Here is a 72,089-nt window from a genome sequence, read left to right on the forward strand (position 1 = left end):
TAACTTCTTCATTCACACTGTGGTTAATAACCTTGAAAAAACCAACCTCTTCGCATGCTTCCACGATTAGCTCCGCCAGCTTTGACCTCTCGAGAGAAAGGTCGATCATCGGAATCCCTACGGCCTTACTAGTTTTCTTGGCTCGCATTGAAGATGGCGGTAGGACAACCATATTTTATTTTGATTGTACGTGGAAAAGAACTATTATTACTTTTGAGTTTGAAGTTTTTATAGGCGCAATTTTGGAGGAGGTGATGTCCGTTATATATAGAAGCATGATCGAATGGAAAAAAAGAGCACGAGATAGGATCGATACGTTTAATTTAAACAATGTGGTCAATTTAGGGAGATATACGTGGACTTTGTACAATATAACGAAATATATATTCTATTTGTTGAAAAATTAATTAGACACTTAAATTATGAGATATAGTAATAGAAAGAAAAACAAGCTGAATTTAAATGATATATTTGTATTAAAATTTAAAGAATTTGTTTAAGTCTTGGATGCTATGTGACGGCCCTTGGCTACAGTTGGTGGTCAAATTCTGAAAAATAGAAGTACTACCTTATCCTTACTTGAGTTAAAACTAAAGCTCGCCACTTCATTTCCCTAAATATCTGGAGATATATATATATATATATATATATATTTCATAAGGACTCATATGTGATTGGAGTTAATAAATTAAATCTGGTACGAACAATAAACATTTCATCATCATCATGTGATCGATTAGTTTCTGTTATTCTATATATTGTTAGTCTACAATTAAATTAATACTAATTGATTTATCCACATTAATTATACAATACAGTTTTGCTCTAATATCTTTAAAACTTAATCACGTTCTAATTTTTATGATTTCTCCAAATTAAACATTTTACTATATAATAATAACTTTAAATTGTAACTTATTGTTACAAGTCCAATTAATTAAACAACTCGTACAAATTTAAAATTAAAAGTAATTGAATTTTTTATTAACTAAGTAATTAAGACTGAGGACTAAAATGTGATCGATGACCATATTTAGCAATTAAGTTATCTCTTCATTAATTAAGTTTTTTTTATTAATTTTTTTTTTTTTTTGAAGTTTCATTAATTAAGTTCTACTAGTATTCAGCATGCGAAATACTTGAAAATATATACACCTTATTATTAAAAACGGAGCTATCATTTTCAGTGTCCTACTTTTTGTCATCCAAATCATTTTTAGTTCAAGTAACCAAATTGAAGCTACAAGAATGGAAGCAAAGATTGGAGGAAAAAGAAGAAAGGGCCGGCAATGTCCGTAATTGATCGAGAGAGCAAGCAGGTAGTTCGAAGTACAAGAAAAGAAAAAGGATCACTTCACCGCAAGCATGGGTTAATTTGGCACTTATACAATATTCCCAATTCATTATATTGGCTTCTTTCAGAATCAGTACTCTTCCCTACCTAGCTAGCTACGCTTTCATATTGATGGAGGGCCAACTTGGGGTTAGCTGCTCATTTGTCTCTTTCAATTGGATACATATTTGTGACCAAGACGCCTTTACGAAAGCAAATTTGTATGTGAGATTGAAAGCAATTACTTAAACAAACTGCACATGTAGAGCATGATATTTTTCTTTCATAATAAAGAAATTTTTATTAATATAACTGATTTATAAATCTACCGATCGAGTACGTTAACTTCTGCGACTTCCACTATAACAAGAGTCAAGAGCGCACCAGGCCCAATGAAAAACCCTCTCACTCTCTCGGATAAAGATTAAATGGCCTAGCAGGAAAATATCACTTTACAAAAACAAAAATCAATTATAGAATTTTTTTAGAAGTAGTGGCAATGTACTTGAAACATTAAACAACAACAATAGAATAAAGTCGACCATGTACATAATCACGTTTAAATTTAAAAACAATATCTGGCTCACATATCATATAAAATATATTAAAATATTATATATATAATATAAAATAGAGAATATAAAATGAATAAAACAAAATAATGCTATCTAAGTATACAACTATATATAACTTATAAAAAGAAATAGTATAACCTAAAAATATTTTTCTTTCCCAAGTATACGTAAATAATATATCATAAAAATAGTTTTTCTATCCGTATATTACTATCTATAGAAAATTATCTACGTGTATATTAGATCGCCACTCTTTTTTTTCAACTATCAAGTTTTCTTATACATTTAACATTTCTTAATTCTTTTTAATTATCCTCTTTCACATCAATCTAGATCTCTCCCCCCTATTTTCTGTTCATAAATCTATATCCTCATATTTTTTAATAGAGGTTTCTCTACGTCTATATCTCACATGTCCAAACTATTTAAATCTATCTCATTTTTATCTTCTCGTCTATAGATGTAACTTTTAAATTACTTTTTATTGTCTCATTTAGGGCTTTATCTCTAAGAGTGAGTCCATTCGTCCACATCAACATCCACATCTTTATAATCTTAAATTTGTGCTCATGATATTTCTTTATTAGCCAACATTCGCTCCCATATAGAATAGCTAGTCTCAATGTTGTTCCATAAAACTTTCTTTTTAACCAACTCGACATATCTCTATCACGTAAGTAAGATACATGTTGTGCTTCTCTCTTTTGCTTATCCTTCTTGTATACGATCGGTAACATCCATGTAATCTCTACATATTGTTGTAGGAGATAGACCCTTAATATCAAAACCTATCGCATCTCGATACATCCACTCCTCCTAACATGATTGTACTATTAGTGCGACTCATCATGAAACCTTCGATTGCATGAGTCTCCATCCACAGCTCAAAGTTATCATTTATTCCTCTATTCTTGTCAAGCAAGATGACATCATCTGCAAATAACATATACCGTAGTATGTCATCATGAATGTGTCGAGTCAAAATATTCATCACTAAAGTTATTAGAGGCAAGCCTTGATTTACATCGATGGTGATTGAAAAATCAAGTGTGTCTTCTCCATTCGTCCTAACACTTGTCCATACATCCTCATATATATATAAGACTATATTGACCAGATACTCCTTGTTTGGCCTAATATTTACCAAATAATATTTTAGGGAATTCTATAATACGTTCTTTTAGATTTATGAATATTATGTGCAAATATTTTTTTTATTGAATTAAAATACAAAAGGATCTAGAACTAAGGTAAAACCTCATATTACAATGCAAATAATTTTTTTTTCTATACTTTTTCATTAAACTCGTACTAAAAAAGTTTACCTTCATACTTGACCGACCAGACTTAAATCCAAATTGATTCTCAAATGTATAATTACACCATATAACTACATTACTAGAAAATAAAACAAAAATTTCAAGCAGTCCTGCCCAACTGAGGAGTAAAAACTGGGCGCAATTATGGAAGCGAGTTAGACCCGAAGTCTACCGTTGGCCATAACTGTATTTTGACCACTTTTAATGTTTGGACTCCATTACAGTACTCTGATTAAGAATAAAAATACTGCATATTGTTCAAAGGTTTTTAACTTGTGACACTAACAATTTCTCAGTACATCTACATAGTTTAAAGTATGTTATTTGAAAAAATCACGTATTTTCATGTTTAAATATAAAGATTTGAAATCTCTTTTCTATTGATCATGTGACTCAGGTCTGCCTTCCATAATTCTATTTTTGAGTGTGAAAAGACACTGATTTTTGGTGTCTGATGTTTTTTGTTTTGAGGTGTCAAAATACACCAATTTTTATCTTTACCTACAGACATAACGGGAAAATTAATGTCTGTTCGTTAAATTTGACTGAAACAAACACTGCACGACATTTATGGTACTAACTTTACGTTGCCTTCTGTTTCCCCAAGAGGCAAGACTCCATGAATGTACGTACTTACATCGATCATACGTTTTCTGGAGTCCCTCGAATATATAATTATATGTAAGCCTTAGTCTGAGCCAGTTTTTGGACAGCCCTAGAGAATATATCCATAATACATCTTGTCAAGAACAGAATTACGCACAACAACGCTCTGTATTTTTCACAACAAATATAAAAATAAGTGTCATGACTCAAAATCCCTATGGCGAAGACAAAAGAACCTGCCACAACGCTTAAAAGGAGTCACCTATCCCACCATGATTGTAGGTAAATAAGTGTCGCCACATGTATGGCAACATTAATCAACTCACTATATAATCACTATGGTGACACTAATCGTTGCCATGACATGATATGAAAAAGTTGAAGATGGTACAATGACAACGCTTACGTCAAAGATATAGAGGTGGATATAATTAATCGTTGTCAAAGCATCGTGATAACCGTCGCTGTATACATTTGTTATGGTTGCGCTTTGCTTTAAGATAACCGTGACTATAAATATTTATGAGAACACTTACATTGTTCGTAACATACAAAGTAGGTAACCCTTAAAATGATAAATTATAATAAAATAAATATAATTTAATAAATAATGCGCAATTAAGTAAAAAGTGTAAAATTATATTACTCCCAACCAAAATACGGTCGACCGAAAAACAAACAATCTCCCTTTATAAATAAATTTAACTCTTCAGGTTGATCAAGGGGAGAGGTCAGATATTTTTGCATTGTGTGAAATGACAAAACCTAACAAGTGGCACGTATATACAGTACGTATCTTTGGACTGAATCCGGTCCTGCAAATACATAAAACGAATTAGAAAGAAAACTAACAAAGAGTTTATAATTCTATTAGAAAAAATGACCAAAATGAAACATTATCTTGTCTTACAAAGCTAGACAAACATCAAACTTAATTACATATGTCTAATCATCGTTAAGAAACGATTGACCAAACTAGTAGGACTGTATACATTCCGCCATAATTAATAATGTCTTCCCATAAACACGACTCTTATATTCTTTGGCTTAGAGTCGGCACACTAAGTAGGAAATCTCGATTTTGTCACGGTCTGATAAGCGTGGTCTAATGTCAAAAAATCATAACGAAAAAAATAGATCACGGTTTTTTGACTTTACGCCACGGTTTTAAACCGTGACATTTGCTGCCATGGCCTTAAGTATACGGTACGGTTTTCATTCCTTTTTCGTCACAGTTATAGAAAACCGTCATGTATAAAATCCATCAAGATAACTTCCTATCTTCTTTTATGTCACGGTTGTCTGACCATGGTCGTTGTTTGCCACGGTTTTACATAAAATATTGAACGGTTTTACAACCATGGCATATTGATATAGTACTCCAGCCACAAAATTGTAGTCCTGATTCCGAAGCCACCTTCATTTTAAATTTTTTCGTAGATCGATTATATCAAAAATAGATTCATAACTATTAAATGCAAAACACAATTTAATATGAGTAATAAAAATATAAATAAGAATAAATAATTTACATATAATTAATTTTGTTAGTACTTAATGCTTATCACAAAATGTTATTAAAAAAAAAAGTTAATCTCACATGGATTACAAGTAAAGCTTATCATGTACAAAAGGTAAATTCATGCATTCTGATCACCTCACAAATTAAAATCAATTCCACAATCTTGTACCTGTAAAAACAAAAAATTTGATATATGATTTCTAAGTAGAAGTAAAGCTTATCACAAAATTGAAGTCCATGCAAATGTAATACAATTAATCCAGCAGGTTGTGTCTTCAATCTCACTAGAAAACAATTCAATAATAATACTTATACAAGATATATGCTATATGATTTTGGATTGTATATATATGGAGTAATCAAATTTCTAATATAATACTCACCCAATGAGATTTGGATCTTCTCTCCTGATCATCTTAAATATTGTCTGCAGCGAATAACTCGTACAGCTCCATTCCCTTCCTTCTTCAATAAGTGTTAAACTAGATAGTTGTTCTATATAGCATATATATACATATATTAAGCAGAATTTAGAATATAATTAATATATATAGACATGCATCACCATACATACCGGGTTCGGGCAGCCAAACTTTGATGTGTATTCGTGGACGATCCATGGGGATTCAGTTTTCGATTTGCGTTTGCATTTGGATTTGGATACACCATTGGTACTCTTGAAAGAAATTCTAGCTAACTGGTAAGACAATATATTCCTTACACCTTTAACACCTCCTCGAGTTGTGAAATTTTTAAATTTACCAGTGACTTTCTAATAAGCGTTAGGGATAGTCCTATTAAAACCGTCACGTTTTACATCTTTTTGTAGCTGACAAAGAAGAACCGGTTGTCGTCCAACGTGGTTTCAACTGAAAGATCTGAATATCTATACATATTTAAGAAGAAAATAATGAATTAATGCAAAATTAATCCAAAAATGATCACCAACATATATAGAAAAAAATTATTAAGTCACTAACCTGCAAACGATTGTTTCGTCGAGCTCATTCAAATGGTCTCCGATGACTCTATTTCTTAGATAGTGATCTATCAACTCGTTAATGATTGGACAGAATCTTAGGCCAACTTTGAGCTCCACATTACTTAACGAGAAAAGTATCGAGATCTATGAGAGAGACGGGAAGTAATAAGAGCCTAACACAAAGAGAAGAGCTTCCAAATATTTAGTACATATATAATAGGAAAATTACCATAACCAAATGCATAAATTATTGCTAGCTTTAAAGAAAAAATGATCATTCTTCATAGGAATATTTGTTTCCAACAATTAAAAGTCGATGCTTTTCATCAAATTGCAAATTATAATCTTTTATATGTTTTAACATCAAGGCAGTATGAGATTCAACTTAACTGTGCTAAACTAACTACATATAAGTTTGACATTGCCAACGAATCTAAATTCACTAGTTCAAGTTGTGACTAATCAAAAGATGTTACTCCAACGAATAAAGGAAAATAATTAAAATATATATGCAAAGCTTTTAAGATCGATTACAACTTAAGATAATTACATTCAAAATCAGCAAAGTATTCACTTCTTATTATCAAGCCAAAGATATGTTACGGAAGATCCGAAATTAGTTCTAAGACGAACTCAAAAAACCCTTAAAGTTACGGAGCCCTTTCAATAAAGCAACCAATGTTTACTTTTGTATGGCTTCAACTGAGATGTCGACTTTCGAACCCTAATGTTGAGCTTGTCGAGCGTCGATCGGCTAGAAATTCCTTGAAAGTCGAGTACTTGACGATTGTTGAGGTTTGGAGAGTGGGTTTGTCAGACTTCAGAGTGAGAGTTTGTCCAACTTGTGAGACAAGTGAATTGTTTTTTGAATAAAAAGAGAAGTTAAATTAATAAGTATTGAAAAAAGAAATGTTGATTGGCGTGCGTGTCAAATTTTAACTTAGCAAAATTTTTTGAAAATACCCATCACCAAACGACAATGTTTTACTACGCCACGGTTTTTAAGACTAATCCGGCACTGTTTACACCACGGTTTTATGTCGTCTTACGCCTCCATGTTCTCTAAATCGTGGCCAAACACTATGCTTCACAACAGAAATCAATCTACTTTCTATCTCGAAGCTATACCTACATTAGATTATCATTCACAAGCACGTACAATTCGATTTAAATTCCAATAAAATATCATGAAGGAACATTATATTAAAAGACAAAGTAAATTACATAAGAAATTTTATTTTATATTGAATCCATAACACAAATTCGAGATTATCGATAAAGGTACATAAACTATACTAGCTCTTTGGGATATTTCCTCATCGTTTATTCGACAATTCTGGGATCTTCCTTCATTATATTTCTTCATCGTTTCTTCGAAAATTCTGAGATCTTCCTTCATTAGAAACTTCTAATACATCTTCATCAGACCAAACTCGTTTCTTTGGTGGAGACTAAAGTTTAAGTCTTCCATTCTCTCAGAATATGGGTTGCTTCCTTCGGACTCTAGGTTGCTTCCTACTCATTCCTTCCATACATTCCTTTATTTTAAAGGATACTGAAAAATCACATGTGGACATGAAGAGGTGTACTTAAAGTTGACTCCAACTAATGTCAGACCTCTAATTCATCTCATTAATCATTTTGTTGGAAGACTGAATAGTCGAGCTCATCGGTCCTTAACAAAAAAATGATCAACGTACATAATTGACCCCTTCTTGTTGTCGAGAACCTAAACGCCGGCGTACTAGAAGACATACGAACTGCCTGGGGCAGTTACAATCGAGTGCAGTATTGGCGTACATTTGGACATAGGTAAAGAAGAAACCGATGACGTAGGGTGCAAACTTTCTCGATTAGGCCAATTACGCGAAGGAAGATATTGGGATGAGTGGTAAAGAACACAGGGATTGGAATGGAGTATTGGTGTACATTTGGAAACATCACACGGTTTACTGACTCGAAATGTGAAGTACCGTAAACTGGGAGGATGTCTCCAAATGTACGCCAATACTTCACTCGACCTCTGCATCATTTACCACCCATCGACATACCTTCTCTTAACATAATTGAACTATTCAGTCTGATATTCCCTCGTCACTGTTGCTTTCGCATGGCTGCGATGACAGAAAAATGTGAAGGTCAGTGCCCAGAAATGTGACCCAATTAAAATATAATGAAACAAAGAAATCAACATTACTTACCAACTATGGTACAATACAGTACAATCCCAAAACAAGGATGACTAGCCTTCAATGATCTAAGAGCTTCACGTACTGATGTTGACCTTAGTGAGTGCATGGTTGTCAGTACCAAGAAATGTGATTTGGAGATGAAACCCAATTAAAATATAATGAAACAAAAATAACCTCAAGGGCTTAAAAAATGAAATTAAGATTGCTGGTACTTACTTAAAGTCACACAAAGTCAGATATCCACTATCTTTACACTTAAAGCACCAATTCAGAAATGTGAATTGGAGATGAAACCCAATTAAAATATAATGAAACAAAGAAAGCAGTATTACTTACGAAATACAACCGTTGCTCATTTGAATATGACTGAATGATTCCAGTCACACGGTGGCTATTTGGAGTAACGGACAGTAGCTGCCTCTCCTGGAAAAGTGGATAGAGGGCTCTTGGGTCCTACCCCAATGCCTCTTCACATGGTGGCTATTTGGGGTAACAGGGAAAGAGTTGATGACTACTGATCCAATTTTTGGATAAATTTTTTGATTAACTTTATGTCCATCCCTTTAACTATTTCATCCTACCCCAATGCATTTGCACTCAAATGGAATGAAGGTAGCAGCCGCTACCTCCGTTAAAAGAAGGTAATTTTCTTTTTGGAATCATTGAAGACGATCGACCTACTGACCTAGTCTCAGAATCTTAGCGAGGAAGACTATGTATGGCTCTGAGGTCATTCCAACCCATAGTAGTCCAAATATGTCCCCTAAGCTATTTCCTCATCCTTACAAAATAATCTCCACTCATGGCCTGATACATTACTGGAATGATTGTCCTCCATGTTGACCTTCAGCTCACAACTGTAAATCTCGACCTAGAAAGAAGTCGAACTAGAAAGACTTGATCAAAAATAATTCCTAACTATTGGAGCACTCTAGGTCAGAGCACCTGAAAAGAAAAACAAATAAAAATATATATTTAACAAATATCTATGGTATGTATACGTAATAGATCAATTAATCAGAAAGGATGCTAAGAACATACCAATAGTGCTTGTTCTATAACATGTCTATGACCAACATGTATGTGGGTTATATAACCACTGAAGAAGAGTTTCTTCAAAACCTCTTTTACAAATCGCGTCTCATTACCGTCGAGATCTCTCATAATAGATACGAATGACCCATTCGCCAGGGAGTCCTATTGATTTATAATAGCCGTCTCAAATACTGTCACTCGAGCAGTGAGATTCTCGTCCTCCACTGCCAAAGAATCGAATCGAAGACTGAAACCCGCCTTCAAGCCATGTCTTTTGACAAATTCTGAGAATTATATAGTGGATCATCTAGCACTCATGCCTTCAGTGCTTTGAAGTTTACATAAATTGATAGCATAGAGTCCTCGCTCTGGCAAACTGAGGAGAATACACGTTGCAGCTTCACTGCTTGGAATTTCAGTCAGCCAAGCCCTTGACAATAATAGATGTTTTCTTGATAGTGTGAAATAGTTATCTCAATGTGGTGCACCATTTTGTGGACTGAAAAGAAAATAAATCAATGAATCAAAGAGTTTTTTACATTCCATACATAGCAAAATAGAGTTCTATTAACAACAAATGGATAGTAAAAAAGAGCGATTCAAAGTAAATGCAAATGAATTAAACCAACAACAGTTAATCATAGAGTATCTCGACGGAAATAGAGATTTACATCCAGTTCTTCGATCCAAATCAAACAACATGAGAGTAAATTTGAATACTTCCAAAAATGCCAATTATTACACTAATGGAAAGATATTTTTTTCCATTCCTTAAATAACAACTACATGCAAAGTTCTATTTACTCATCAAAATCACGCAAAGAATGGACTATCATCAAATCATTCATCCACAACACTAACAACATAAAATAACTAAAAATTAAAACCCAAGTTTAGAGGCAAATCATACCTTTTGACGAAAAGCATAGCTTCATGGAAGAAAACCGTCGCTTCTTGGAAGTAAATTTTGAGAGAGAATGAGAAAATTTGATTTAACAGTAGAATTCCTATTCAAGACGATAAGGGGAATCTGAAAAGTTAATTAATCATGTTCACCCCTATTGCCATAGTTTTCAAACCGTGAAAATTAAAAAACTCTTTGCACAGTTTCTGAACAATGGTGTATTGTCCTTTTACACCATGCCTTTTTATCGTTGTCAAAAAATCATGGCGTAAACTGATTTTTTACTCGTGGAAGAAAGAAACTATCACGCTTATTAAACCGTCGCCATAGATAGCCTTACGCCATGATTTTTTGGGCGTAGAGACGCTTGGCGTTGTGCTAGCCCTATTTTCTACTAGTGGCATGGCCAAACAATTAGACAGGACAAAACCTTTTAATTCTTTCCATAATAATTTTATTGATAGGTTATAAGTGATGGGTTTCCAACAATGACTAGGCCACTAGACTTGCCTAATCTCTCGCCATAGCGTGCCACGTGCGTTTGAAGGTTTGTTAAATTCATTGGAATACTAGCTATTTCTGTCTCAAAATACATCATATATGATGTATTTTATTGAAATGCTATGCTATAATAGAGGAGGATGGAACAGAGAAGATGGTTAACTCGATTCTGACTTTCAAGTTTTGACTTCACCAAACTTGTCGCTAGCTTGTTTTGTTGTTTGGGCCACTCGCTTCACTCACTAAAAGCCCTTTCCAAGTCAGTTGCATACAGTTGGAGTTGAACTCCCTTTTAATCAGTTTTGGCCATACTGGTCTACCAGAATTATGGTGATATTTCATCACAAGTTATCTATCATATCTCCATGATTTGATGGCATTACTATTAGACATAGTGATTAGAATAGTTGTTAAATTTCTACTATTATAAAGATATGAGAATAGATATTTTTATTAGAATAATTTTATTTCCTCTTGTATATTAAAAGTCATTACATGGCATTATAAACAGAAGTTGAAATCAATGAGAAAATAGGCAATTTCTCTCAAATTGTGAATTTGTTCTCTTTATTGTCATAATTTCAACATGGTATAAGAGCCACAAGAGAGAATTCTATCTTGATTTCAACTCAAAATCTCTCAAATTATCTCTGAATTTCAAAATTTGTATCTCACTCATCACTTCATCAAATCTGGTCGTTCAAATTGTGTTTGATTCATCTATGAGTCTTCTCCAAAATATCCAAAAATCAGATCTATTGGATCTCTCACCTATTCAAAATTCATCTATTTGTCCAGCATCCTCTACTGAGCTCCACCAGTTCAGTTAGTTTCTAGAAATCATCACTTTCTCGATGGAATATCATCCTGATTCGATCCTCTACCATTTTTCCTATAAACTAGACATGTCAATATACAAATTTCATGTTTATGGTAATCTCAAATTCCATCTGTGAATTGAGCTAAAAATCCTCAAACATGATGTTTGTGAACCCAGTTTTCACTAACATCTACCAGTGACGAGTTCCAGTCACATATCCTTAACAAATCCAAAACAAGTTCAAAATTTTCAAATCACATTCATGCGACTCATAACATCAGTGTCTTCATTTGATATTTTATAGCCTTTACCTGAATCAACTTGGTTTTTGAGGTATGAAGCTTCAAAGTTGGCTTAAATTTCAAAACTCATTCAATTCATCTCAAATTTCTGTGCTATCTTTGTGATAGCATCAACTTCAAATCATTTGGTCTTCAATTATGGTTTTTTATTGATTTAATATCAAGAACATTAGCCATGTTTCAGAATTGAAGATTTCATCATTTTGGTATTTTAAAATGTTAACTCAACTCATGAACATTTGGTTCATTCAAAGCATTTTTGGCATTACAAAATGTCAACATGCAATTCAAATCAGGAACATTGAGTTCCATTTTTCAACCTTTGGAGAGTTGATTTCATATGGAGATTTTATCCTCTCCCTCACCCATATCATTCTTGTCATCAAGAAATGTCATCTTGTCAAGGCTCACATTTGCCTTATTCACATCCTTCAATTCATTCAAAGACTTTCAAAGTCTTCTCTAGTGATCTAGTCTCATCATCATCGAACTCACAAAACACTTCTAGTGAGCAAAGGCAAACAACATGATTGAATGGCTTGAAGTCGTCTATCGGGAATTCTGACTTCGACAATAGCCCAAAAAACCCCAAGTTGAAGTTTCTAGTTCTTTAAATAATAGGGATCTTTCTGAACTTTTAAAAATATTATGGGGTAAGATTTACCATTACTGTAAGTTCAAGGATTCAGAACCTAAAATCGAAACAAACGTTGGTCACCGTTAGAAGCCAGAATCTAGTGAATCATTTTTATTTCAATTGTAAGATCCGATTGAAGCCTTGAATCGTGAAGTCGGAGCCTCAACAACAGCATTGTACCCTCAAGGGGAGATGTTATTATGGCTGGGGCTTTGGTCACTCGGGCAGCAAAAGCAAGATTATGTTTTTCTACTACTTCACAAATCATTGTCAAATCATACTGTGTGTTTAGCTTGAAGGGCAATTGTTTCACCGATCAACTGGTCAAGTCCTTTTCAAGTAGCAGAATTACACCACTTTGTCATTGCTTTGCCTGACAATATGATTTCCGTCTATATGAGTTGTGAACCTTAATGTTGCATACAATACGACCTTGTGTTGTTCAAAATGGTCATAAAAGCTCTATTACGTCTCTCGATTACTATTCATCACGTCAGCATTTCAATTGTTTTTGTCCAACCTTGGATGATGGCGGAGCATCCCGGATGATTTCAATCGTTTTTGTCCAACACATCTATTCGTCCAGTTTCACTCAAAAACTCATAACAAATCCGTTTCTTAACCAATTATTCTCAAACCACTTGCATTCGATTCGTAACATTCACATCTCCATTTTATCTCTTTTCACTTTTCTCTAATTTGGCATCGTTTGAGATCTACAAAGCTCCAAAGTTACGACTTTTCTCTGTTTTTAACCCAAATCCGACCGTGTCAACAAAATCCGATTGGGTTTCATCTTTCGGCGTCTTCGGGGCGCCGTCATCGGAAGTTTGGGCCTTCAAAATTTCTCAGCATAGCCTTATTTTCTACTAATGGCACAGCCAACCAATTAGACTGGACAAAACCTTTTAATTCTTCCCACAGTAATTTTATTGTTAGGTTATAAGTGATGCGTTTCCAACAGCAACTAGGCCACGAGACTTGCCTAATCTCTCGTCATGGCGTGCCACGTGCATTCAAAGGTTTGTGAAATTCATTAGAATACTAGCTATCTCTGTCTCAAAATACATGATGTTTTGAATTTTTAAGTTCATTCATATGAAAATATATTTTGTTGAAATGCTATGCTATTATAGAGGAGGATGGAATGGAGAAGATAGTTAACTCGATTCTGACTTTCAAATTTTGACTTCACCAAACTTATCGCTAGCTTGTTTTGTTGTTTGAGCCACTCTCTTCACTCACTAAAAGCCCTTTCCAAATCTGTTGCATACAGATGGAGTTGAACTCCCTTTTGATCAATTTTGGCTATACTGGTCTGCGAGAATTATGGTGATATTTATTCACAAATTATCTACCACATCTTCATGATTTGATGGCATTAGACATAATGATTAGAATAGTCATTAGATTTTCACTATTATAAAGATTTTAGAATAGATATTTTTATTAGGACAATTTTATTTCCACTTCTATATTAAAATCCATTACATGACATTGTAAACGGAAGTTAAAATTAATGAGAAAATAAACAGTTTCTCTCAAATTGTGAATTTATTTTTTCATTGTCATAATTTCAACATATTTAATGGATAATCTTAATTAAATATATGTATATATAAATGAAATTAAAAACTCAAAACATCATATATTTTGAGATGGAATGAGTATATAATTAGACATTGTTGAACGATTATGTTGTGCAGTTGTGGTCATCGGTGTTTTAGATATCACGTCGTAGCTATAACGCCTCCTGAAAATTGTCAAGGCCACTTGCGATTTGATTTTATATATCGACTCCAAGTAGAATGTTCTCAACTTAAAAAAGTAATGAATACGTTGAAGTTGAACAGTACCATAGTGACAAACTTTATTTAAAAAAAAAAAAAACCTTTACTCTAACAAATTAATGATTGTTAATGATTATATGACTTATTATGAATGGGTCATGATGAACATAAAAAATGATCAAAAGTTATTCAATGGGTTACAGTGACGTCGTGGTTCAATAGTGCACGTAGTTGGATTTTAAGATGACACTAGCTAGAATCTTGAACCCGTATTAGTAGTGATGTGAAAAATTACATTATAAACAGCTATTATGTAGAATTAATAATATTTAAGAAATTTAAGTAATACAACATATATAATGTTTAAAATCTTGCATGAAACGTATTCCTATCAAATAAATTTTTTTTCCTATATCTGTAGACAGGAATAAAAGTAAGAATGCAATATCTAGAATACATGATAAATGAAGAACAATTTTATTAGAACTTCAATAAATTTAAAATTAAACAAACAAAAGGTGGTGGGATATAAACGATTATTTATACATTTGATTTTTGCTGGCTAATCTTCGTCTTCTCCATCGTCCTCTTCGTTGTTCAATTTTTTTCGATTGTATCTTTGTGCTTTGTGCGAGGTGGCTGAATTCCGACGGCATAACGATATTTTCTTGTTTTAGTTTCTTGTCTAAAACTTCTTCTAATTTTTTTATGTGTGAATTAACAAAACATACCTCTATTTATAATGTTGTAGATGTTTTGTGTAATAAATTGTTGAATATATTTTTCTCATTTGATCATAATTCTCTTCAACATCATGTCGACATTTTTAATTAATTAGGCAAGACTTTGAATGGACATCATGTTTCCTAACTCCGGAGATTAGTAATCCTTCAGCTTTGGACAATTATTTCCATGTAAACTTACACTCACATTGAACACGATTAAGTTCAAATATTTTCTTCCTCTTTTAATATGAATATGACAACATTATATGTCCATTATTTTATAATATGAATAATTTTTTTTTTACATCATTATTATGCAATTCTTCGAGAACAAAATATTTGATTCTATTTTATTTTGCAACATTCTTTCACGCCAGCTTCAACTGTTTGTATAATACGGTTTTCATGATGATAATATTTGTATAGAAATATTAGAACTTTTATATATAAAAATATTTTAATTAGGATGAATGAGAATAGGATAAAAAAGAATATGGGAGGATTGTTTTATATAAGAGTAGAGTTTATTCAATAAGTTGAAAAAAATAATATGTATTATATTTAGATTAAAAATAATTTTTTAAAAAATAAATTAAAAAAAAATATATGTGTCAAATTTTATTTTATGAATAAAAATTATGCGTCGAAAATTTAATTCCACAATAAATACAATTAACAATTCAATAAATTTTTTAAGTTGTCCAATAAGATAAAGAGCATATGCAAATCGATCATATAATATAAATAATTACAACAACTACAACCAAGCTTTTTTTTATCTGATTCAGTGGCAGCTTGTTACTAGTTGGTATGGTCCTTATCAAAGACGGAGCTACTTACAATCTAACAGCTTTAATGAACCCATTTAATTTTAAAAATCTGTATATTTTATATATTTTAGTTTAATCTATTTAAAAAAAATTATATTTAAACTCATAAATTTTTTAAATATAAAGTTAATTAATTAAAATTTAAATTTAAACCCATAAGACTCGGATCTAACTCTGCCACTGTCCCTTATACACAAGTTTTTCTTGTCTCTTCATTGATTTCGGAGTTGGATGCTGCATTTTTTCTGGTGGTGCCCTATTTGGTATTTGCCTCATTGTTCTCGCGCTGGTTTATGGATGTTGCATTGCTTATGATGGTGCACTATATGGTTTTCTCCTCATTATTTCCTCATTCGCTTAAGGATATACTGGTCTCTTATCTTTGAATGCCAAATCATCTCCGCTCTAAACTGGTGAAGATCCAACCAGAGGAAAATTTCACTGATACTTATTTTTCACTGTAATAGCTTGGAATTTTTCCCCCTTATATACTACTGTCACTGCTACTTTTTTAATTGTATATGGGGTTTTTTCTCTTGCTACTCTGTACTTTCTTAATTACTATCAAAAAAGAAAAAAAAAACCTACAACCGGCCTTAATTGCACCAGATGGATTCAGCTATATAAATTTTTAGATTTAAGTATAAAGACAATGTGTAGCTTAATTACATGTCATATCAAGAAATATATTACTTTTTTCGTATATAAATAGATGACGTTTTTGGAGATGTTTTTTTGTCTTTAAATAGATGACGTTTTTAGAATATCAATACACTTTTCATTTTTTTACCCTTTCACTCATTATCTCTCTACAAATAATTAATGATTTAATAAGAAGAAAGAAAGATTAAAATTGTAAAGTAAGGATGATTTATGTTCTGGAGTTGATGATATTGATATATATAAAAACTTTAAAAATATCATCTATTCAAATACAAAAATAATATAATATTATATATAATATAAAATACGGTATATAAATAAATAAAATAAAGTCATGCTATCTAATAAATGACTATATATAATCTATATGAAGAAATAATATAACATACAATATTTTTCTATCTCTCATATAAAACAAAATATACTCTAAAAATAGTTTTTCTACCTCTATGTTATTATCTATTAGAAAGTCTTTCACGTGAATGTTACGCCGCCACTCTCCTCTCTCAACTATCGAGTTGTTGAGATATTTAATATTTATAAATCTTTTTTAATTTTATCGTGGGTCTAGGTCTCCTCTTCCATTCCCCTCTGTTTATATATTTATGTCCCTCAATTTTTTAACAAGAGTTTCTCTAGATCTACACCTCACATGTCAAAATCATCTAAATCTATCCCCTCTTATCTTCTCCTCTATAGGTGCAACTTTTAAATTGCTTCTTATATTCGCATTTGTAACTTTATCTCTTAGAGTGAGTCCTCTCGGCCACCTCAACATCCGCACCTCTACAATATAAATCATTTGTTTATGTTGTTTCTTTATTGACCAACATTCACTCGCACATAAAATAGTTGGCCTCATTATTGTTCTATAGAATTTTCATTTTAGTCAACTCTACATATGTCAATCAAATAAGATACATGTTGCGTTTCTCCATTTTTCCCATGCTTGTATACGATAGGTAACGCCATGTCAATCTCTCTATCTTGTTGTAGGATATACCCTAAATATTGGTACCTATCGCATCTCGATACATCCACTCCTCATATAACTGGATTATACTAATCTGACTTATGCCTAGCCCACTGAAATTACAGTGCATATATTTCCTCTTACTGCGACTCAATCTAAAACTTTTCGACTCCAAGGTCTCCCTCCATAGCTCTAATTTCTCACTTACTCATTCTCCACTCTCGTTAATATATATCATGATATGTCATCATGAACGTGTCAAATTGAAATAATAGAGTGAAAAATCAGTTTAATAATAAAATCTCTCATTTGATTAGCCTAATTTTATTATTTTTACCGTCCATAAGATAATGTTAATGAAAGAGATAACTTTTTTTTATAACAAAAAATAGTATATTAAAATTTTATTATTATTATTATTATTATTATTATTTATGCAAATAAAATTTACAGTATTTTGTTACCAGTATAACCAGGAAAAAAGAGGGAATCCAAAATCCCAACTTCAGAGGGGTGAAAAGCAGTGAGTATGAAACTATAAGGGGGAGAAATGCCTAGGACTAAACATTAGGGAGCTAATAATTTTTCTTAGGAAGTGAATAACCTTCGGAGTTCATTCATCGTTCCCCGTTGATGAAAGCTTTCGCGCTGAAAATTAGAAAACCCTAATTTGTCCATCAAATCCAATTTTGGTTCTCCAGAAAAGTAAATTGATTGGGAATCCGAATTCAGTTAACTTCCATGGACGCGAAGGACATCCTGGGATTGCCCAAAACCCCATTATCTGCACCTCAAGAGAAGAAATCTCAACCAAGAAAAGAATCTCAGAGGAAACCTGATGGCATTTCGCGCGAGGTAACATGTTTATAATCAAATTTGTTAAATATATATATATATATATACAGTATATAATGTCCATGTGTTAAAGTGTGTAGGTGTATGCGCTTACTGGGGGTTTGGCGCCACTTATGCCGTCCATTGATGTTTCTCAACTGAAAAAACCACCACCATCAGATGAGAAGGTATTTTTTTTTATTTCCTTAGATAGGCTCACTTAAAGTTATCAAGTGCAATGTGATGAATTTTGAGCTTCGCTTTCAGATCACTTGGCAATGGCTTCCTTTTTCAAATTCTGCTCGAAGTGATAATTTGCAGCTCTACCACTGGGTAAGTTTCTATAACTTTCATTCCGACTTGTAACTGGGAGGTGTCTTCAAAAGTAACATACTTTCTCTGTTGCAGGTTAGAGTTGTGAATGGCGTTCCACCTACTGGGGACTATTCCTTCGCCAAGTACAACAAGGTATTTCTCCGTTTGTTCATTGTGTATATATTATGCTGTTTAGATAGCTTGCAATGCATGTCACATCACTTAATTTCTATAGGAATTGTGATTGCTGTCTGCAATTGATCTGTTTGTTTCTTGTGGCTTCTTGCAGTCTGTTGACTTAATCAAATACACTGATGAGGAGTATGAGAAGTATTTGACTGATCCTGTAAGGATAAGCTTAATGATTTGTGCTTTTAATGTCCCTATTTAAATATTTTTGGTAAAAAGAAGAAGTCTGTCACTCTGATTGAGTTATTCTTTCTTATAATATTTGTGTACATTAGGCATGGACAAAAGAAGAAACAGATCAATTGTTTGATTTGTGTCAGCGCTTTGATCTCCGCTTTATCATTATTGCCGATAGGTTTCCATCATCTTGAACGGTGGAGGAGCTCAAAGATCGTTATTATAGTGGTACTTGTCTATGATTATATTTACACTCCATTCTATCTCTGTCTTTTTCTCAATCTAACTGTTGTAGTTTGATCCTTTGTGTTGTTTTCTTGCTGATACACTCTCGGAGTGGATATTTAGCAACCATCTGATTATTTTTTGATGTTTATGGCCTCATTTAGTATCTCGAGCTGTATTGATTGCTAGAGCTCCATCTCCTGCTGATGTCTCGGGGAACCCCCTTGTTAAGGTGTGTTGGGTTATGTTCTGTGTTTATGTCAATGTTTTACTCTTATAGTTTAGTTTCAAGGAATGAAAAATACTTTTCTTCCTCTGCCTCGATGTTAATCTTTTTCCATGGTTTATAATATGTAGCTGTTTTGTTATTTTTTTATTTATGTTTTATTCCACTGGCTCATTTCTAAAATTCTAATATTTCTTTCTTGAGCCAGGACCCCTACAATGTTTCTCAGGAAGTAGAGCGGAAGCGTGCCTTATGTATGGTCTTGTCACAAACAAAACATCAAGAGAAAAAAGATGCAGAGGTTGGTACAATGTACATGCGATACAGGAATAACCAGCATTTGAGCTTGTTAACTGAGTTATGTAAGATTATTTCTGATTCTTTACTATCTGCCTCTTTAGGTTCTTGCTGAAGCTAAAAAAATTGCAGAGTCGCGTATGATTACACGGGTAAGCGCAGGATTAAATGTTCACTTTGATTGGCAAATGGCAACTATGATGAAGAGGATTCATATTTTTCGAATTAATTTTAAAATGATTAACTCCATTCCCCTGCTTTTTCAGGCCTCTGAAGAGCAAGACGTGCCGGTTGCATCTACTGCTGGTCATGAAAATGCTGAGAGATCAACTGGTAATGTCGATAACATACCATCTACGGCCAATCCGTCAGCTGTAGGTGCTCCAACGGATTCAGTAATGGCTGCTAATGCCTCCACATTAGCTTCTTTGCGCAAGGTATCTTCGCCAATATTCCAACAAAATAAACTTCAATTATATTCCAGGAATAATTGTCTAGACAACTTCTTCTTTCTCTTAACTTTACTGCCAGCCAAAGTATATGTCTTACACATCTAACAGCTGAACAATTCAAAAACATTTTCAGCTTCGAGTTTATTTGAGAACCTATGCACTTGAACAAATGGTGCAAGCTGCAAGCTCTTTAGCTGGTTTACGCACTATCAAGCGAGTTGAGCAAACATTACTAGATCTTGGGGTTAGTTTATCCAGTCAATATCTCTGATAGTTATGTATGGTTTTTGTTTTACAAATGGGGTGTAAAAAATTATATCTTTCATAGGTCAACTTAAAACCAAGGGTTCCAACAAAGGCTGTTTGTGCAGAGCATCTCGAATTACGAAAAGAAATACTGACTCTACTGAATCTTCAGAAACAGGTAGTGTACATCTTAACTTTTCTTTTTTTCTTATGTTGAATATATTTCCATTTCTTCCCTTGTTGGGCAGAAATTGTTTACTCATGAGTTGAAATCCTTTTCTCATCTTAATCAAGAAGCAACTTATCTCATTTTGTTCAACCTTTGTCTTTGGTCAGCTGCAATATAAAGAAGCAGAAGGTTCATCATTTCGCGAGGGTTCATATGCTGACCCACCTGACACACCAAAGGTCAGTAACATGAATATTTTCAGTCTCTTGATCTGTCATTTAGTATCTTACTGAAATCCTTGAGCTTGGTGGTGGCCATAAACAGTTTGCCGTCGCACACCGTGGCATGGATCAAGACCAGACATTTGTTCCAGAGTCCGTTATATTTGGAGGTCATGCATCAGGTGACGTGGAGCACTTTGGTTGTTTATGTTTCCTTGAAATGTGTCTTGTAACTGATGTCTGATTGGGAAATTCAGGGGAACGGGTGGTGGCTAAGAAAGACCAGAAACGCAAGGGATCTGGAAGGGGATCAGATAATCCATCTCCAGCGCATAAAAGACCAAGAAAATTCAAGGCTACAGATTCTTAATGTTTTAGGAATTGTTGTAACAATAATAATGGACCTGCTACATTTTATTATTGAAATGTGACAAACTCGTTATGTGCATGTATTATATTTTGGGTTTTCTATAAATTTCTTCTCTTTTTACCACATCTATATATCTATCCGACATAAATTTAAAACATCCCATAACAGTAACTTATGTATAGGGTTATCACTACCGTTGAAGTATGTCGTGTGTATCGTGCGTTACAAGTAAATAAAATAGTGAGCCACAAGTAATAGACAGTGTGTGTGAACACAAGTATCATCAGTATACTTGGCGGTCAATCATGTAATTTCTTACAATGGAAGGATAACAATACAATTTCTTTTTAAGTATGAGGGGCAAATAAGGAACGTTATAAAATACTGTTGTTGTGTTGTGTGGTTGAGGAAATATGAAATATCTGTTGGCGTAGGTGAGAAGCAAAGATGCAAACTCTACATGTTTCAAGTCCCAACTCTATCTTCCTTCTCTCTGGAAGAATATTTCAATCTCCCTGCAATAATAATAATGTAAAACCCAAAGCTTTCCAACAATGGCAGCGTAAAACTTGTTGCAGCCTGAATTCAGCTAGAAGCCAATTGAGCAAATCTTGGCCAACCTCATCTCTTTCGCTGTTTGGTTCAGGTTTCGTGTTGGGTCCCCTTCTCGACGGAATTCATTCAAGGGTCGGTCTCGTGGTATATCAAAATGGAGCCATTGATATCGGTCCTCTCCACACCAACATCTGGGTAAAAGAAGAAGCTTGAATATCATTTTCAGGTAATTACGAATTTAGACTTATTCGATCTTCAATGCGTGCAGGTTCCTCCTTTGCTCGGCATTTTTTACTTCACGGTAGGATTGTTGCAACTCTTCTTGGATGAAAAAAGAGCTCCTTCAAAGCCTGTCGAGGGTAGTTTAGGAAAAACTGCTCTCTCGTTTGCGTCAGTAATCCTGTATACATAATGATCAATTTCCTTAAAAAGAATTGACTTTGTTTATGATGTCGAAATTGTTTTATAAATGTATATAGAGCTTTGGTGCTATTTTTGGAAGTGAGTGCTGAGCTGTATAAAGCTGGAGTGGCAGCCAACATAGAGGCCTATCTTTTGTTTGCAGCAGCAGAGTTTCTCTGGTTTTCCTTGGACAGGACTTGGATTGGGTTTACCCTAGCATCAGTCATTGGAATCGGTTGTCCTCTGGCTGAGATTCCCATAATGAAGTAAAAATACTCTTCTTCTACCATTAATTCCAGCTCTCTTAGTAGAGAAATGAAATCTTATGCATCTGCTAAATAAATCTTGGCAGGTATTTCCACCTTTGGTACTACCCACAAGCAAACATTGAAATCTTCGGACAGGTAATTGTTTTCCTTCTAACAGAGTATTCATTACATTTTCAACAGGTTTCATAGTTTTCTACTAATGTATACAGGGATTGGTCACATGGACACTCACGTGCTATTTCGTTTACACTCCATTCTTAATCAATCTATCAAGATTTTTAAAATCAGTCCTCACTACAGAGGACACAACGGACCAGTCTGCCTAGTCCTAGAAGAAGACTCTGTTTTGAAGTTCAAAACAAAGCATATAGTATCTTTCAGTGTCTGTATTTTGATAATCAACTTATGTAAATACCGAAAAAGAAATGAATTTTGCTTCCATCAAGTGGCTTTTTAAATTTTCAACGTATTATGATTGCATAAATACAGAGGAGATGTCATTTCTTAGCAGAAGTAACAACTCAAGGCTAACAATACAAGTTCATTCCTTCTGCAACTATAACTAAACCTGTAAAACTGTAAGGAGAATGACGAAAATATTAATTAGAGAACACAACTTTTACAATATCAGGGAACCTTTCCTTGATCGCAGCCTTGACTCCTGATCCAATAGATTCAGGTCCCACATACTTTACGGTGCAATCTCCACCGTCAATCGATATAACGTCCACACTCCCTCCGTAGTTCTTGATAGCAGGTCTCAGTATATCCAGATGACCATTCACAGCCTGCATCACAAAATTTCATCATCAGATGAAAATGAAGAAAAAAAGAACTCAAACCACAAAAGGATACAAATATTACCTCAACAGTAGTTTCTCCTTGTTCAAAGGCATCTACTTGACGAATATCCTTGACAGCATCTCCGAATTTTTCTTTTAAAACTCGTTCGATTCCCATTGTCATGGTTGTTGTGGAACTTGGACAGCTCTCACAGGCCCCTGCTAAATGTAATTCAACTATATCTCAGCAAATATACGACCTCATTTTCATGCCGCAAAGACATAATCATCCAATACCATTAAAGTCTAAAACTTTATCAAGAATTTGTCACAGAATTTAAAATTCTGGGATATACAGGTTGAGGTTCACATGCCCTAAGCCTCTAACTGATAATTCAATACCTTAAATCAGATAATTAAAAAGAATTTAAAGAGAAATTCAAATTCACCCTGTAGTTTGAGAGAAATGATTCCATCTTCAACTGAGACGACGTCAACGTTACCGCCATCTGAAATCAAATAGGGCCTGACGTCTTCGAGAACCAAGTCGACGTTTTTAGCAGTCAGCTCCAATCTCTGGGCCGAGTACAGTCCCGGAGAAGACGGTGAAGGTGAATCGGTCGCATTAGATGCCTTTATTACTGTTATACCCTTGCTTTGAGATACTGAATTCCCAAGTCCCTTCTTATGGAGGACGTGTTTGGATTGAAATTGAAGGTATTGGATATGGTGGTGATGGAGTGATTTAACTTGGTTTGATGGAAAAGTTGAGAATTGTCTCTGCAATCCAGTGGATGTCAGAGACGCCATTGTTGTTGACGTCGGGAATTCTGTAATAATAGCAAGTGAAGAAGAATCGTGGTCTAATATTTATTTATTTATTTATTTCTTCCTTTTATTTATGCTAATTGTGGGGCCTATCATGTGTGGCTATACATATTTTTTTTTACGGAAATGATAATTTTATACGAAATTAAAGTCATTATAATTTAAGAACATGTTTGAGCAAATCTAATACTTAATATGACCGTCAATATAAATAGTATAAATTCATAATAAGAAAATGAAGTTGATTAATCGAAAATTTGTACCTTTTTGTCATTTCGTAGTACGACAGGTCACAACTATTTTCATATAAGAGTGAGAATATCATGATCACAATATAAGAATCATATAATCAACGCAATTTCGGGCGCCGTTAATGCTGTGTAATAAGTAAGATTGAGTAACTTCACAATACTCATGCTAGTTTGAACTTTTGATTGGGACATGAGCTTCCATATTTGAAGGTATGTACCACAAATAGGAAGAGATAGACTCGAATTTCAATCTCCGAACAATTGAAATCGAGAACAACACAACACCCTTGAACAATGAAAATTGTCCAGGAGCATATCAAAAGCCTCTTCCAACCAAAAAACTACTAGCTCTCATACGAAAATCGAATATGCGCACAGTCATTTAGAAACGATAGCTAAAATAAAACATATAAATAATTTAATAATAATTAAAATTAAAAAGTCTCACCCACCAACTAACACCTGTTACACCCTAATTATTAATTAATTAGACGTAGAATTTTAACGTATTGATATATATACATTCATCGTATCATATAATAAAACACATGATTATAAATGAAATTATTGTTGTGACGTGTTATAATTTTATATTATAAAGTTCATAGATGTAAGGATTAAAGTGTAATTATTAAATTTAGAAATGTATGTGATTTAATACTGAAACTAAAAAGATATTTTAATACTAAAACAAAATCTATATATCTAGATGTTTCCATCATTCGGTGGAAAAACCTTTTTAAAAGAAACGAAAAAAAGAAAAGAAAATAGAGATGGAAAGAACGGATGAAGAGAAGAGAAAAGAGAGAAAAGAAAAGAAAAGGAAAGGAAAAAAAAAAAAAAGAAAAAGAAAAGAAAGAAAAGTAAAAAAGAGAAAGGAAATTGGATAGGAAAGAGTTTTCATTTTAAATAAAATCCTTAAATTTTCAGTATATATGTATTTTTGAATATTTTGAATTATGACTTTTGAAATCTCTGAATTGTCATGTTCTTGTGTTTAATTAAGTGATAGAGTCAATTATTGGGTTATATGTTGTAGAATTGAAGTAGATGAGTTGTTTTGAAAAATTCAGATTCTGTGTTATACTTCCTATGTAATTTTCGATACATATTTCTTAAGTTTAATATTTGAATTTTATGTGTGTAGAAAGATGTGTGTTTCTAGTTTAATTTGCTTCAAACGGTTTATGAATTGGACTTCTAGAGCTTGAGTTATGTATTTTTGAATGATAGTCTATCTGACTGGGTAACAGATATGTTGATGCTCTGTATTATGTGATTTTTTGGCCCAGTTAAACTCATCCATATGGCATGTATTATTTATGTATGGAAAGCTCTGTATGTCTATTTTATCATGCTTCAAACGGTTTGTCAACTGGAGTTTTGTAACTTGACTTACGAAGGTTTAAAGTTTGGTATATCATGCTGTGTAAGAGCTACGAATTTCATGACTTTGAAAATTCATGGTAAATTCAATTAATGGAATTAGACCTTGAAGCATACACCTTTAGAAAGATAAATAAGTCTACTTTCAGTATCTAAAATTGATTTATGGATTGATTATGGTTATGAATAAATGGAGATTGTGTTGGTGAATGTACTCACCTTGAAATTTTCAGGATGTATGATTTATTATGAAGGCTTGTTGTAATGTGTTTTTAAATGAAATTATGCGCGTTCAACATGAAACGTAGGATGCATATCACATACTCATGACATCGCATATAGATGTAAAGAAATTGGTAATAATTAGCGGAGTTGGTTATAACATCACTAACTACTTTAGGTGAAGTGGTTCGGGTTGATAAATTGAGTAAGCTCTTAAGAGATACTTGAGTTTAAACTTTAAACATATAAATTAAGTGAATTAAATAAAAGCTGAGAGAGTACATGTGATTTGTTTTTCTTTTATTTATTCGATTATTAATGGGGGTTAGGTGATGGTTCTCCATTACTTCAATTATTTTGATATGTCTTTTTCGTATTATAAATGAAATTACATCTTTGACATGCTCATTTGTATGATATTTCTTGGTCTGTAAAAATTGGTACATCATTTTGAGAATTAAAAATTAACGAATCATTCGTCATCGAGTAGGTGATGTCAATTATATTAGGTTGGTCTTAATCTCGAGTTGAAGAGGTTAAGATGCAAGTCACGGCTAGGTTGGTTTTTGGTCGTGACAACACCATCCGGAGCCAAAATTTGCAAAGCCCCAATATCAAACCGAAGATTCGACCTATCTACCAACTCTACCCTAACAAACAATTCAGACCAATAATGGCAACGAAAATTACCCTTTTCCAACCACAGAAGCACCAAATGTCGGGCAAAGAGGAGGAGAGCACCGTAAAGGTCAACCACCAGCCATCTGTCGTCGGAGATGATGACATCAGCAGAGGAGGGAGAGGGAGAAGGCCAAAGTCCTTTGACAAGGTGTAAAAAATAAGATTTGGAGCCATCTAACTATACATATATTCTGTTCGGAAAGGTATTGTCAAATGTAATCTAAACTTAGATAACAAAATAGAAGACATTCTCAATGAGGAATTTGGCTATATTGTCAAATGAATGACATTTTATGGTTTATGTTATATGTTATTATGAATTCTTACTATTCATTTCTATAATATCGGAGGTTTCATTTAAAGCAAGCATTTTTTTCAAGTAAAGTTCTTTCTCGAATAGAAATTGGGCTTAGCTCTACCCTCTTGGAGTAAGAACATTCAATCAAAAGTAGAAATAAGATAAAAAATGGGAAGGTGGTTAGATTTTGCCTAAGTTGCACCATTAACAAGGTCATTTGTGGCACCAATGACGTGGTTCTCAAGCCAAGGTGGTCCTTTTAATCACATGATGTTAGGCTCTTTGAATAAAAAATCAAGAATATTTACAACTGCAAGTTTATCCAGACGAGATGCATTCGCTCAATTCTCCAAAATCTTAACTTCATCTCTATTCTTATTTATTTTGTTGGTTGGCTAGTTAGATGTTTAATATATAATCTAACTGTTATTTCGTGATGTAATTGCAATTTCATGTTATCAATGAAATAACAATTAATCTTTAAAAAAACTTGGAATTGTAACTTAAAAAAAAACTAAAGTATGAAGTTTCACATGATATGTACATGTGAAGTGTCGATATAAAATCGATAAAATAATTACCTCGCTAAAATAATAAATTTTTTCGTCCCGACTTATAATTTTAAGGGAAATCTTATATCGATAAATTGATAACCTTGCTTAAATAATAAATTTCTTCGATCCCGACAGAATTAATTTAAAGAAGTTCAATTGGTAGCTTATTAGTTGGGCAGTTCTTTCGACATTCGTGGCTTTCTCATCAAGTGTCACTCATAGAGTTTTTGTTTATCATTCGCTAAAGTATAGTAAAACATGGATTTCCTTATCTTAAAGAACGGAATTTTGAAATAAATTACCGATCAAAAATTCAATATATACTACTATTTTCCAACCTATATAAAGGAACCATAAACATTTTTTGTTGGATGCTTGATATATCACTAGCTCCTGAAACAAGTGAATTGTAATCATACTTACATGTTAGACCATAATCATCTCTAAAGTCATCATTTATTATTTCTATAAATTTTACTTCATTCATAAGTTATTTTTTTCTCTTTTGATGTTCATAGTCCAATCTACTCACACGAAATTCTTTATTCCGGGATTCAACCCACATCCTCATATAGGAGAAAATGCGAAAGTTAAAATTAGAGTGGATTGGTTCTACTCGAATCATGTCTTACATCGAAATCCATTCAACTCGATCCACAAGATAGTTCAACTTCAGATCGACTCGACTCTACCAATTTTCAACATCTCGAAAACTCTCGAACTCTGGCTTGACTCGTCTCGTATTAGACTCGTCTTGTTTCCATCGAATTTTGATGCGTGGAATCATACGATGTTAACAACTGTGAATTTTTCATTGGTCAAACCTTAGGGGTGAAATGGGACACTCATTGACACACCCTCAAAATAGTTTTAGACTCAAAAAGGAAGAGCTAAGATTCACTGTTGGAACTTGGGAGTGAACTGAAGAGTGAATTGAGAAAAGTAAAAACAAGTTAGCAAAATACTCTGGGTTTTCCCAGCTAAAATTTCAAAATGGTAATTGTCAAAACACCACAGCCACAAACACTACCGTCAATAGTAGCGGCAACCATCTCGCAAAGGGGTCGGAAGTCGAATTCTTGAACTACAAGATATCTTTCGTGCATTTGATACAGGGGAACTGTAGTTGAATCGATACCCAAAGCTAATCTGAGAAAGTGTAATAGAACCTTAATTCGGTTCAAGTCCTTATTCACCGACGATCATTCTGATAAGATGCTTAACTAAACTCCAAAAGCTAGATCAAAGAGGGAGATTTGCATAAGTCATTATAAGGAATACCAAGATTTGGTAACCGCTTGATGCGGGACTTTAAGACAACCCTTGTCCTTAGATCTTCTACCGCGCCCGGTCCGATTAGTCGACGGTGCCGGCCAAGTGCAACTGGGATTATGGTAAGGGAACAAATGTTTTTCTTGAAATTACAGCTTGATTCGGTGAAACTACAGGAAAATCTCAAGAATAAGCCATTTACAGCTTATAAAAGGAGCTTCATAATCTCGGATACAACAACAAAAGTTTCTTCATCTTGCTTGCCAAAAAACTTTTAAGTGAACTTGGATTTTTGGTCTTACTGATCTATGGATCTCTCCAGCTTTGTTTAATTCTGACCAAGTTTGTTCTAGCAAAGTATTTGTATGGATCATTTGTGAGGTCACTGATGGACATGAAAATAAACATGGGCATGGACATGGGAGATGACTCATTTCCCACTCCCACTTGATTTTAGAGGTATGATTTCTGCATTCGGTTTAGTGACTTCCTGATCATCCTTAGATGTTGGGTAGTATTATTCCATTTGATGACTTCCTGATCACCCTTAGATGTTGCCTTATCTTCAACTTCCAACAGTCCTCCAATAAAATTGAGAAAGCCTTCTTGAGCCTTAGAGATTCCTATTTTGTAATTGGGCCAGGGGAATGAACAATTGCGTATAGGCCAGGGGAATGAACAATTGCGTATTGGGCCAGGGGAATGAACAATTGCGTCTTCAATATTTGTGCCAACAGCTTCAACTGCCACAACAACATTACTTTGGTCTTGAGCTGAGTTATCATTTATCCTATCATTCCCTTCCTCTTGAAAATGATTCGTCCTCGAATCTACAATTTCATAAGGAGAAAGAACAGTGACATTAAAAGTAGCACTCACATAACCATACTTACTTGGTAAATCAATTTTGTAAGCATTGCCGTTGATTCTTTCGAGAACTTGGAATGGACCATCTCCTCTTGGATGTAGCTTAGACTTCTGTTGAGATGGAAGCATTCCTTTCTCAAGTGTATCCAAAACCAATCACCAGGGTCAAATCGAACAGGCTTTCTACCCTTATTGGCTTGAGTTGCATAAATTTATTCTTCTTCTTGATTTGCATCCTAGCATCCTCATGAATCCTTCTCACGTTCTCTGCTCTTTGTTCCCCATCGAGATTAGTAATCTGTTCTAAAGGTAAGGCAAGCAAATCTGTAGAAGACAAAGGGTTAAACCATAAGCAATTTCAAAACGGGAGTACCCCATAGAAGAATGAATACTACGATTATAAGCATATTCAAGATGAGGCAAACATTCCTCCCACGATTTGAGATTTTTTTTAATGACAACACGCAACAAAGTACCTAGTGCTCTATTCATAATTTCTGTTTGACCATCATTTGCGGGTGACAAGTTGTTGAAAATAATAGTATAGTACTCCGTTTGCTCCACAATACACGCCAAAAGTGACTTAGAAACTTAGCATCACGATCACTAATAATTGTCCTAGACACACCATGTAAACGAACTACATCTTTAGAGAACAATCCAGAAATGTTTGAAGCATCATGAGATTTAGAGCAAGGGATAAAATAAGCCATTTTAGAGAACCTATATACAACCAAAAATATACTATCTTTATCTCTCCTAGATCTAAGTAATCCAAGCACAAAATCCATAAAAAGATCAATTCAGGGAGCATATGGTACAAGCAAAGGAGTGTACAATCCATGATTCATTACCTTAGACTTAGCCTGTTTGCAATTCAAGCATTTAGCACAAAAGAGATGAACATCCCATTTCATATGTGGTCAAACAAAGTGTTCTTTCAGCATTTTCACAATTTTATGAATTCTAAAGTGATCCATTAAACCACAAGAAAGGCACTCTTGAACCAAGACTTCTCTAATAGAACAATTTGGGGCACATAAATGTTTTACTTTGAAGAGAAAACCATTGTGTTTATACAATTTGTTAACTGCAACATGTTCACAAGCATTATATACATCAGAAAAATTAGGGTCAGAAGCATACAATTCTTTGATGTGATCAAAACCAATAAATTTAGTACTTAGCATAGCAATCAATGAATATCTCCTAGATAAAGCATCAGCAACAACATTGTCCTTTTCTTGTTTATATTTAGTGACATATGGAAAATATTTCAATGGATTCAATCCATCTAGCATGTCGTTTGTTCAACTTACCTTGGCCTTTAAGGTGTTTTAAGGATTCATGATCGGTGTGTATGACAAACTCCTTAGGCCACAAATAATGCTGCCAAGTGCTCTTACCAGTGCATACAACTCTTTGTCATAAGTAGAGTAATTCAGGATTGCTCCATTCAATTTTTCAAAAAAGTAAGCAATTGGGTGCTTGTTCTGCATCAACACAGTCTCTATACCTATTCCATTTGTATCACATTCAATCTCAAAAGTTTTGTTAAAGTCAGGCAAACATAAGAGAGGAGCAGAACATAAAGCATTTTTAAGCAATTGAAAAGCATATTCTTATTCCCTAGTCCATACAAAAGAGTTCTATCCTTCATAATTTCAGTTAAAGGTAGGGTTGGCAATTTATATCAAATCCGTGGATATTCGATCCGTTGCGGATTGGATCGCATTCGGATCGAAAGTCCACGTATCGGATCGGATACGAATATAGATAATTATTATCCGAAATATCCGAAATATCCGATCCGATATATTATTATACTAATATAAATATAATAGCATTAATATTATTATTTTAAAAATAAATACAAAGCACAATACACATAACTCATTAAATAAAATCTTAAAATGTCTTAAAACAAAAACATATTGTGTACATTTGACATTTTATAGTGATTAAATTTAAAGTTTTTGAAATCGGACTGGATTTTTATTTTTTTGTACGGATCGGATTCGGATACTAATTGTGAATATCCGCGGATCGGATAAAAAATTTTATTTTTGACTAAAATGCCCTAAATAAATATAAATAATAACTAAAAAGATTTGAAAGATAGAAAGTATATATTAATTATAGGTTCTGATAGGAGCAATTGTCGAAGAACGCAACGATTAGTGGCATATTATGCCGATCAACGACAAACAACAGATGGTGGTCCTTTGTGGTGTGTTAGTTTGATAAATGATAGAAAAATGTGTTTGATGATAGTAATTTAATATATATAAATATATAAATGTAGAAAAATATGTACAAATTTTACAAATATAATTATTAATATGAAATAATATATTAAATAATTTAAGAAAATTTATATAAAAAATTAAAATTTCATTAATAAAAAATAACCTAAATAAAAAAATATTTTCTAAAAAATTAATTAATAATCATTTAAATTTTTTAAAAAATTAATTCAAAAAATTAATTAATAAAAATTTTACTTTAAAGAAAAAATTAATTATTAAGAAAACTTTTCCAAAAATTATTTAAAGTAATTAATTTTTAAAAAAAAGGTGGAATCAAATTATTGACATGACTATTTTTACACGTAAGATAATATGTGTCATCATTTTATTGGTTATGATGACATGCGTCAGCCACATCGGTGACACCTCACCAAAAAATAATTTCAAAACAACACAAGACCTCCAAATCAGCTTTCTTAACACGAGAGACCTCCAACTCTCTTTTCTGGACATAAGGACCTACGTACCTATTTTTCACCGACACAAGACCCTGTAACTTAAATATCCCATTTGTGAATAACGGGGATGGCTTAAACAAGCAAGTGCAAGGCATTCAATTTGGGCATGAACTTCATCTTCTTCATAAGACCAATGCTAAAATGCATCATGTCAAATAGTGGGTGATATGTATGTTGAGTCACCATGTGACGTGTATGCTACATGGATGTGATTGGGACGACTTAACAGAATAATGATGACACATCATCGATTTTTGACGATAGATATGATTTTGTTAGAAAACTAACGAAACATGTATCCACTTGGTAGAAAAAAATTCGAGATACCAACTGGTGGGGTTGGCAACGGAGTGATCGGATCGGATATTCTCTTAATTTTTTCGATCCGAAAAAAATCCGAACGCTATTATCCGATCCGCGGATATTCACAACTAGTATCTGAATCGGATCCGCAAAAAAAAAAATCCGATCCGATCCAAATTTCAAAAAATTTAAATTTAATAATTATAAAATGTCAAATGTACACAAATTTTTTTGTTTTTAAGACTTCTTAATTTTTTTTTAATTTACTTTTAATTAAATTCACTAAAAAATAGATTTTATTTAATGAGTTATGTGTATTGTGCTTAGTATTTATTGTTCAAATAATAATATTAATGCTATTATATTTATATTAATATAATAATATATCGAATCAGATTGAATTTTTTGGATAATAATTTCCTATATTCATATCCGATCCGCGAATTTTTCGATCCGAATCCGATCCGATTCGCAGCGATTCGGATCTAAATTGCCAACTCTACCAACTGTTAGCTAAAGTCAGTTTTAAATTCTTTAAAAAAAGGCCAATTTTAAATACCAAAACTTTAATTATGGCGCCCACTTTCCAGCCCCTTATGTCTAGAAGGAAGATGGTGCCACTTGTGCCTCGTTCTTTATAATAAAAGGATATGTTAAATATAAAGATATACAAATTATTACAACAAAGCACACATGTCATGGTATCTATTCAACGAAAATATAATTCGTAATTAATATTACACAACGATATAAGATATCGTGATAGAGCCCTAGATGCCAAGAGAATGCCACGAGCCCCACCTTATTCACATAGCTGGATAACGACTGGATTAACTGCCACGTACTAAATCGTACTACTGATCAACCTGAAGAAATTAATAATTTTGATGGAAGACGTAAGCTTTACGCTTAGTGAGAAGTATTATAAATTCATTGAGTTTTTGTACGAAAACGTGTAGCGAATATAATATGAAATACTGGATTATGAAATCATGAATTTATAATTGTGCATGAGATACTCGGAAATATGAAATGATAGCAGAAAGTATCGATGAACCCATATCTGTGAAAATAATAGGAATGACTGATATAGACGCATTCTACATAGTATTCCTGCCTACCATGGGGTATTCGAACACATATCGATCACCATACTAGACATGAGGCCAATATCTAATGATGGCGTACCATCTGCGCAAACTAACTAAGGGGTCACCTGGTTAGAGCTGGTACTACTAGATATAAAATCATGGATAACTGGGGTTCTTATATAATTTATATATGTAATAATCCTATCATTATATATATATAATACATGAATAACTTGAGTATCAATTATATAGTTTATGTAACTATAAATGTAAACATGATTAAAATCAGAGTTCATTTTGAAGGTCTCCAGACCATATTTAGTTTTCAAAGTAACTATGTCAAACCTTTGGAAATCGTAAAATCATAAATCATGCATAAATGATGTCTTTGGCATAGTGATGTAAATCATTCATTAAGTATATACTTGTAACAACTGTAATGAAATTATAATAAAACTCACAGTACTATCGTGGTCGTGTCCTTGTCTCGATCTTCGTGAATTTATCAACCTAATGACATCGATAATTTATTAATTCTAATTGATGGCGAAGAAATAAAATAATATATATAGTCTCGTACATCTTACGTCAATATTCTACATACTAAAATAATTTAATTATTTATTTATTAGCATGAATTATAATTTAATTTGATTTAATCATTTATTAAATTAATTCCTTATAGGTTATATTATTTAAATAACTTAGAATATTAATTTTAACCAAAAATTATTTTTAACCGAACATTAATTAATTTATCAATAATATTATACTTTAAATTGAACTTAAATTTTTAAGGAAATAAATAAAATAAATAAACATATAATCATAATTAATTATATATATTTCGTGATTATTAAATCCAGACGTCATAATAATAAAAAATTTATATGATCATGTTCAAAATAATTTATAATAATTATTGGTAAAATTTTATAGATTCGGATCGAGTAAAAATAATTTTATTAGGTTCGGAAGGACAGATATGTCCTTGACCAAATTTTCTCGATTGGTTTTGTTGAAAATAAGCAAAGTGGTCATTTTAACAGTAAAAAAATTATAAAAAGAGATCGAACCAGTTCGGTTCCATCATTTTTCTTTTCTTCTTCTCCTTCTTCCTCCCGATCCGCTCGTCTCTCTCTCGAGCTCCGGCGAGAGCTCGAGTTTTCCGGCACCCAAATCGACACGTAGATGACAATTATAAGGTTTGTTTCCCTTAATTCGACTCGGTTTTGATTTATTTCCAAAATTAGGATTCGGTTTCTACGAACAAAAATTGGGGTTTTTGTTTGAATCTTATATATGTTACTCTTGAGTGTCTTGGGAGTGTTTTAACATGATTTTTATTTTGTTTTGACATGTAAAATAGGGAAAAATCTCACCTCAAAGTCTGGGTCACTGTGGTGACGACGGTTCTCGGCGTGGACGAGGTCGTCGGCGTCTGAGCTTGCTGCTGGGAGTCGAACTCGGTGCAAAAGCGGTCGACCCAGTCACGACTCGCTCGTGACTCGGCGGTCAAACGGCGTCGGTTCGGCCAACGACGTCCAATTTCCTGATCCTCTCCACTTATTCTGGTAGGTTTGATTTTTTTGATAGTATATTGTTTACGATTTGTAATTTTGGACTATTGTAAGTCTCAGTAAAATTGTTACGGAGAAAACTTGGACTGAACATTTGTATTTATTTTGAGTTATGATTGCTTAATTTTTTATTTGTAGCACAAAAGTCTTCCGGCATATCTCTGAGTTACTGACATAATTTTTTTTTGAAATTGAGATTGCATGCGTGAAGAATTTTTTTTTTTTAATTTCAGCTGTAGAATTAGACTTCTATACTCTTCATGACATGTTTGAAAAATTTGGGTTTGAATATCAGGTTTTGAAATTATGATTTTTTATGGCAGGTTTGAAAATATACAGTTTGTACATGGAGTTAGGTAGATATTATATTGTACTGGATATGGAATTGGATAGATACTGTGTTAATTGATATAATAAATCAACACTTAAAATCGGACACTCGTGAGGTCGTGTAAAAAACTAGGATATTCGTGAAATCAAATCAATGCGCTACTCGATTCGGACCAATTGAAACCGGCAATAGGAATAATTATAGAAATCGATTCGAATTCGATCGAAAAGAAACGTGTGTAAATGCGATTGTGATTATTAATTATTCGAGAAGTCAATTATACGTCATTATCATTTGCACGATTATCAAAGTCGGATAAATTGGATCGTTACAATAATTATCCGCTATTTTTTTTAAAAAAAATTAAAATTAATTATCTGCTATTTTGAACATTCACTCCCTTCACCTTTTCATTGATATATATATATATATATATATATATATATTAATATTGTTGGGTAGCATAAACCTCCATGAATGCGTCGTGAGCTAGCATAAACTCTCAAGCTCTCATCTTAACCAATGTTTTTCGATTATATTCCATATTCATAATTATTAGCATAAATAAACATAGGTTAGTTTTAACCTAAGTTTATATTATCTTTAATTGAATCATAAAACCCTACATTAAACATTCGTCCCCGCCACTCTCTGTCCCGCTCGTTACTCTCTCACCCCATTGCCACCATAACCTCGCTGCCACCTAAACACCACATCGCCGTCCATAGCTCGCCGCCACAATCATCCCGCCATCCCTTCCCCACGAAACTCCGAGCAAAACTCAAAGGAGAGATTTTACGATTTTCACAGCTAAACCCAGTTCAGCGTCGCGCTCTCCGTCACCGTTTCCGACCAACGCGGAGTCCGTTGCCATCAGTTTGCTTCGAAAACCCGCATGAGGAGATACATTTCCATAGGAAAGACCCTGAGGATTTCCTTGATTTGAATTGGATGGAGGGATCGTGGGTTCGGCCTGTAAAACGAGTGAGTAACTTAAATTATGATCTATGATTTGTTTTTATCATCAGGATTTGGCTTATTTTTTGTTATGTTTATAATTATTGAAAACAAAATAAATTTTTAATTTTAGAATCGTAGATTTAAAATAAAATTAAAATAAATATAATAGATATAAATTTAAAATAATTATTTTTTATATAATATTTAATATATATTTAATAATGTTTAATATAAATAATTATTATATAATATATTTAAATTATTAATTTTTAAAAATATTGATTTTTTTTTAACGGACAGGCCACTGACGTTAAAACAGGCCACTGACTTGTACATATTAATAAGTACAACATATTAATTCACGGAGATCAATAGATAATAAAATCCGGAAAGACATGCTTTGCTATGTTTAGGATTGAGACCTCTATAGAATAATGCTTCGAATAATTATTCATGTAAATGTTGAGACTCATTATAGATGCTCGGCTCAATCCAAGCAACACAGAAGCTGGAAACAGTTATACAAAATTTCTCACCACTTTGATTTTCGATCAAACACAAAAATAGTCTTCTTTGACAATTGTCATGCATCTTGAATGCTTTTCCTTCTTCTGTTGAGATCCAGAAGTTTGTACCTAATAAAAATGAGCTCAAACACAATAATCTTTCACTTCCATTAGGATGTATTCTCGAATAGTTTCCTCGTGAGATGTAAGATCAAAAATGAGCTCAAACACAATAATCTTTCACTTCCATTAGGATGTATTCTCGAATAGTTTCCTCGTGAGATGTAAGATCAAACTATAGGACAATATACAGTCGTAGTCGGTATAGAATATGGTTAGTGGTGCGACACTAAGAAAACATTAAATACGCTCTATTAATAGTGCTTTTTGGATAAAAATAAATCACTCCCTTCATTTCCAAATAAATGTTAATATAAATATAATTTATTTTTTAAATTAGATGTAAATTTTGATAAATTTAAGGAATATTAATTATGTTTTTTTATTATACCTTTACTATCTTCATCCTCATGTCCTTCATATATTCTCTTTCACCAATTTTACCATCTTCACCTACATATATCCTATGAAGGTTTTTAAATCTATACAATCACAATTATGTTGAAAAATAAATTATAAATTATATTTATTAATTTGGTGTAGAATCTCCTAAATTAACATCTAATTTGTAACGAATGAAATAATAGAATTGTGTGAGTGAAAAAAATTAATTTAAGTGGCATTCTATTAATCCGTGTCTTTCTTCGACCTTCCACAAAATTGTAATAATAATTTATCAACATTATCAAAGCTGATTGTCATGTTAAACTCATAATTGAAATCTAGCATATGACGGTTTTGTTTGTAGTTATATAAGAATTTTATAGACAATGGAGAGACTTTTTCAATTTGTCCAAATTATAATTTAATTGTAAATTTTATTGACAAATCAACATTCACCACATGGCGTTTTATTAACGAATAATAATTTGACACATGTATATAAAAACTTTGAATTTATTAGGTTTCAAGTTACAATTTAAGTCAATTATATTATTTTTTTCCTTTTCTAATTAAGAAATCAAAATAAAATAAAATATAATGATTCTTAATAAAATTCTACCAATTATTTTCTCTTAATATAAATAATTTTATTCCTAATCAATTTCCTATCCATTATTTTTTAAAAAAATTCTAATAAAATTCTAATACACTATATTTTTTTTTCTATTTTTTATCAAACAATTTTTCCTAATAAAAATTCATGATATTATTTTTTCTATTCCTAATTAAAATAGACACATCTTCTTATTTTTCCTATTTAAACGTACATATTATTAAAAAATTATTCCTAATTAAATAATAATATATATTATTTTTTCTAATTTTTTATTAAACTATATTCCTCATTTAAAATTTTAAGTTTAATTAGGTTTCAATTATTTTCTCTTATATAATAGTTTTATTCCTAATCAATTTCCTATCCATTATTTTTTTAAAAAACTTCTAATAAAATTCTAATATACTATATTTTTTTTCTATTTTTTTATCAAACAATTTTTCCTAATAAAAATTCATGATATTATTTTTTTCTATTCCTAATTAAATAGACACATCTTCTTATTTTCCTATTCAAACGTACATATTATTAAAAAAATTATTCCTAATTAAATAATAATATATATTATTTTTTTTAATTTTTTTATTAAACTATATTCCTCATTTAAAACTTTAAGTTTAATTAGGTTTCAAATTACAATTTTAAGTGTATGATTTTTCTATTCTAATTAGGAAATCAAAACACAATGAAAATATATTCCTGATAAAATTATAATACACTATATTTTTTCTAATTTTTTTATTTAACAATTTTTCTTAATTAAAATTTATTATATATATTTTTTATTTCTAATTAAAACGGACACATCTTCCTTTTTTCCTATTCAAACAGGCATATTGCTAAAAAAAGTTATTCCCAATCAAATTAAAATATATATTTTTTTCAAATTCTTTTTATTAAACTATTATTCATAATAAAAATCTGTTATATTTTTTTCTATTATTAATTAAAGCGAACATATCTAATTTTTCAAAAAAATAACTTTTATTTTAATAGGATTGTAAATTTTGAAATAAAATCAAAATAATTTTAATTGATTTAAAGTTAAACTAATTTCCTTTTGATCTAATATTTGACATAGATTTAATAATGTTTAATGCAAATAATTTATTATAATTTTATAATATATATTTAAATTTATTTTAAATGTATAGACTTTCGTCCAACGGACGAGCCCAATGACTAGTACAATTAAAATTGCCAAAAAAACTATAAACACGACCATATATTTGCTAAAAACGCAAACCCAAAAGTACGTGACGGACAGTTTGTACGCGGTGGTTTCAATCACTACAAGTAGAAAAACTACTTGTACATTCAAAATTTATACATCCATCTATATCCTTGCATAACGCAATTATCGTGATAATTACGCTATGCAGAGATGTACATCCATGTGCAAATTCTGAAGGTACAAATAGCATGTCTAGACTACAAGAGGGGATTGGCCATACTAATACATATGTTGTTGTAATAAATACAGTAGTACTCCTATGCATGTAAGGTGCGAATCTTGATTAGATGATTTCTCACAAATCTCACTCTATATCAATTTCATCCGATCAAAACTACCTCTTTACAATTATTTTCACAATTTTTTTCCAGAATTCTAATTATAATCGAAAATAAAATCCACAAGATTAGAAAGATTATCAAAATAAATATTTGCTCGCGAGCCATCTCATTAGCTATACTGCACTATTAACCTATACCTATGCCTTATCGTGTCCAATAATTTCAAGTGCCGTACACTTAATAGATTGCATTCATCAAAGAAAGACCAACTACTGTCCTTGCAAAATTTTGGAAGAGCGGACTCCCACACAGCTTTTCAAATCCTTTTTTTTCTTGACTTTCAGCTTTTTGAATCCCAATACAGTAAATTCATACATTCATGATTGTTGGGGCCAAAATATTTTGAAACCTATGTAATGAGAAAGCCATTTACGATGAAATATACTCTGAGAGATCATTTCAAGTGTTTTGTAATTAATGATAGGAAAAATTATTTGTCCGTCAATCATTTATTATTTAGAATAGAATATAATTGAAATAAATATAAAGATAATAGTGAAAAAAATAGTTCAAATATGTATGAATTTGATAAAACGACACTTGAAATAAACCAAAACAAATTTTATTACGAGACATTTAAAGTGGACTGGAGGGAGTAGTACGACCAAAATAATTAATTAATCTATCATCAACTTTTTCCATCTACTGTACCCTTTATTTTCCTTCTTACAATTTCACCGGTATGAAACTTGCATTAAATATTTTATGGAAGTTCCTTGCTTTTTGTCTAATCGTACTTGGATTCACAGAATTAGAGTTAACTTTCTAAATTTAAACGATTATAATTTTATATTTACAAAAGGGGACGGGTACCACCAATGGTAGCCTTAGTGAATCTAAAATGCAATGAGAAATGCTGTTACCGCCTTCCTTACATTATGCAGTATCTTCTGATATGGAATGTAAACTATGGTTAATATATATATATATATATATATTGAAAGTTGAACAACGAAATGCCTCATTGACGGTGTATAATTGAATTGAACAATCGCTAGGACAAACAATTTACGAAGTCCCACTGATTTAAAGTTGAAGCTTAACAAGTGTATGTAATTTGAAAAACTCACATCATACAAAACATCGACTTCTTTTTTAGTATTCGGGGATGGATTATCACCTTGCCATTTTTTATAAGGAAAAAAAAGAAAAAAATAGAAATGAAAGAGTCTATGTATAGACGATTTGATGAGAAGTGTGGGTAGAGTCTGAGGGTATATATAAGTATAACACTAGTTCATTTTATAATTCCTTTCCTAGGACATATATATGAATGAATTACTATACGAGAATGGGAATGAATTACTAATTATAGATGCATGCTCTAAATATATTTTGGCAGCAGATCGTGAACGTTAATCTCAACAACCTCAGATGGAGAAAAAAAGAAAAAAACCGATGTGGGTTCTTCAGTTTCTGATTTTGACCACTACAATTCTGACAGAAGAGCAGCTGATATGAATCTATATGAGAGAAATATTAATGACTTTGACCAACCAACATTTACGAGAGTGAAAACCTACCGTCTCCGTTTCAAAATAGATATAAATTTTTCAATATATAATATATATTTTGAAACTGAGATATTAATTAATTAAAGAAAACCCGAAAAAGAGTTTTATTTTCTCCTTTTCTAAATCGGAATATCCAGAGACAAAAACGAAAACAAACTTTTCTTTAGAACAGTACAAGTTCAATTATTTTTACGACTACTTTTACAGAGTATATTTACTCTTAGAGTAAAACTGATAAAATATAGTTTTTTTTTTTTATGAAAACTGATAAAATATTGTTGCAAAAATAAAAGACTACCGATTAATATTATATACCCAAATTTTCATAAAGAATCATTTCCTAATTAAATAATTTATTTATTTTTCTTGAGAGAAAAAGCTTGAATAAATAGTCATAATAATTATGAAATATCCTCCAGTAAACTAGACATACATTTTCGAAAAGTTTCTAAAATATAAAATAAATTATAATGTACTCTTTAAAAATAATGTGAAAACCTTAAAATTCAAGTCCAAAAGTAAATTAGGAATAGAAAAAAACTCTCTCTAAGAGCTCTCTTAGAGTAGCTTGAGATATCTGCCTAACAACGTTAGGCGTGTTTCGATTCATTCAGCAGCTATGGCTTCTCAGATTCCAAATCTTGTTGCGTTAAGTTTGACGGAGGATGAACTTCAAGAGATTGATGTTGTTCATTCTCAGGTGGAGGAGATGGAGGTGCAAGGGATTAATGCGGTGGTGGTCAAGATTTTTTCAAGGGCTCTCTACGCGATGAAGAAATTGAGAGATTCTATGACAGCAATGTGGCGACCCCGTCAAGGCTTTTACATAACGAGTATGGGAAACAACCACTTAAAGGTGGCCTTTGATAATGTTCGTGATAAGCAGAAAGCGATTGAAGGTGATACTCGGACCTTTGAACGAAGATTGATGCTGGTTCGGAATTATGATGGTTCCAAGAGGTTGTCTGATTATGTTTTTGATTCGGCGATTCTGGATTGAAATTAATGATCTGTCTTTAAGTTTGTTGAACAAGGCATGGCTGAAGCTTTTGAGAGGGCTCTCGGATCTCCTATTGAGCTACATGGGATCAAGAAGAAAGAAGCGGTTTGGGGACAATCTCTCCATTTCCGGACCTCGGTACCTCTAAACAAGCCTTTACGGAGGGGAGCGCGTCTGAATTTTCCTTATTTTGCATTAGGTTTGCGTAAGTTGTGGGTGTTTTTCCAATATCAGAACCTGCTGGATTTTTGCTATAATTGCGGATTTCTTACCCATGTCGATAGTGAATGTGGTTGCTTAAGGGTGGAGTCTAAGGTTTATGGAGCATGGTTGAGAGCAGGTTCCGTACAATCTTTTATTGCTGCTCCGCCATTATTGGTTGCTCCGGTGATCTCATCGGAATCAGCTGCTGGAGGTCGGAATGATGCTGCCCAGGCGGTGGACGAGATAGGAGGAGTTCCTGCAGTATCAGGTCCGAAAATTCAAGGATTGAAGGATAATTATGTTCCTGAAATCAAGAAAATGGCTGACCATGGTCAAGATTCAAATTTTGAAATTCACTCTTCTTCTAGGATTAAGTCTATCAGGACTTTAATTCCTAAAGCTACGGTTTCTGTTGCTGAGGATATTATTGCCACAGCTGGGAAGGATTTGATGGGCCAAGCTGTATGCCCACTAATTAAAAAGAGGAATGCGGGCCAGTACACGAGTCGAACTGATGAAGTTGTTACCATCATTGATAGGAAGGAACTGATGGGCCAGGCTGCAAGTTCTTTCGGTCCAATCAGGAAAGCGGGTCAGAACTCCTTTCAATCTGAGGTAGCTATTTCTTTCACTGATGGTAGGAAATTGATGGGCCAGGCTGAAGGTCCATTTGTTTCAACCAGGGAAGCGGGCCAGGTCCATTTTAAGGCAAGGTCCAAGTCCAAGCATCAACACTGGTCCAACTCTGTAAGTCAGGCAAATCCGAAACACGTGAAGACCTCACATCAGGCATCTGGCGAATCGTCACGGCTGGGCGGGGACAATGAAATTCTGGTCGACCAATGGAGGCCTGGCTGCGGCGACGGGTATGTCGACGGAGGGCGTGATTTCTACTGTTGCAAAGGCAATAGGGAGTGCATTGGTCCGAGCAAGGGAAGATAGGCTTGCGGTAGTAGATGAGTTGGCGGGAGGTGTTGGTACAGTTAAGGCAAAGGCGGCGGCAGGCTCCCTTACGCGTCTTCTACACATGTTGGAGACTCATTCTATTTTCCGTCAGGTAATTCAACACTACTTTTGAAGCTCAATCGCCGATGAGGAGAGGATTCCCTTGTCCGTCAGGAACAATGAATACCGTATTTTGGAACTGCAGGGGTCTCGACTACTCTTCTGCGATTCATAAAGCGGCGCGATTCCTGCGTCGGTTATGGCCACATTTTGTGTTTTTGTGTGAAACTAAATTAACTGTTGCGAAGTTGAATCGAATAAAGGTAAAGCTTGGCTTTCTAATTTTGTTGGTGTGGATTGTGAAGGTAGAAGTGGTGGGTTAGCTGTTCTGTGGAATGAAGACGTGGTGCCGGTTAGGGTTTTATCACTGTCAAAGCGCCACATTGATTCGGTGATAGATGAGAAATGGCGGTGTATCGGGTTCTATGGTCATCCAGTCAGGCGAGGCACTTTGAATCATGGAATATCCTGCGACGACTGAAGTCAGAATTGTCTCTTCCATGGATTGTTGGATGGGACTTCAATGAACTACTTCGGCTAGATGAAAAAAATTATGGGAGTCTTCGAGGTAGTAGGCAAATTGAGGACTTTTGAGAAGTTACGGAGTTCTGTGAGCTCAGGGATTTGGGATTCTGTGGACCACAATATACTTGGTGTAATGGATATTATCAAGGAGTCCTCATCAAGGAAAGGTTGGATAGAGTCTTGGCGAATGATGGTTGGATGGAGTTATACCGAATGCACGTGTCACGAACTTGGTGTGTACCTTATCAGATCATTGTCCAGTTTTTTTGGAGCTGGAAGTTGTGGATCAGGATGTCTTTGTGCCGAGAACGTTCAAGTTTGAAATTTTTTGGCTTAAAAATGAAGATTGTACAGGGGTTATAGCAGGTGCGTGGAAGTAACATTATAGCCTAGATGGTAATCTCTGTCGAGTTAAAGCGGCGCTTTCTAGATGGAGTCAAAAGGAGTTTGGTGATATGCCTGCTAGTATCACTAAGCTTCAAACACGTCTGATAGGTCTATTGACGCAAGCCAACTTTACGGAGGATAGGCTCGAGATTCGGTCGACGAGGATGGAGCTGAATCGCTTACTAGATCAGGAAGCGATCATGTGAAATCAACGAGCTAAGGTTAGTTGGTTTACTGATGGGGATAGGAACACTAAGTATTTTCATTCTAGAGACAGAAAAACAATATTATTGCTGGGCTTCTCGATGATAATAGGACTTGGCAGAATAAAAGCGAGGATATTGCTCGTATTGTGTTCAAGTATTTTGAGAATTCATACCATTCGGTGAGACCGTTAGATGATGATATTAATCGAGTGATTACTTTGGTTCAGCCTACCATGACCGTAGAAATTAATGAAGAGTTAAGTAAGCCTTTTTGTGGTAATGACGTTTTCGAGGCTCTCAACCAGATGGGTCCGTTTAAATCTCCGGGTCTAGATGGCTTGAATGTAGCTGTTTTCCAGAAAATGTGGCCGACAGTGGGCCAATCAGTTACTCGGGCTGTGCTACAGATCTTACATGGGGGGCAGAGTCCGGATCATTATAACCATACCAATGTGGTTTTAATCCCCAAGGTTAAGCCTCCAAAGGTACCTTTTGATTTCCATCCCATAAGCCTTTGTAATGTCATTATGAAACTGGTTTCCAAGTGCATGATGAATAGAATGAGATCGTGGCTACCTGAAATTATTTCCAGTAAGCAATCTGATTTTATTGCTGGACGTTCTATATTTGATAATGCTACGGTGTCTTTTGAAGTGGTGCACTCTCTGTTATATAAAGGTCCAAGTTGGAAGGACTTTGTGGCTTTGAAACTTGATATGAAGAAGGCTTATGACAGATTGGAGTGGTCGTTTGTGGAAGCTTGTTTACTGAAGCTGGGTTTTCTGTCATCATGGGTCAATCTTATTATGAGTTGTGTTCGATCCGTCTCACATACCTTTCTGATCAACGGCAGGCCTTCTAATATGTTGTTTTCTAAATGTGGGCTCAGGAGGGGGATCCTTTATCCTCAATTCTATTTGTTCTGTGTTTTGAAGCATTCACAGTTATTTTCAAGGATAGGACTAGTTCGGGGCTGCTTCAAGGAGCTGCTGTCAGCCGGGGAGGGTCCAGAATTTCTTATCTTCTCTTTGCTGACGACAATCTAGTTTTCTTTCGATCGACCTTGGCTGATTGTCATCAGTTTCTCCAAGACCTAGAGTGGTATAAGGCAGCAGATGGACAAGAGAATAATTTCTCAAAGTCTAGCATTCTTTTTAGCAAGAACGTGGAAGATGATTGCAGAAGGGAGCTCAAACAATGCTTGGGAGTCTTTAACTCATTGGAGACTAACAAGTATTTAAGGCTTCCTATTATGATTGGCAGAAATAAGAGTGTGTCCTTTGAAGATTTTAGGGATAGAATGCGAAGGAGTCTTGCAGTCTGGAAGGGGAAGTATTTGTCAAAGGCGGGACGTGAAGTTTTGATAAAATCTATTCTTCAAGCACTGCCTACTTATGTTATGAGCCTCTTCCAATTATCAACTGGACTGTGTCATGCCTTGAAAATATTTTGTACTCGTTTTTTTTGGGGCACAAAGGATGGGGAGAAGAAGATTCACTGGATAGCGTGGGAAAAACTATATGAGAAGAAAGAATTTGACGGTCTGGGTTTTAGGGAGCTTAAAGCGTATAATTTTGCCTTGATTGCAAATAAGGTTGGAGGTTTCTCTTAGAGCCAGTAAGTATGATGACAGGTGTATTGAAGCAGAAGTACTTCCCGCGGACCTCCTTTTTCATGCTGAGGTGGGGAGTAATCCGTCTTCGCTATGGAGAGGGCTGATTAAGCTCATAATATTCTGATAAGTGGTGGTCATTGGCATATTGGGGATGGCTTGGAAGCTCATATCTTCTCTGACAAATGGCTTCCTCTTGTGCCGGGTACCCAAATCCCTTTCTCTGCTAATTTATTGTGGCCTCAGGCTAAGGTGTCTAGCTTGATAGATCATGAAAATAGCTGTTGGAAAGATGATTTGCTGGTTGATAATTTTTGGGAGTCTCAAGTGGAGGCTATTCAAGCAATTCATATTGCGTCCTTGCCTTGTCAGGACCAGTGGATATGGGATCATAGTGCTAATGGAGTTTATAATGTCAAAAGTGGTTATTTCATTGCCAAACAATTATTGCATTTTGATCATACTGCTGCTTTTACTACTTCACCTTTTTGCTTGGAAATTATGTCAAGGTATAGTGTCGACAAGGGACAATCTGATTGGTCGAGATTTGCAATCGGTGCCAGGCCATTGTGAGGTATGTCTTGATTCTAGTGAATCCATTCTACATCTGTTCCGAAATTATTGCTGGACTAGGCACTTCTGGTCAGGTCTAGGCATAAATGGCGTTATTCTATCAAATCACAATGATGCTCGACAATGGTTGCAGTTTGTTTTCTCTGTGCTTTTGAGACATGAACTAAAGTTGTTTATTGCAGCAGCATGGTGGATTTGGAGTAACCGGAACGATTGTATATTCCGAGCCAAATGTGCTCTTCCAAACCAGACGATATGTGGTTTTCAACGATGGCTTCTCAGTTTCTTATCATTGGCTCTGGCTAAATCACTGTCGAGTTCTACGCTGGTTGGCATGTCAGATCGATGGACGCCTTCTGAATATGGTGTGTTTAAAGTTAACTTTGATGCTGTTTTTGTTATGGGCGGTAGTACAAATCTCTTTGGTACTATTGTGCGTGATCATTATGGCCACTGTATTGGAGCTTGGTCAGGTAGACTGGGAGGCAGGGTTCGGTTTTGCAAGTTGAGGCCGTGGCATTTCTCAAAAGCGTTGAGTTGGCTAGGAGTATGAACCTAGATGCTGTTATTTTTGAAGGCGATTGTCAGGAGCTGATAAAGGAGTTGAATAGGTATTCAGAGAGTTTTTCAGTGATTGGCAATATTACTAAAGAGCTTACACATAAAGCTTGTTCTTATTTCTCTAATAGTGGTTTCAATTTTGTTAAACATGACGGTAATAGACCGGCTCACGTTCTTGCTCATTATATTTTTTTTGTTGATTTAGTATCTTTTGGTTGTAATAATCTGCCACATGCTGTGGCTGGACTGGTCCAATCGGACGCCTTCCTAGCTTAATGAAATAGCAAGATTGAATAAAAAAATAATAATGTGAAAATTGATTTTCTTATTAGAATAAAGTAAAATAAAATAAAATCGTTCGAGTAGTTAATGTGGATAAAGTGTGAATTCAATGAAAGCTGTGCTTGGCTGATATGAATTTAGTGAAAATGGGCCAAACTCAACTCAAAATAATTGAAATGCAGAGTCGAGAAATGATTTGAACCTACGTATCATTTTAGTTATATGGTGTATCTTATCTTAGGATACTTACAAGTTACAACTATATATATATATATATATATGCATATTCTAAATACGTAAATATAACATTCGAAAAAGAAAATTAAAACATAAATATTATACGTATATGGAGATAGTATATATTTCGGTTTAAATTTAAATTTCAACCAACTCTCATGAATTAAGAGCAACCCAGCTACCATGTCTCATCCTTCTGCCTTATATTCTGCCATTTCACATCTCCTCTGCTCTATCATCGCATGAAATTCTTCTGCCTCTCTTTTACTAAATAAATATTGTCAATGTGCATTCATACAAAAGTATAGTAATTATAATTTTTTCTCCAAGTTATGAGTTATGGGTCAATCATATTTTTAAAAATAAAATCACTGAATAGCTTTTTGAACTGATCCGTTTTCTTGTAAACCGTTGGTTCTGTAATGTGAACAAAGAGTATAAGATAGAGGTGGCATTTTTTTTTTACCGAGTCGAAGAGATTCTCAACTCATCTTCTCAAGTGTCTTCTTTAAACATGTTTTTCCTTTCTTTAGAAACCTAATTGGAATATGTTTACTGATTTTTGAGTTCAAATTTAGTATAATGGTAATGTTGACAACCTGTTGACTTGTGGGGAATTTAGAGTTGCAGGATTTATTTTAGAAAATAAAATGAAGATTTTCGCCGAAAAAAGTGGAGGAAGGAAGACAAAGGAAAGATGGAAAGCCATCAATTGGTCCCGTCTATCGTAATCTTCTAGCCAAAAACCAAGACTTTCTCAATGCTGATGCTAACAATTCCACATCTTGGGATCTTTTCTGGTAATTAATGTATGTATTAGTAGTTCTTAACTAATCCATCTTAAAGTTATACTACTAATTGCATCGATACAAATTAATAATTGCTATCTGAATTATGTGCAGTGCATCTGTTAAAAAGTATCCCCAGAATCAAATGCTAGGATGGCGTAATGTTACTGATGGAAAGGTAAATTACTAGTAATTAATAGCATCTGCACTAATATCTCATTGGAAATGTGTAATTACTTGTGATCATTTTAATTACATTTTTGGTTTAATTCTAGGTAGGACCCTATCTCTGGAAAACCTACAAGGAAGTTTACGACGAAATCCTGTAAATCGATGCTGCCTTACAAGCATCCGGAGCTGAACCTGTAAGAATTAATATATGTAAAACCTGCCTAGAACAATTAGAATTTGATTAATGTATGATGATTGGTTGATTGTTTTATCATAATTTTAAACATGGCCGTAGGGTTCCCGAGTTGGGATTTATGGAGTTAACTGTCCTCAGTGGGTTATGACAATGGAGGTATATATATGTTATGTTAATCCTAATTTCCTTTCTCCATTTGCTTTTCTGGATGCCTGAATATATATTAATCAAGGTATTCAACATTTTTTGTGTGTAGGCTTGTGGTGCTCACAGTCTAGTTTGTGTGCCGCTGTACGATACATTAGGTAAATATATATTCAGTAACTTCTCCTCTCCTCAGTAGGTTTTAATTTTGACAAAGTAAAATTAGCTGAATGATTTCCTATTTAAACATCTATACCAATTATATTAAGTACCAGTATTAAATTTATCAGCAAATCCCAGCAGTTTGATTTCTGAATTCTCATGAATGTAGGGTTAGGGGCTGTAAATTTTATCATAGATCGCGCAGAGGTGGACATTGTTTGCATCCAAGATAAGAAAGTGAAAGAGGTAAATTACTCAAGTACTGGTGTACAATCTCTTTGGTACGAAAATGCTAGTTCGTTGTATCAAAGACAGGAAAATGTCGCAATTTCGGTTGTGCAGGTACTAAATCCAACCTGTAAATCTGCTGAACGGCTGAAAAGTAAGAACTACTGCTATAGATATATTAAAAATTTAAGAATTTGATACATTTAGGAGGAAATTCTGTTGATTTTGGTTACATTTGGACTGTGTAGCATTGGTTTGCTTCTCGTCGTTGACCAAGGAGGAGAAAGAGAAAGCAGCTCTTATTGGGAATATTAAACCATACTCGTGGGAAGAGTTCCTTGAGATTGTAGGAAAATTTCTTGAAGCTAGCATTTGACATTAGTATACTTCTATAATGCGACTAATTTAAGATTTGTGTGGTAAACTGACTAATATCATCAATCATTCAGGGAAAAGGAAATCCATGTGAGATATCACCAGCTAAGCCTCTGGACATTTGCACAATCATGCATACAAGCGGGACAAGTGGAGATCCGAAAGGTGTCATATTAACTCATGAAACCATCACAACTTTTGTAAGAGGTGTTGATTTCTTCTTGGATCAATTTGAAGACAAGGTAAATTAAAAACTCTGAATATATAATAGCCTATACATTGTCATATGGATATATAAATAATGTTTCTTAATTTGTTCCACATTGTTTAGATGACAGCCGACGATGTCTATTTATCTTTCCTACCCCTTGCTCATATACTTGACCGCATGATTGAGGAATATTTCTTTCATGGGGTATTCAAATTCAGCTGGAATTAATCCTCTGTTTCATCTTCGAAACAAAATTTAGTTTCATTGTTTTTAAGTATGCATAACTCCTTTTTTTTTTTTTTTTTTTTTTAAGGATTTGAATGCAATAACGGATGATTTGATGGAGCTGAAGCCTACATTTATGGCTGGTGTACCCAGAGTCTTTGAAAGAATTTATGAAGGCTACAACTTTTTACTAGTATCTATCAGAAAATCAATTTTGTTTTCTTTCTTTTTTATTTAAAAAATGAAAAAGGATTATCATTTTCAAATCTTTTATCAGGTATACAACAAGCATTGCAAGAACTTAATCCCTTCAGGAGGACAGTTTTCAAGGCTCTCTACAGACGGTAAGACCACATTCCTATTCATTTCCTTGACTTCTAGGAAGTTTTCGAGCTCAAAAGACATCATTTTACAATGCTAATTTCCTTCTAGATCAAACTTGCTCAGATGAATGCCGGGTATAAGCAAAAAAAAGCATCTCGGTTGGCAGATCTTTTGGCATTTCGGAAGATTCTATATTCTACTCATTTGCAAATTCCAACTCTAGAAATGACATTTTTTTTTATCTGCTAATATTAACTTCATTAATTTGATCTGTTTTCGTAATTATAAGGTGAAAGCAAAGTTAGGTGGTCGGCTTCGACTAATTCTATCAGAAGGAGCACCTCTAAGCTCGGAAATCGAAGAATTCCTGAGAGTCACTTGTTGTGCTTTTGTAGTTACAGGCGATGATAAATACTAATCTGATTTCCATCAATCCTAGAATCTTGTGTTTTTGTATGTACACTTTACATTTTTATCTGTGTTTCCCCAAGGATTGACGATGATATATGCACTTAACGTTGTTATAATCATTTGTGTTTTCTCTAGGATTGACGGAATCTTGTGGGGCGGCTACCATTGGTTATCCAGACGAAATGTCCATGATCGGCACGGTATATTCAACGAGCTATGCCTGAAGGAGGTTCCAGATATGGGGTACGATCCCCTCGCCAATCCACCACGTGGTGAGATCTGCTTGAGAGGGAAGACTATTTTCTCGGGGTATTACAAGAATCCTGAACTGACTAAAGAAGTCATTCAGGATGGAGGGTTTCATACAGGGGATATTGGGGAGATGCTTCCAAACGGCGTCGTTAAGATAATCGACAGGAAGAAGAATCTTATTAAACTATCTCAAGGAGAATATGTCGCACTCGAGCATCTAGAAAACATCTACACTGTCAGTCCCATTGTTGATTATTATTATTAATTATTCTTCAGATTTGGGTGTACGGAAACAGCTTTAAGTCAATGCTAGTGGCAGTAATTACACCACATGAAGAAAATACAAAAAAATGGGGAGAATTAAATGGTCACAAAGGATCCTTTTCCGAGTTATGTGCTCTTGATCAGTTTCGCAGTTACATTATCTCTGAGCTGAAATCAACAGCTGATCGAAGCAAGGTAAATCAAATTTTAATTTCACTGAATTTGCAAATTGACATGATTAATAATTAAATGCTTAATTAGAACTTTGCTGATCGATGATGCTAGCTGCGAGGATTTGAATACGTAAAAGGAGTGATATTGGAGCCTCGTCCATTTGACATGGAAAGAGATTTGGTAACTGCTACATTGAAGAAGAAAAGAAACAAGCTGCTCAAATATTATCAGGTGAATAAATATTGGAATTAATATACTATAATAATTACTAATGTATACCAGGCTGGTATGTGATTGATTTTACAATAATTTGGTGTTTTTCGTAATTATATATATGGCTGAGAAAATACCGGTCCAGTTCAGGTTCGGCTGAACTCGTCAAGAAAACGAGCCGAATCAAGTTGAGCTTTAAAATTTTTCGATTTTCAAAACTTAGACCCGAGTCCAGCTCGGTTCCAATCCCGAGCCAATCCCGAACTTTTCGTTTAAAATTTTTTTTTTTTTTTTTACAAAATTCAACAAATAAATACCAAACAGTCCGAACCCAACAAGATGTATTTGTTAGGATTTTAATTTTATCGAAAAATCCTAGTTCTCTTATTGTTTTTTTCCTTTTATGTATCTTTAAATTCGTGCGTATTATATGTTTGTGAACTAAAACATAAAAACTCTTCAAATTATTCTCTACATACTCACCCTTACATTACATTTTCTTTTTATATACAAAAGCCCGCGAGCAGTCTGAGACCCGGCTCGGCCCGAGTTCGCCAAAAATCCGGGTTCGTTGATCCCGAGCCCAAAAAACTCCGCCTTCTAAACGATCATTATTTTTTTTGTCTGGAATCGCTCATTTTTCAAGTTTATTCGAACCGATCCCGAGCTTTAAGTCCGTTTTTTCAGCCCTAATTATATAACAGGTTGAAATCTACCAACTCTATCAAAATTTGGCACAATCAAAGCGCTGATCAATGAAAATTAAGTGTTGGATTAGTACAAGCAGTACAAGCGTTCCCCAAGAATGTCACCTTTTTTCTACCTAGATATATATCACTGTAATATTTCAATTTTTATTGGAATTAGTTGCCAATATGTCTCATATACGTCTACTATAACAAGCATTAATGTTATATATGCTCCGAGTAATAATGTACGAAAAGGATTATCGCATATTATAAAAAATGAAAAAGGGATTATGGCATCTTTATTATCTTATATATAACAAGTGAGTGGACTCGTCCGTTAGACGGAAAATCCGTAGCTTTAAAAATTATTAATTTAAATATATCATATAAAAAATTATATAATAATTATTTATATTAAACATTATTAAATTTATCTCAAATATTATATAAAATATAATTATTTTAATTTTATACCAATTATAAATATTTTGATTTTATTTCAAAATTTACAATCTTAAAATATAAACTTTTTTCAAAAATAATAAACACAAGAAAAAATAAAAGTTACATATCAAAATTTAATTTCATAATAAAATTTATAATTACATCTAACCAATTTAGTTGTTCTTATTATTTGAAAAATAAGATATGTCCATTTTAATTAAGAATAGGGACACAAAATATAGAAGATTTTTATTAGGAATAATAGTTTAATAAAAAAATTAGAAAAAATAATATATATTATATTTTGATTATGAATAAATTTTTTAATAATATGCACGTTTGATTAGGAAAAAAGAAGATATGTCGGTTTTAATTAGGAATAGAAAAATGTAATATAATTAATTTTAATTAAGAAAAATTATGGTTTGAAAAATAAGATACACTCGTTTTAATCAAGAAAAGAAAAAAAAATCGCAGATTTTTATTAAAAATGATAGTTTAATAAAAATATTAGAAAAAATAATATATATTATAATTTGATTAGGAATAATTTTTTTTAATAATATTCTTTTTTGAATAGGAAAAAAGAAGATATACCTCTTTTAATTAGGAATAGAAATAAATAATATAATGAATTTTAATTAGGAGAAATTATTTAATAAGAAAATTAAATATATATATAGTGTATTATAATTGTATTAGGAATAAACTTTTTAAATAATAGATAGGAAATTGATAAGGAATAAAATTTTTATATTAGAAAAAAGTAAATGGTAGAATTTTATTTGGAATAATTATGTTTTTATTGTGTTTTGATTTCCTAATTAGATAAGGAAAAAAAATATCATTGATTTAAAATCATAATTTGAAAGCTAATTAAACTCAAAGTTATAAAATATATGTGTCAAATAACTATTCATCAATAAAATGTCATGTGTCAAATTTTGATTTGACAATAAAATTTGCAATTGAAACAATTTAAAATTGAAAAAGTCTCTCTATTATTTGTAAGATAGCGAGACTTTTTTAATTTTAAATCTGTTCCAATTAAAAATTCAATTGAATTTGAGTTGTAAATTTTATTGTTAAATCAACATTCTACACATGACGTTTTGTTAACGAATAGTAATTTAACACATGTATTTTAGAACTTTGAGTTTAATTAGGTTTTAAGTTACACTTTTAAGTCAATGATATTATTTTTTTCCTATTCTAATTAGGAAATCAAAACACAATAAAAATATAATGATTTCTAATAATTATTTTTTTTGATATATTAATTTTATTCCTCATCAATTTCCTATCTGTTATTTTTTTTGATATACTAATTTTATTCCTCATCAATTTCCTATCTATTATTTAAAAAATTATTCCTAAAAAATTATAATACACTATATTTTTATTAGGAATAAAATTACAAATTTCATTGTGAAATCAACATCCGACACATGAAATTTTATTTACAATTGTAATTTGACACATATATTTTACAACTTTAAGTTTAATTAGGTTTTATGTTAAAATTTTAAGTCAATAATATTATTATTTTTCCTAATCTAATTAGTAAATCAAAACACAATAACTTCTAATAAAATCCTACCAATTATTTGTTCCTAATATAATAATTTTATTCCAAATCAATTTGCTCTCTATTACTTAAAAAATTATTCCTAATAAACTTATAACACACTATATTTGTTTTCTAATTTTCTTATTAATTAACTTTTCCTAATTAAAATTCATTACATTCTTTTTTTCTTATTTCTAACTAAACTGGGCACATCTTCTTTTTTACAATTCAAACATCAAATTATTAAAAAGATTACTTCTAAACAAATCATAACATGTATTACTGTTTTCTAATTTTTTATTAAACTATTATTCCTAATAAAATTCGCTATATTTTTTTTATTTTTAATTAAAACGGACATATCTTATTTTCCAAACAAATAATAATATTTCCTATTTAAACGGGAATTTTTTAAAAAAATTATTCGTAATCAAAATATAATATGCATTATTTTTTTCTAATTTTTTTATTAAACTATTATTCTTATAAAAATAAGATATATTTTTTTATTTTTAATAACAATATACATAACTTATTTTTCAAGCAATAAAGACAACTAAACTGATTAGATACAACTATAAATTTTATTATGAAATAAAATCTTAATATGTAAATTTTACTTTTCACTATTTTTATTTTTTTTAAAACAAAATAAATTTTTAATTCTAGAATTGTAGATTTTGAAATAAAATCAAAATCAAAATAATTATAATTTATATAGAGTTAAAATAATTACTTTTTATATAATATTTGACACATATTTAATAATATTTAATACGAATAATTATCATATAATTTTTTATATGATATATATTTAAATTATTAATTTTTAAGGGTACGGACTATCCGTCAACCAGACGGGCCCACCGAGTATAATTGTCCTACTAGATGAAATTTGATGTCAGGCAATGTCATTCTCTAAGAATAATTGTGCCAAAACAACTAGAAATGTTTCAAAAAAGCAGTTCTAATTGCAAACTCAATTGCAAGTTTTATTGTCAAATCAAAATTTTACATAAGTCAATTTATTGACGAACAGTAATTTGACATATGCATTTTAAACTTTTTTAATTAGGTTTGAAGTTACACTTGTAAGTCAATGATATATATATATTTTTTTATTCTAAATAGGAAATCAAAACACAATAAAAACATAATGATTCCTAAGAAAATTCTACCAATTAATATTTTTCTCATATAATAATTTTATTTCTAATCAGTTTTTAATCTATTATTTAAAAAATTATTCCTAATTATATTATAGTACACTATATATATTTTAATTTTCTTATTAAATAATATTTCCAAATTAAAATTCATTATATATTTTTTTCTATTTCTAATTAAAACGGGCATGTCTTCTGTTCTTCTATTCAAATGAGTATATTATTAAAAAATTTATTTCTCATCAAATTATAATATATATTATTTTTCCTAAATTCTTTATTAAACTATTATTCATAATAAAAATTCGTTATACTATTTTTCCTATTTTTAATTAAAACGATCGTATCTTATCTTTTATAGACAATAGCAAGTCTTTTTCAATTTTAAATTGTTCAATTGCAAACTCAATTCCAAATTTTATTGTCAAATCAAAATTCGATACATGACGTATTATTTATGAATAGTAATTTGACACATGTATTTTAGAACTTTGAGTTTAATTAGGTTTCAGGTAACAATTTTAGGTCAATAATATTATTTTTTTTCTATTCTATTTAAGAAATCAAAACACAATAAAAACATAATGATTCCAAATAAAATTCTACCAGTTAAATTTTTCTTGATATAATAATTTTATTTATAATCAATTTTCTATCCATTATTTAAAAAAATTATTCTTAATAAAATTATAATACGCTATATACGATATATATTTTTAATTTTCTTATTAAACAATTTTTTTTATTAAAATTGATTATATTATTTTTTCCTATTCTTAATTAAAACGGGAATGTCTTCTTTTTTCCTATTCAAATGAGCATATTATTAAAAAATCATTCCTAATCAAATTATAATATATATTATTTATCTTATTTTTTATTAAACTATTATTCTTAATAAAAATCCGCTTTATTATTTTTTCTGTTCTTAATTAAAATGGGCGTATCTTATTTTTCAAACAATTAATAATTTTTCCTAATAAAATAAATATATTCGTTTCTCCTATTCCTAATTAAAACGGGCGCATCTTCTTTTTTCCTATTCAAACGGGAATATTATTTAAAAAAATATTCCTAATTAAATCACAATATATTTTTATTCTAATTTTTTCATTTAACTATTATTCCTTATAAAAATCGATTAGATGCAATTATAAATTGATTAGATGCAATTATAAATTTTTTCATTAAAACGAACATATATTATTTTCAAACAATAGGAACAACTAAATTGATTAGATGCAATTATAAATTTTATTATGAAATCAAATCTTGATATATAACTTTTATCTTTTACTATGTTTATTATTTTTGAAAACAAAATAAATTTTAAATTTATTAGGATTGTAAATTTTGAAATCAAATCAAAATATTTATAACTGATATAAAGTTAAAATAATTTTATTTTAATGTAATATTTTACATATATTTAATGTTTAATACAAATAATTATTATATATTTTTTATATAATATATATTTAAATTTTTAATTTTTAAAGATACAGACTTTCCGTCCAATAGACGGGTCCACCGACTTGTATCTACCAATTGTAAACTCAGCTATGAATTTCATTTCAAAAATTGGGATTAATTTAGTAGCCATATGTAGGACATTAAAAGGCTGGCAAATACCGGAAAGAGACAGACTTTGTACATTTTGGAACTGTTATTAAATTAACAGTTTTATCTCTTGCAAATTCTAATTTAAACTATGAAAAAAATAAAAAGAAAAAAAATTATAATTTAAACTTTGCACCATCTTATCTTATACACAATAGCGAGATTTTTTCAATTTTAAATTTGTTTCAATTGCAAATTGAATTGCAAATGTTATCGTCAAATCAACATCCGACACATAGCGTTTTATTAACGAATAGTAATTTGATATATGTATTTAATAATTTTCAGTTTAATTAGAAATCTTATAGACAATAGAGATACTTTTCCAATTTGTTTTAATACCAAATTCAATTACAAATTTTATTGTCAAATCAAAATTTGACACATGATGTTTTATTGATGAATAGTAATTAGACACATGTATTTTAGAACTTTGATTTATAATAAAATATTTGAGAACATAATGATTTATAATAAAATTCTATCGATTATATTTTTCTACGATAAATTTTTTATTCCTAATAAATTTCCAACTCATTATTTGAAAATTATTCCTGTATTATAATTCTTATATATTATTCAAAAATTATTCCTGATAAAATTATAATACACTACATTTTTCTAATTTTCTTTTTAAATAATTTTTTTATTAAAATTTATTATATTATTTTTTAATTTTAATTAAAACGAGCACATATTTTTTTCCTATTTAAACGGACATATTATTAAAAAAATTATTCATAATATATAATTTTTTCTAATTTTTATTTTGTTCATATTTCTAATTAAAACGGACATATCTTATTTTTCAAATAATAGAAACATCTAAATTGATTAGATTGAATTATAAATTTTATTATCAAATCAAATCTTGATACGTGAATTTTATTATTTGTTATGTTTATTCTTTTTTTAAAAGTAAAATAAATTTTTAATTTTAATAGGATTGTAGATTTTGAAATAAAATCAAAATAATTATAATTGATATAAATTTGAAATAATTCTCTTTTGCTATAATATTTGACATATATTTAATAATATTTAATAAAAATAATTATTATGTAATTCTTTTTATGATATATTTAAATTATTATTTTTTAAAGGTACGGACTTCTCGTTAACGGACGGATACACAGACCTTTTAAATAAATTACATACTTTTTTGTCAAATTATTACATACTTCTCCTTGAGATGATGTAAACCTAGTAAGGCGTGAGCATTACATTACACATATATAGGTTTGTTAATATTAGGAAAAGATTACTAATTACAAGAATCCTGAACTGACAAAACAAGTCATTCAGGATGGATGGTTTCATACAGGGGATATTGGGGAGATGCTTCCAAACGGCGTCGTTAAGATAATCGACATGAAGAAGAATCTTATTAAATCATCTCAAGGAGAATATGTCGCACTCGAGCATCTAGAAAATATCTACACTGTCACTCCCATTGTCCTTTTTTTGGATAATATATACACTCGTTTTGCTGATTAATTATTATTATTAATTATTTTTCAGATTTGGGTGTACGGAAACAGCTTTAAGTCAATGCTAGTAGCAGTAAATACACCACATGAAGAAAATACAAAGAAATGGGGAGAATTAAATGGTCACAAAGGATCCTTTTCCGAATTATGTGCTCTTGATCAGTTTCGCAGTTACATTATCTCTCTCGGCTATTGAGGTTTTCTCATCGTCGTTCTCCTTTTGGAAGGGGTTATGGCAAGATCACAATGGTAGAAGACGAGTGCTTCTCAGGTCCAGGGAAGAGCTCGATTCAAAAGGGGCAATCGTTTGTATCTGTTTCAGCTGTTGTTAACTCAATGGATCGTTCGATTGGGATTCAGGAAGTATTGATAGAGCAAGATAAGCCACCAGAGATGGTGGAGTCGACGGACGGTGGGGGTTCTGTGGATGATACGAAAGGAATTTCGATTGAATCTGGTGAAGGGTTGAAGAGCCGTTCATTTGTCTCTCTGTTTTTCTGCAAATCGTTCGCAATCTGTTGATCGTGTGTTGAAGTTTATACCGCCGGCTGTAGAGAATAGTGTTAAGTTTGTCCGTTTTAACACATCTGATGTAGCGGAGGAGGCATCGAAGTGGAAGAATGTGCTTGTTGGATCGGTATTTGGAGATAGGCCGAGCTTTATGAAGTTTCGAAGCTTCTTTACTAACCGTTGGTCGCAATATGGGTTGTTATTTGTCCATTTAATCATGGAGAACCTATTTCTGATGAATTTTAGGACAGAAGAGGGCAAGTTGAATGCTATGTAGAATGGTCCACTATCGTTCAATCGTCGTCCACTATTGTGAGTTTCCTGCTGAGCTTCGATTGGAGGATGAATGTGGTAGGTTTTTCATGCATAAAGTATTTTATGAATGGGTTCTACAAAAATATCCTAAATGCAATAAGATGGGATATCTTTCTCATCAGTGCACAGTAGCTCATGCTGTTTGGAAGACCAAGAATACTGCTGGTCCAAAGAATGCAGATGCTGGTGATGTCGTTATTCAGGAAAAGGAATCTGAGTTAAGTGGTATGGTTTCAGAGATAAGTAGTGAACTAGTTTTTGAGCTGGTGATTAGGGAGTCCTCTACTGGGAATGTGAATGATACAAATGCAGTTTGGGGTCTAAAGCAGAAGGTTGTCTTGTAGTTGGGGAAGTTTGGCTGCCTATTAAATGGAAAAGAAAAAGAGTTGTTGGTAAAACTAAACAGATTGTGGCACAAATTAATGGAGTTTCTAGTTCTCCTTGGAGTAATGGGAAGACAGTGGTTATGCTTTTGAATAAGAATAGTAGTGGGAGGTTCGGAATGTTGAATGGTCGACCTTCGGATGGAGGATGATAATTGGCTCATGGAATATAAGGGGCTTAAACTGCCCCCTCAAACAATCAAAAATCAAGCGTCTGATTGTTGAGAATCATCTAATAGCTTGTGGAATTCTAGATACAAGGGTACAAGTACATAATACAGATAGAGTTTGGAGGGGTATTCAAATGAATGGATGCTAGCTTATAAATAATAACTCCAGTTGTCGTTTAGGGCGTGTTAGGATAATGTTTGATTCTTCTAGGATTTCTCTTCAGGTATTGGAAGAGGGAGACCAGTGGATTCATTGTAGGATGACGCTTGGGGATGAAGTGTGTGTATGGATTGTAGTCTATGCAAATAATAATGGTGTGGATAGAATATTGCTATGGGATGCGTTAGTAAGGCTGAGTAATGATATTGTGGATCCTTGGTTTGTCCAATGGGATTTTAACGTAATGCTAAGGGAGTCAAAAAAGGTTGGGGGATTGGTTATGGATTCACAAGATGCGATAGATTTCCAACATTGCTTATGGTTGACAGGTCTTGTGGAAATGAATGTTGTGGGTAATCAGTTTACTTGGTCTAATAATCAAGATAGACTGATTTAGGGTACATTGGATAGAGGCTTAATGAATCTGGAAGCTGCTGATAGATTTCCTAGGCTGTTTTATTATGTTCTAAACTGTGGTATGTCAGATCATTACCCAATAATTATGCATCTGAAGGATTTTCGTAGAGGTAAAAAAAAAGGCGTTCCGTTACTTTAACATGTGGAGTAGTGGAGTAAGCATCCAAGTTATGGAAGTTTAGTTCGTACAACTTGGCTCTCTTCTTGTCAAGGTACTTTTATGTACTGTCTGTGGCAGAAATTTAAGAGTGTTAGAATTGGACTCCAACAGTTAAATAAAAGAGAGTTCTCTAATATTTCACAAAGGGTGGAGATGCTTAGGAGCCAACTTTCTACTATACAATCCAATGTTCAACTTGATCCATTGAATCAAGATTTTCTTGATGAGGAAAAAGCTATACTTATGGCATATAGAATGGGGCGTCAATAGGAAATGGAGTTTTTTAAGAAGAAATCGAGGGTTTTGTGGATGAAAGAAGGGAATGCAAATACGTCCTTTTTCCATAAAATCGTGAAGATCAGGAATGTGAGAAATGCAATTACGAGTATTGTTTTGTCTGATGGTTAGATCTGTATTTGCCAGGAAGAAATAAGCATTCATATGGTGGAATTCTATAAAGAATTATTAGGGACCAATCCTTATCAGAGGATTCATTTGAAGACTGAAGTGATGGAATGTTGCCCTGTACTGTCAATAGAAGATGGTAAATATTTATGCCAGGATATAACGAATGAGGAGATCTACACAACTTTGAAGGGTATTGACAACAATAAGGCTCCAGGAATGGATGGGTTTAATGCTCAATTCTTTAAAGAAAATTGGAGACTGATTGGAGACTAATTGGAGGTGATGTAATAAAGGCAATACTTTCTTTCTTCTTGACTGGGAAGATGGCAAAGCAATTTGGGCTATCTATTCTCACTATAATTCCTAAGTGTTCTACTCCACAAGGCCTCAAAGACTATAGGCCCATTGCCTGTTGCACGGTGATCTACAAAGTTATTGTTAAGGTGTTGACTGCTCGTCTTGGCCAAGTATTTCCCTCGTTGGTTAGTCCTCTTCAGTCTGCCTTTATTTCTGGACATTCCATAATAGATAATGTATTGGTGGCTCATGAGTTGGCTAGGAAATACCAAAAGATGTTGCCTATGTTATTGTGTGCATGTAAAGTGGATTTGAGGAAATCGTATGATTCTGTGCAATGGGACTGTTTAGAAGAGATATTACTCAGTTTGCATTTTTCTTATCGGTTTATCACATGATTATGGCTTGTGTGCGAAGTGCATTGTACTCGATGATAAATAGATGTGTAGAGGGCTTTTTTCCTAGAAAACGTGGATTGAGACAGGGGGATCCAATGTCATCCTTACTATTTGTGTTAATTGTGGAATATTTGTCTAGAATGCTTAAGAATTTGTCATCGTGCTTTCACTTTCATAGAGATTGTGAGTTATTGAGGTTGAATCATCTTTGTTTCGCCGATGATTTGTTCCTGCTTCGCAATGGAGATGTGAATTCTATTCGTTGCTTAAAACAACAGTTGGTGGAGTTTTCCTCTGTCTCGGGTTTGTTTGTCAATGAAGAGGAGTTCAGTGTTCATGAGTGGAGGACATGAACTACTATGTCGGGAGCTAATAGAAGTCAGTGGTTTTAGAGAGGGAACATTGCCTGTGAAGTACTTGGGAGTCCCACTGGTATCGACATTTCTCAAGAAGGAGTATTATGGAGAATTATGTGATGCAGTGTCTCACAGATTGTCTGAATGGGTAGTAAAGAAGTTATCTTATGCAAGACGACTTCAAGTAGTTAATTCTGTGCTACGCAATTTATAGGTGTATTGGTTTTTGTCGTTTTTTATTCCCAAGGCTGTTTTAAAATTGATAGATGGGAAATGCAAGTCGTTCTTGTAGGTCGGAGCAGAGGGTTCACAGAAAAGCCCAGTTTCGTGGAAGTCAGTTTGCCATCCGAAGCAAGAAGGAGGACTGGGATTTCAGGATATTGTAAAATGGAATGTGGCTTCCGTCGGGAAGCAGATTTGGTAGGTTCTCACTGCTAAGCAGTCTCTATGGGCATTGTGGGTTACGCAAACTAAACTCCAACGGCTTAGTTAATGGGATATTAGGAAACCACCTGATGCCAGTAATCTTGGAGTAATTTGTTAAAGTTGCGTGCTATTTTTAAGCCTTTTTACAAGTATATAATTGAGGTAGAGAAAGATGTCTCATTCTGGATTGATCTGTGGGTGAATGAGAGGGTGTTATGTGACTTATATCCAGATATTTGATTGTTTTGATGCTGAGATTAGGTGTGAGGTAAAGGTATCTGAGGTTTGGAGGTAACTTGGTAGTTGGTCTGCAGAGATAGCTTGGTTATCCAAGCGTACCGATGGGAAGTCAGAATTGGCACTGCTGAGAAGATTGCCGTTTACTGCTACTGTCTATTATATATGGCAATCCAGGAATTATGTGATTTTTCAAAATAAACGTTGTAATGTGTCCAAGGTTATTCATAGTATTAAGAATTCAAAGTTTTCTCATCGACTTGTAAAGAACATTTCTTAGAGGAGTGATATAGTTGATAGGAGGATAGATTGTTATTTTCCTTTGAGGGGAAAAGATTTTGAATTGTAATTACTGTTGTTTACCATTAGATGAATAAAAATGACTAGTTCATCCAAAAAAAAATTACTGTTATTTACTATTGTTTGGTGGACTAGGGCTTTCATCTGAGGGTTATCGTCAATTGACACGACCAATCTCGACCACCAATCATATTAATAATAATTTATTCCTCCTTCATCAAAAAAATAAAATAAAAATATGATTGTGAGGAGTTTTTCTCTACTTGTGAATTCTTGAGACTAGAATTTATTGGTTATATTTGAGTTCATTCAAATGGAGTTTGTTTTAAATCATACGAAATCAGACAGGGTTTGATTAGTTCCTTAGTCCATTATTAATCATCCTTATTCTATTAGTTTCCTAGCTTTGGAATATTAAGAGTTTATTAGGTAAGTTTCCTAACTTTGTTTCCATTTGTTTAAATATCTTGTTTTTATTAGACGGTTAGTTCGGGAGTTTTACGGACTTAGAATCGTAAGGTTTCACATCACTAAGGAAACCTTATTCCATTAGCAAGTAAATGCACCATTTTAATTTCAAACTAGTGAAGTTTCAATTTGATTTATATGGTGGTGGAAGGATTATGGAGAAGAACACGATACGACTTCTTTTTCATCGATCGACAAGTTGAAATTCTTTATCGCTTGTCTTTCAACATCTATCGAGTAGTAATTAGAATTTAGACTACAATTGATACTGTTGATTAAGTTGAGTAGGGTTTGATGAAATTAGGCTCTTTATTATGAGGATTTCGATAGAACATCATAATATTACATCTATAGCATGTCAAAAGTGGTTTGAATTGTGACTTGAATGCTTGATTTGTACATGGATTTTTTTTTATCATGTTTCAAATTCTTTGCTAGAACTAAATGAAAAAAAAATGAATGATTATATTGATTTAAAGAAACAAATAGTAACATGGGGTGACTCAAAGATTATTATACCCCAGTGATAAAGGAATGTATTGTTAGTATGAAACTTAGAAGTGATATGGTTATTTTGCATTACCAAATTTTGATGTTGCAATGGTAAAAAGATTGCAATTTGAATGTTGTTAAATAGAAAATGGTTTGGCATTTATCTTTACGTGCCAAAAAAAAGTTTTGAATGAGATGGCGAGTCAAATAAAGTGGTCTTTTTTAGTAAAGAAACTAGAATGACATAGAATCATATTATGCTTCAATAAGTATGTTTTAAGCCCATAATATATATGTTATTTAAAGGAATATATATATACACGTAAAAAGGGGCATTGCATGAACATTGATGCTTGATGTTACAGTAAAATTGTTTTGCTATAAGATAGTTTATTGAGAGGTTATATGTTCCTTAATTTAAACTTATTTAATTAATGATATTTGAATTAAATGAACATGAGTTAAAAGTTTATGTACCTTATGTTGACAATTGAATTTTGGTTAGTAGCTTGAAATTAATCTAAATTGAATTGGTAAATGATTGTTTCATGCTAATATTTGTAAGTGTTTAAAGTTGAGATATTATTAATTCATTTGGTATGTATGATTTTTGGTTGAGATAGATTAATATTTTTTCTATAGTAAGATTGTTCAAATGAACTCATAGTTTCGATCCTTTTAACGTGGAATGAGGATAGGAAATATTACATTTCTTAGTCCTACAATTTGCCAACTTGTTAGTGCATCTTTAAATTTTCAGAACATATATTTTTATTCTAAACCTTCTCTTTTTAAAAAATTGGTAGAAATAGATAGTGAAATTGAGAGGGTAAGTATATATATACCAATAGGATTGTCTGTTTATTAATATAAGAAGAACCATAAATAATAAGATAATTATAAAGTAAGAAAAATCAAACCCAGTAAATCAATGATTTTTCTGTGTCTGTTTCACTATAGAGTAAAAAAAAAAGTGAATATTGCTTGACAATTTAAGGTCATCTTGAATGCTCTTAGTAAGTAAGGGTTGCGTTAAAGTTGAAGTAATGCATGATATATTATATTATTAAGTACATGATTAAATTTTATAAGTATTGATTAGTATACAATTAAATAATAGAAGAACTTGCTAATAAATGATGGGTTTTATTTGAACTATGAAATAGAATATTAATATTAAGCTGAGATAATATAATTTAATTTTCTTTTCAATGTAAAATCTTTGATTAGATTTCTTAAGACTAGGTTGTGGTTGTCAGGAAAAAAAAGTGCATATGTATTATTGTGAATAAGAAAATTTTGAGGATAATTATAATGGTTAGTGAGCTTGATTTTATGATGGAATGCAAATATGTTTCACATGTTGGTTCTGTGAATTGTCTCAAGTTGAAGCTTGATGAAATTAGTTTTTATATTTAATTTTAGCTATAAATAAGATATGCAATTATCTTAGTTTGGTGTTAATGGACTTTAAAAGGGTGTTATATAATGAGAACAAACTTTCAATGTTTATGATTAATTTACAAAATAATATGGGATAGTTAACTCTATATGGTGTCATATACATAGTAGCTAAAATTTGTGTTTAAATTGAATTAATATGACTATAGTATAAATTGATAAGATGAGTGGAAACGTTAATGTAGACTTTGGTTAAAAAATTTCTTAATAAATTTCATTAGTGTTGGATAGAATAAAATATAGATTCCAAGAAACTTAAAAAGTTCAAAGTTCATATCGCGCTACATTCAATTTTGAGGACAAAATTTTTTAAATGAGGGAGAATTGTTACACACCGATTATTAATTAATTAGACATAAAAATTTAATTTAATATGTCATACATACACGCACTATATAATAAGACACTTGATTAGAATTAAATCGATATCGTGACATGTTATGAATTATTATAATTTTATATTAAAATTTAATAATTATAAAAGTTAAATTGTAAGTTATTACACATGAAAATAATGAGGGCTAAATAATGAAACTGCAGGATTGTGTTTGGAAATTTTAAATTTTCATAAGCTTCTACACGGTGGAAGCCATTAGTTACAAATATAAATAAATAATAGTAATAGAAAGAAAGAGATCAGCTCGAAAGGACAAAGGAAAAAGAAATTAAACAAGAAGGAAAGAAGAGAGGGATGTTTATAGTTATAAGTATTGATCGAGAGAGTGATAGCATGAAAAAAAAAATTAATTAACTTAATTTAAATATAGAACGAAGAAAGAGAGTGGAGTTGTCAGGAAAAAATCATAGTGAGAAGGGAGTGTGTTTTTGTTTGGCTGTAGGAGTCCAGCACCATTGAATATATACTGGTAATTAATTAATTTATGATCTGATTAATTAATCATTCATAATCTTATTGCATGATTGTGTTTAGGTGGGTTTAATTTTCCTGCTTGAACTATGTTTAAGGGAATCCCTAATTTTGTTTTTAACTCAAACATCTGTTAAAATTATTAAATATTATGTTGCGTAATGATGTGTAGCTATAATCCACAATTTTGTATGTATCGAACTTCTATTGATCACAAATATTAAAGAATTGACATGATATGAGGTTCGATTGGTTTGTGTGCAGTATTTGGCATACTACGTTACATGGAAATGAATGTATTATTAGGATTTAGAATTAATAAATTTTTATCCTCAAATAGGTTTCATAAATTGAGGTTCAGTGTTCGATTGCGAGTGTATTTTGGAGATGAAAATTGTGTCACATACACTATGTGCTAATATAACGGTTTTCTAATAAATCGTACATCTATGTTTAGTAAATATATATATTTATAGAAATACGTTTGGAAAATAGGCTTGATGAATTTGGTTGTGGAAACTAATGACTGCAATTCAATTTGATTATCGAAATAATATTTCGTGGTTGGTATGATAAAATATAATTACTGAATTGATATTTCGAGCTTTCGTTAAGTAAGTGACTTCAAATCTATTCTTATCCATGAATTTTATATTAATCAATTACCGACTTTTAAATGATTTGAGAAATGCTTGAGAAATAATTCGTGGAATAAGTTCAACTTTATTGGCGTAAATGATTTTCATATAAATTCTCGAAAATCAATTTTGATTACCATTTTGAGTTTGGATTTCTAGATGATTTATCGAATGGAAGTATGAATACTTCCAATTGGCACACGTGTAGGTTATGGCCGTAGACTGAGTGTATAGTGGAATTATCTAGTTTTGGGTTCTTGTCATTTCTACAGTGGTATGGGTAATGAGGACGGGCCCAAGATGAGGCCGAGGTTGGTTTTGTGCTAACCAAAGACAAAAGACGTAGAGACGGGACGTTACCATTTTCGTAACGATGAAGGACCCACGGTAAGGCGTATCATTATTGTACCTAGATAGGATCTAGGTACCACGTGCCAACCGACCGACTTGGTTAAGTGTCGGAACTTCACTGGATTAATAAACCATTTCGATTTTGCTCAATTATGATTTGATAAAATCATTTTAACTGTGATGAGATTTGATAAGAAAATACAAATATATTCCCTCCGTATTCGATATAAATAAAGTTTTCAAAATCTTTTATTGGTTTTGAAACTTATGTGGATGTACTGAATATTGGTCTACCTTTATATTATTATATTTTGTATTTGGTACTTACTGAGTGCACTGTCACTCATTCAAATATTATATTATTTTTGTTTGCTGTTCATAGATTAAGCGGTTCGAGGAAGCGCATAAGGATTCCGAGTTCGTCTTTCTTGAAGGATGTATATTCTTTTTATTCATTTTCCATTAAAATTTACTCCATGTTGGTAGAATTAGACATAAATATAAATTAATTGTAATAACTTAAATAGTTTAATACTTGTTAATTGAGAAATTGTATTAGGCTGGTCTTAATCTTGATCGAGAAGGTTAGGACGCCGATCACGGCTAGGGTCACTAGTAGAAAATAGGGCTAGTGCCACGCCAAAGCTATCCACAGCCAAACAACAGTGGCGTAAAGCTATCTTCCGCCACGGTTCTGTAAGCGTGGTAATATTTTTGTCCACGAGTAGAAAATCGTGTCGTAAGATACTTTACGCCACGATTTTTTGAGAACGATAAAAAGTCTGGTGTAAAAGGAAAATACACCACGGTTTTTAAACCGTGCATACTTTTAATTAGCTCCACGTCGTGAAGACCATGGCCAAATCGATGAACAAGATGAATTAACTTTCCAGATTCCCCTTATCGTCTTGGAAAACGCGATAATCTATCCTTTTATATCTTCTCTCTTGACCACAACACAACTCTCACTCACTTCTGAAAGGCTAATTTTCTCAAATTTTCTCATTTTCTTCTTCTCTCAATTTTTTCCTTCGAACGGCGATGAAATAGTTTCAAAGGTAAAATTTCTATAAACTTCTATGTTAAGTTGAGGTTATGGTATGTTGTTAGTACTCTAGATGAATGATTTGATGTTAATTTAGTCTTTTGCGTGATTTTGACAAATAAATTTTAGGTTGCATGTACATGCAATTGATAGTATTGTATTTGCTATTTATGGAATGGAAAAGCATATCTTATCGTTGGTGAAATAATTTACATTTTCGGAAATTTTCTAAGAGTCGTGTCATTTACTCTCAATCACTCTATTTTGCATCGATTTGGTCTTAATTTGTATTTATGGTCTGTTGTTCATCGAATGTGATTGTTGGTTGTTGTAGTTGCTATGTAAGGAATATAAAAATTTGTCTTCATGTTGGCCATTTAATTGATACTCTCTAATTTACTTGTCCTTGATTTTCTCTGTTTTCAGTCCATAAAAAGGTGCAATATTTTGAGATGACTATCACATGGAGCCAAGCCAATGATGGTCTTCATACTGAAGATGCATTAGTAAGATTACTATTTCATGAAATTTTCGATTTATATATGTATATTGTCGAACCTTTTATATTTATGTTTTAGTTATCTCCTTGTATTTTCATTTATTGCCAAGGGCTTGGCTAAATGAAGTCCCAGGAAGTGAACTTGTATCGGGAATTCACCTCACTATTCCGGGACAAGCATTCTTTCATATCCTTTTAGGCCGTATTGAAAGCACTGAAGGCTTGAGTACCAGATTATCCGTCATCGGTTTCTCAAATTTCTGCCATGTACGTGGATTGGCGGCGGGTACAAGACTTCAGTTTGATTCTTTGGCTAACAATGGAGATAACCTGACTGCTCGTGTAAGTATATTACAAATGGACATTTTAAATTCATGGGAATTGTTTCCTGGTGATTGGGACCTCCATATTCCACCAAGTAATTTCAATCTTAATTCTGTTACGAAAGATGTCCGTGAAAATCCGTCTCATTTGGAAAGAGATGCTAGGAATAACAACTACTTGTCGAAGGTAATGACAAACCACCATATTTTAGGAGAAGCACCAATGTAATAATTATCATCCTTTGACCATAAATCTATTCATTTATATGCATATATATTTTACTAACTCTTTTGATTTGATTTGTCTTTTAGGAGTTTCGCACTACACAACTCCACAAGTGTGGACTTGATGCTGATCGAATCTGTCCAGCTAGACTTGTTGTCAGGTCGAGGGTATACAATTGTCAGTTGAAGGTCAGCATGGAGGACTGAGATTCCACCATTACAGGCTATGGGTGGCTAGTATTTTGTAGAGACCCGAAAGTAGCAGTAAGGGACATATTTGGACTCCTATCGGTTAAAATGACATCAGAGCCATGCCTGGTTTTCCTCGCTAAAGTCATCAGAATAGATAATGTAAGAGGATGATGATGGCCGTCTAGAGTTAACGAGAGATTTATAAGGAAGCCAAGAGAAGAAAGGGACGATGATAAGGGAATCAAATCGAATAGGCCAATTATGCTAAGAGAAGATATGGTGATGGGAGGTAATGGAGACTGAGGTCGAGTTGATTTGAGCAGATCATTAGGAGTTTAATTTGGTGTATACTTGCACACGCCCCCCATAGGTTGCGAGTGCTTGGAACATGTAGTATAACAGCTCCATCTATCTTCTTGCGAGCAACATTGTAAAGGCTTTCACTTCATTCAAGATATGTGTGGTCCGTCGTCTTCGATAATTCCAGCTAGAAAAGTTTCGAGTGCTTCAAGCTTGCATTTGGTAAACTCATGTCTGGCTAAGCTATTTCAGACTGTAATGGATTAAAAAATTCCATCGATGCCTGGATGAATTAATCATACAGACATCAATGGGATTTTTTAATCCATTAGAATCTGAAAAAGCTTAGGCATACATGAGTCTACCTAATAGAAGATTGAGTCCCTCGAAACTTTTCTTTTTGGAATTATTGAAGACGACCTATCAAGCAGATATTGTATCCAGGAACGATCATGCATTTTGTTGCTCGCAAGAAGATAGATGGAGCTCCTGTATTTCATGTTTTGAGACTTGCAATCTGTGTTGTGCTTGACCTCAGTCTCCATTACCACTCATCACAATATCTTTCTTCGCGTAATTGGCCTAAACGAGAAGTCTGTATCCTATATCATCACTTTTCTTCTTTGGCGATGTTTGTAACTCTGAAATGGTTGATAAGAAACTACTTTGATGAAATTAAGCCTCTATAGTTATAATTGTAACCTTACTCATGTTTCAACTCGGATTTGTGATGATGAATATATTCATTATATGAAGTCTTTATGCTATGTGTTTTATTATGTTCACTGATATCTATTCTTTTAGCAGACTATTGTGTTTTGGATTTAATATATGATGTCTTAATGGAATTAGAATTATTTGTTGGAAAGATGAATATAATGGCTAATTAATTAGTTAGAAAAGTTACTCAATTTGGGGCTAGAGCATAATAATGAACCACGGCTAAGAAACCGTGGAGCGTTAAGAGATTAAAAAACTGGGCCAAAATGCTTAATAACTGTGACGTATTTTTATTGTAGATACGTTAATAAAAACATGGACATTTTGGTGGCGGGTTTTTTAAAACTTTTTGCTAAGTAAAAAAGCGCGTCATTCACAATTCATTTTCACTTCAATTTATTTTCAGCTCAAATTCTCTCTCTAAATCGGATTTCTACTCTTCAACCATTAGCTAAAATCACTTTCTACAATAGGATTTCGACTTCTCAACCGTCAGCTCTTCAATTCGGATTTAAAAATTTAATCTCTCAGCTCAATCTACTAAGGTAATGACGCTAACCGACTCTATCAGTATTAGGTCGTAGTTTTAGGTTTGTAGACTAATGAAATAAATTAGAGGGCTCATAACTAATTTTTGATTTTGTGTAGATTATCTTTGTGTCATTACAAGAATTTGTTGTTTGTTTCTTATTGAATAAAATATAGATTTTGTGGGTA

General features: G+C 32.5%; 5 protein-coding genes across 5 annotated transcripts in view; 3 read left to right on the top strand and 2 right to left on the bottom strand.

The window, feature by feature from the left end:
- The window catches only part of LOC139881631 (gibberellin 2-beta-dioxygenase 2-like), a 3,186-nt gene extending 3,014 nt beyond the window's left edge, over positions 1-172 (bottom strand). The window contains exon 1 of the mRNA XM_071866077.1: positions 1-172. This exon is cut by the window's left edge and continues 211 nt beyond it. Coding sequence (XP_071722178.1) covers positions 1-172 — 172 coding nt within the window.
- Positions 173-18,447: 18,275 nt separating this feature from the next.
- On the top strand, positions 18,448-21,430 carry LOC139881632 (SWR1-complex protein 4). Its single transcript, XM_071866078.1, is given in 15 exon segments — positions 18,448-18,564; positions 18,645-18,731; positions 18,811-18,876; positions 18,952-19,011; positions 19,148-19,204; positions 19,323-19,452; positions 19,614-19,681; positions 19,884-19,976; positions 20,077-20,124; positions 20,239-20,409; positions 20,558-20,668; positions 20,753-20,848; positions 21,007-21,087; positions 21,179-21,242; positions 21,318-21,430. Coding segments are annotated over 15 exon segments (1,359 nt in total). The 5' UTR covers positions 18,448-18,450.
- Positions 21,431-21,877: 447 nt separating this feature from the next.
- On the top strand, positions 21,878-22,982 carry LOC139881633 (uncharacterized). The gene is made up of 5 exons (XM_071866079.1): positions 21,878-22,180; positions 22,254-22,375; positions 22,465-22,653; positions 22,740-22,791; positions 22,866-22,982. Exons 1-5 carry the CDS (start codon positions 21,878-21,880, stop codon positions 22,980-22,982), a joined length of 783 nt encoding a protein of 260 aa, XP_071722180.1.
- A 273-nt stretch (positions 22,983-23,255) lies between these two features.
- Positions 23,256-24,248, bottom strand: LOC139881634 (nifU-like protein 1, chloroplastic). Its single transcript, XM_071866080.1, has 3 exons — positions 23,888-24,248; positions 23,521-23,657; positions 23,256-23,444 (listed from the first exon to the last, which is right to left on the bottom strand). Exons 1-3 carry the CDS (start codon positions 24,246-24,248, stop codon positions 23,256-23,258), a joined length of 687 nt encoding a protein of 228 aa, XP_071722181.1.
- Positions 24,249-48,796: 24,548 nt separating this feature from the next.
- Positions 48,797-53,026, top strand: LOC139881635 (long chain acyl-CoA synthetase 1-like). Its single transcript, XM_071866081.1, is given in 19 exon segments — positions 48,797-48,936; positions 49,039-49,102; positions 49,200-49,289; positions 49,391-49,447; positions 49,548-49,596; positions 49,767-49,843; positions 49,940-49,979; positions 50,074-50,171; positions 50,275-50,442; positions 50,532-50,615; positions 50,725-50,812; positions 50,914-50,976; positions 51,067-51,149; positions 51,253-51,362; positions 51,502-51,572; positions 51,575-51,858; positions 51,900-52,082; positions 52,173-52,292; positions 52,979-53,026. Coding segments are annotated over 18 exon segments (1,746 nt in total). The 5' UTR covers positions 48,797-48,936; positions 49,039-49,069.
- Positions 53,027-72,089: the final 19,063 nt, after the last annotated feature.

Source organism: Rutidosis leptorrhynchoides, unplaced genomic scaffold (assembly GCF_046630445.1).
Source record: "Rutidosis leptorrhynchoides isolate AG116_Rl617_1_P2 unplaced genomic scaffold, CSIRO_AGI_Rlap_v1 contig179, whole genome shotgun sequence".
Classification (NCBI taxonomy): Eukaryota; Viridiplantae; Streptophyta; class Magnoliopsida; order Asterales; family Asteraceae; genus Rutidosis; species Rutidosis leptorrhynchoides.

Excerpts from the sequence above, each read along its gene's own strand:
- LOC139881633 (XM_071866079.1), top strand. The coding sequence starts at position 21,878 with ATGCAAACTCTACATGTTTCAAGTCCCAACTCTATCTTCCTTCTCTCT. Across the intron at positions 22,181-22,253 it reads CTCTCCACACCAACATCTGG|GTTCCTCCTTTGCTCGGCAT; the intron begins GTAAAAGAAGAA and ends CAATGCGTGCAG. Across the intron at positions 22,376-22,464 it reads AAAACTGCTCTCTCGTTTGC|AGCTTTGGTGCTATTTTTGG; the intron begins GTCAGTAATCCT and ends AAATGTATATAG.
- LOC139881634 (XM_071866080.1), bottom strand. The coding sequence starts at position 24,248 with ATGGCGTCTCTGACATCCACTGGATTGCAGAGACAATTCTCAACTTTT. Across the intron at positions 23,658-23,887 it reads CATTTCTCTCAAACTACAGG|GGGCCTGTGAGAGCTGTCCA; the intron begins GTGAATTTGAAT and ends TACATTTAGCAG. Across the intron at positions 23,445-23,520 it reads AAGGAGAAACTACTGTTGAG|GCTGTGAATGGTCATCTGGA; the intron begins GTAATATTTGTA and ends TTTGTGATGCAG.